We start from the raw sequence: 72,089 nt of genomic DNA, 5'->3' as shown, positions 1-72,089 counted from the left end.
TTGTAGATGTGGATAGAAAATCAATGCATGGATGCAAGAGCGTGGAGAGGACAAGATCTTTGCATTGTGTCATGAGTACACATAATCGCCCATGGACATTATATACTAGGGATTATTCATGTTTTTGTTCTGAATGCATTTTTGAAAACTATGTTGATTGCAAGAACTAAGAGCTTGGATATGTTAGTGAATGGAAAATGGTGCCACTAGATGTTTCTGACACATACGAGGATGAAAACTTTGAAGACATTCCTTTGATTTTTGGTGATTACGATCATATTTCAGGATTGATTAAAAAAGGTACATACATGATGTACACGTAAATATTTCCTTAAAAATGACATATAACTTAGAATTTATTTAACTTGTGTCAAATTGCAGGAGATATTTTTGCAGTCATAGCAGAAGATGGAAATATAGAAGGTGTTAGTTATTATTTATTGCGTTGCATAGAAGAGAGAAAGAAGTTATCAAAATCTGAGATGAGTGATGGAATGTCATTTCCCATAGGTTTGAGTTCTGATTTGAATATGTACATGTACAAATCTCTTATGTACACATTTTTAATTTCTTATATACATGTACATGCAGGATCAGTTGTAGTGCAAGGGACATATTTCAAACAAGTTAAAATTGTTCAACATGGGATTCATTTCACTGAATACCAAATTGACAACAAGGTATATTAGTATAGTCACTTGGTCATTGTTGTTGGCCTAATTCTTCAAACAGTTCCACGTGGAGGGCGGTCTCAAAAGTGGAGACTAGATAGTGAAGATCATGACAAAATATTAAGTGTTATTGAAGAGCGTTCTGACTACTTGATGTGGTATGAACTATATATATATATTTAGTAATCCAAAGTACACATGTGGTTCAACCCATATGAATTGAATTAATACTGAAGATAAATTCTAGATCTCTTAACTTGTTTTGAAACTAAAGGATAAATATTTTTAAAGTTTAAATACATTATATCAAATTAGGATGTATTCAAAGTTAATTCAAGTACATGTACATGTTTAAATGCATGTTTAATTTGTATGTATAAGGTACTGTATCTAATTCTAAATGCATCTAATTTGTAAGGACCACTAGTTTAAATAATTTAATTAAAAAATGCATATTTAAATTAGAATGTAATATGTACATTTGTAAAATTGATATAATATGGAATTAGGACATTTTTAATTACCTGACATGTACATGTTGTCAACTATTTAACTACAGTATACATACCTAGAAGCTCACATACCATGTGAACTATTCAATGTACATGACCTATTAAGTTTAATTTGTTCATTTCATACATACTCTTTTGTTTGAACATGTTCTTTTAAATTTTAATGCATATCTACTTGTATTTCTAACATGTGCACGTGATATATATATAATCCAGTCCAGTCCATCGAACATAAAGAATGTATATATAATCTAACATGTGTATGTACATGTGCACATGTAATATATAATCTAACACATACATGTGCATGAAATATATATATAATCTCTAGTCTAAACTTCATATCACCTGATGCAGTGGAAATATATATAATCCTATCAAACACAACGGAGATATAAAGTATAATCTAGTCTAAACTTCATTGTACATGCATGTGAAATATACAATCTAATCAAACATGTATTGAAATCTAATCTAATCAAGCATGTATAAATCTAATATAATCAAACATGTATAAATCTATATAATTTCCAATCAAACACAACGGAGATATAAAGTATAATCTAGTCTAAACTTCATTGTACATGCATGTGAAATATACAATCTAATCAAACATGTATTTAAATCTAATCTAATCAAACACATGTATAAATCTAATATAATCAAACATGTATAAATCTATATAATCCGATCAAACACAACAGAGATATAAAGTATAATCTAGTCTAAACTTCAAATTTGTACATGCATGTGAAATATACAATCTAATCAAACATGTATTTAAATCTAATCTAATCAAACATGTATAAATCTAATACAATCAAACATGTATAAATCTAATATAATCAAACATGTATAAATAGATAATCTAATCAAATGTATGTATAAATCTAATATAATCAAACATGTATAATCTGATCAAACACAAACCAGGTATAAAGTATAATCTAGAGTCTAAACTCAATGTACGTGCATGAATATATATAATATGAAAGTCTATAAAAAGATAAATGTAAATGAGATATAAAGTCTGGAGCAAATCAACAGGGATCATCATGTCGGCTACGAATTGAGCGACCATCTAAGGGGGAGTCCTACAAAAGTAGGATTTATTTAAATATTAAATATAATATATCTATCTCTCTAGACGTGCATGTACATCAAATCCAAGTAGGGTTAAATAAAAATTTAAATATAAATTGTAACGTGCATGTATACATACATGTACATATATGTACCAAAAACCATAACTAACCTGTACACTAACATCATCTAAAGAATCTCTCCTATGCACACACTCAGAGCTCAAGGAAGGAGTGACATGAGCTAACTGTCAATTTAAGGATTAGTCCACGATCAATTTAAACGATCTACAAATTAAAACTTAGAACTCTATATTATTTATTAAACATGATCTATATATATATATATATCCTACAAATTTGCAACATGTATACATATCTTCTAAAAATTTAAACGTACATGTACATGTACATACCTGTGTATCACCTATAGTAGGTTGTATAGTCTGATTCTATCCCGTGATCATATCAACAACATTAGTCATGCCTGCATATCTCTCTCTAGCTGTACGTATCACTGAGGAGTGCAAGGGGCTAACTAGATGAGTGGGCATCGTGGATGAAGTGTCTAACTGTAGTAGCATGTCCATAAATCTAGTATGGCTCAAATCTCTCAGCTGATCCTTGAATGAGTCCAAACCCTCATCTGTGATATGGACATGATCAGCTCATATATCCTCAAATGAATCCAAGCGGCCCTCATCTATGATATGGAGCTGATCAGCTCGTAGCTCCTCCTTTATGCTAGCAACAGAGTGATCAGTAGGTGGGTCAGTGCCTAGAGAATGCGTAGAGTGATGAGAATGTTGTGACTGCCTCGGGGTATGCATCAATGCCACTGTAGCCTGACCATCTTTGAGAATCTCCTCTCTAACATTAGCCAATGGTATTCCAAGTCGAGATGAAATAAAACTATAAGCATGTAGTAGGTCCTCGACCAAATACTGTGACATCCGTACATGTCCACTACCTCCAACTGTAGCTGCTACCTCATCTGGGGAGGGGATGCCAACAGAAATATACTGATCATCTGAACCTGAAGCCCCCCCATGACTAGAAGATGCATGATCTGTGGATGATTGCGAATGTGGTCGAGTCATCATATATCTGCCCACCCTGTCAGAAGATATGGTGGCTGCTGCTGATGCAATCTATCCAATCCTATCAATTGCTTCTCTCTGAGAAGCAATCACAACGTGATCCGCTATGGGTGCCATGGGTGGGACTACTGCAGGAAATCTCTAGCCAACAAGGGCCCTGTGTCTAGGCGGAGCTCTATCACGCCTACGATATGCCTCTCTATCAGCAATCCTGCCCCTCCCCTGTCCATAATATCCTGGAATATCAAGGTAGTTTGGTTTCATCTGACAATGAACCTCAACAAATACCTGTTGTGCAAAGTATAATGGTATCTGGTCGTTATTAGGATAACAACCATGGGCAGCTAAGAAGCATGGGTAAATCAGTGATGCAACATGTGGGTTGATACATCTGGTAACCTGATATCCCCTCACCTTACTCTTCTCCTGATATTGTGGAAATCATCTCTCCTTGATGGTCTCCTTCGAGACCACCCCCACCACATCAACAAAAGAATGAGGACCCCTCACCTCACTCCTCAACTGTCTATATATATCCGCTATAACCTCAGGTGAGAATGAGGTATGAGAAACTAAGTGGTCCCTCAATGTCCGCAAACTATCAAAAATGGACGTGCATGTACTCTTGTACATGCCATCAGTACGAGGGTCATCTAATATGGCCCTCAACCTATGCAACTCCCGATCACTATACTGAAAAATAGTAGCAATGTCGAGCAAGGGGGGATCCTGTTGTGGAGGATCCTATTGTGGAGGATCAACATCATCAATGTGTGGCTCCTGATGTGGAGCCTGCGCAGGTGGATCCTGTCTAGGAGCCTGCGAAGGTATATCCTGGGATGCCATCTATCTAGGTACATGTCATAAAGTTAAAATAAATACGTAGCAGAGAGAGAGAGAGAGATTATACATATATAAATCTTCATGAGAGAGAGAGAGATCATTTTCATTTTCAAAAAATACATGTTAAAAATATCAAATATTTCAGTGAGAGAGAGAGAGATAACATATATTTCAGATCTAGAGATAACATATATTTCAGAGAGATAGAGAGATCTAACACGTGTATATTTAAATCTTTGACATACATAAAAAATTCAAGAACATGATATATAACATTTGGGCCTGGATATGATTATATTTGGGCCCATATGATTATAAAAGTATTAAATCTGCAATATGTGATCTTAACGAGAATAAGACACTATGTGATGGACTAAAGGGTATGTTGTTCACACTAGGATTTTATAAGGGGTCATATGCAGTTCTAAGGGGTCATGCATATGTTAGGACACTATATGTTCCTAAGGGGAATGTGATATGTACAATAGGATGTTATAAGGGGTTATAAGGGGTCATTTGATCCTAAGGGGTCATATGTGACCTACTAAGGGGTCACGCATGTGTGTCAATGCATGCATGACCCCTTAGGACCAAATACGACTCCTTAAGACACCATGTGATGAACTAAGGGGTATGTTGTTCACACTAGGATTTTATAAGGGGTCATATGTGGTTCTAATACGACCCCTTAGTAGGTCACATATGACCCCTTAGGACACATAGGAAATGTCATATGTACAGTAGGATGTTATAAGGGGTCATATGTGACATACTAAGGGGTCACACATGTGTCAATGCATGCGTGACCCCTTAAGACCACATACGACCCCTTAAGACACTATGTGATGGACTAAGGGGTATGCCGTTCACACTAGAATTTTATAAGGGGTCATATGCGGTTCTAAGGGGTCATGCATATGTTAGGACACTATATGATCCTAAGGGGAATGTCATATGTATAGTAGGATGTTATAAGGGGTCATATGTGATCTACTAAGGGGTCACGCATGTGTCAATGCATGCGTGACCCCAGGTTAGGACCACATACGACCCCTTAAGACACTATGTGATGAACTAAGGGGTATGTCATTCACACTAGGATTTTATAAGGGGTCATATGCAGTTCTAATGGGTCAGGAGGTCACATATGACCCCTTAGGACACTATATGATCCTAAGGGGTTCATCATAAGTATAGTAGGATGTTATAAGGGGTCGTATGTCACCTACTAAGGGGTCACGCATGTGTTATAACACATGCGTGACCCCTCAGGACCACATATGACCCCTTAGGACACATAGGAAATGTCATATGTATAGTAGGATGTTATAAGGGGTCATATGTGACCTACTAAGGGCTCACACATGTGTCAATGCATGCGTGACCCCTTAGGACCACATACGACCCCTTAAGACACTGTGATGAACTAAGGGGTATGTCGTTGACACTAGGATTTTATAAGGGGTCATATGCGGTTCTAATGGGTCACGCATGTGTTATAACACATGCGTGACCCCTTAGGACCACATATGACCCCTTAGGACACTATATGATCCTAAGGGGAATGTCATATTATGTACAGTAGGATGTTATAAGGGGTCATATGTGACCTACTAAGGGGTCACACATGTGTTAATGCATGTGTGACCCCTTAGGACAACATACAACCCCTTAAGACACTATGTGATGGACTAAGGGGTATGTCGCTCACACTAGGATTTTATAAGGGGTCATATGCGGTTCTAAGGGGTCATGCATATGTTATAACACATGCACATGACCCCTCAGGACCACATATGACCCCTTAGGACACTATGTGATCCTAAGGGGAATGTCATATGTACCTGGTAGGATGTTATAAGGGGTCCTATGTGACCTACTAAGGGGTCATGCATGTGTTAATGCATGTGGGACCACATACGACCCCTTAAGACACTATGTGATGGACTAAGGGGTATGTCGTTCACACTAGGATTTTATAAAGGGTCATACACGCTTCTAATGGGTCACACATGTGTTAAGACACTATTTGATGGACTAACTTGGGTATATGTCGTTCACACTACAATTTTATAAGGGGTCATATGCGGTTCTAAGGGGTCACGCATGTGTTATAACATGTGTGACCCCTTAGGACCACGTATGACCTCTTAGGACACTATGCGATCCTAAAGGGAATGTCATATGTACACTAGTATGTTATATGTGATCCTCTATGACCTCCTAAGGGAACGTATAGTGTCATCAAGGCATATGTGGTCTTAAGGGGTCATGTTGTGCGTGTAATAGGATGTGAAAATGGGTCACATTATAGAGGATTTATTTTGTCTAATTTGTTTAAATTTGTTATCTAAATTTTCTAATGTTTATTTAAATTAAAATTTATTAATTTTTCTAAAGTTTAATTTATTATATTTACGTTTGCGGCATTTTTCTAATTTTCTTTTTTTGCTAATGTTTTTCTAAGTTCTGATTTACTAGGTCTTAGTTTTCTATGTTTTTCATAACAATTTTTTAAAATTGTTGAAAAAAATATACATATATACAATTATGTAATTTTAAAAACAAATTGACACATTTTAGTCAAAACATTAAATTATCAAACATTTTTCTAAAATAATGAAAAACAATAAATTATCAAATATTTTTCTAAAATGTTGAAAAACAATAACTATATACAATTATTTAATTAAAAAAATAAATTAACAAACAAATTATTTATTAATTTAATAAAAAAAGACAATATTAAACCAAACAAAGGGTTATTTTTGTTAGGTCCCGGAGACAACTGAGAGGGGGGGGTGAATCAGTTGTCTAATAAATTCAAACCCAAAACTTATTAACCAACTTAATGCTTAATACCGGTAAACCAGTTAAGTATGCCGGTAGACAATGTTAACAGGTAAATTGCTATACCGGTAAGGATTAATGCATGAAACATAAACATAAAGTCATCCACAACACATGACACCAATATTTGTACGTGGAAACCCTGTAAGGGGAAAACCATGGTGGGAAACCTTACCCACAATCAGATGATACTACTGCAGATAGTAAGTGTACATAAATGGGGTCTGCACATGCAGAAAGGCCAACAGCCTAGAGCTCACTGCTCAATCACAAAATGGGAGTCACACTGACTACAGTTGGATGGTTAAATCCAATAAGAATGTACTACACAAAATAGCATCTTCATATGCTAGATTAAGTACTGGTGTAATGCTGATATGCTTCTACAAAAACCTAACTTCACCTTCAAATGATGTCTTCATGTATATTCCTACTTGATCTCGCATATACCTTTACTTAATTCTTTTTCGCATTCCACATTTGATCTTACAAATAAGATCTTACATTTATACCATACCCTAAGACCAATTTTAGTATGTCGGCTCTACAAGATATTACAATTAAAACATTTTACAAACAATATAATATCCGATGCAATAACCGATTGAACATGTCGGCTTAATGCATTTACAACAATAATAAATCATTTCCATAACATGCCATGCTGATCTGGAAAAGATAAACCTGTCGGTGTAACCCTAGATAACCTGGACCTATTTGCTGGTAAAAGCAAATATGCAAATATGAATATACCAATGATTAATTCTTCAAAACAAAGTGTCCACACGATGTCTTCGACATTACCAAGTGTCTTCCATATCATTCCAGGTACCGGTGAACCATATATCCTGTCGGTGAACCATATACCAGTAACTGTTGCACAGTTTACTTGCTTGCCGATGAATGTTGCTGGATCTTCAGAGTAGGTGTTGACATCAATGACAAAACCATACCAAAATACCAACAATTTTGTCACCCGATCTAATAAAGGTCGAAAACTGAAATATGAAAGGCGCTACCTGCTGCAGACAAAGCTCGATGACATGATGCTGACGACTGGTTCGATCCAACCCCCACCAAACAGAAAAAGACAACTTTGATAATGACCCTTTAACTGTCACTTTCTCTTTTTATAAATGTTTAAAAAAAACCCTAACCGAAAAGGGTTCGAGCGAATGGGGGGTTCGAGTGAACCCCCTAAAATATTAATATTTTAGGGGGTTCGCTCGAACCCAAAAGTCACCGGTGGTTCGAGCGAACCCAGGTCCGCAAAGTGGTTCGCTTGAACTCCCAGGGGTAATTCAAGTGAACACCCATATTTCACTCGAACACCTTAAAAATTTAAGTTCCCACTTTCACCAAATTCCTTCATTGGCAAAAGTGGGAACCAACTTTGTGAATTCACCCTAGGGTTTTGTAATATTTTAAAAAAATGAACATCATTTTCATTGCATTCATTCACCATGTTATTGTTTTTTATTAAGGAAAATCAGATTTTAAGGGACCCAAAACCCGCTTACATATCGAAAAGAAAAGCAATAGAGAAACTAGAGAAGACCGAACAAAGAGAGAAAGGCTGCAAAAGAACAACACAAAAGACAATAGCCAAAGTAAAGAACAACAAAAGGCAAGCGAGAGACTGGCACGCCTAAAACAAAATTACATTTTATGTGAAAATATTTATAGTCTCTTCCGCATCCTTGACCAACATCATCATCGCATTTGCTGCCTCTTTAAGGTCTTTATTTTCCTGCATCTGTTGATTGCCTTTGGTCTTCAGCTGCAGCTCACTTTTATTTTGTGTTGTTCTACGTCTAGAGGAGTGTTGAGCAGAACTAGAAGTCGACTCGTCATCAATAATCACAGTTTCTTTATTCTGCGTATCCTTCTCCAGGCAAGGAACCAGTGCATTCATGTTTTGAGAGGACACCTTCAACACAACCAAACTATGCTCCATGAATTTCCTCAAAGCGCTCTCAGTTTTCTGAATCCGGTTGTTTATCAGACCATTATCAGACTCACCCTTTTCTTTGAGAATCCTAACCACATCCTCTAGGTGCTTCAAATCTCCCTTTATAATCTCACTTTCTGGCCAGTCTGATATTTCTTTTTCATCCTTTACAACACTAGTATCCTCCACATTATCCTCTTTACCTTTAATGTTGATATCCTTAACCAAATTTTCAATTTTCAGATCCAGGTCTCTTTGTTTTTCCTGAATGCTAGTGATGTTATCAACTACCCACTTCTGGAAATTGAACATTTCTAGAGTGTTGTTTCTAGTAGCATTCAGAATGGATTCCACATTCTCCATATCCAAGGCAGAATCCTCAGACCTAGGGTTTCCCTCCTCCATGTTATGCTGAACATCATCCCTCTTATCTGAAACATAAAGATTATCCTCTGCCTTTGACTCTTCAACATCCTCTTCTCTCTACTCATTAACTTTGTCCCCTTCCTCACCCTCAACCTCCTCCTACTCATTCTCCGCCTCTTCTTCCACCTCCTTCTCCTGCTCCTACTCAGAACCAACATTCTCTTCAGTGTCTTCTTTAGCTTTTTCACTAACCATCAATTTATTTTTAGGAGGAAGATTAGAAGAATCCTCATCAGAGTTAGAGCCGTCATAATCCTCAAAAATATATGCATTCTCCACAAACGGATCATCCTTATTAGCCTTAGCTTTACCCTTAAGATGCTCATATATTAACAAAATAAGGCCTTGGTGAGCAATGGGGTAGGAATTAGGTTTCTTAGCATGGTCAGCTAGACTATCATTAAGGGAGGAGGCCAAGTAGAAGGGAAGAGATATCTTAGATCCATGGTGAAAATGGTTAAGGATAACAAAGTGGTAATTGTAGACTTTCAAAAACCTACCATCAACCGTAAGATGCTCCACTAAAACTTTCAACATTTTCTGCTAGAAAGATTTTACCTGGTTAGGGAGATAATATGAAGCATTATTCTTTTTGGCGAGTTGAGCCCTTTCTTCTTCATTTTTGGGGAAATTCTTGATGGCTTCCACCGAGAACTTGCGGTATCTATAAAAGTTGATGCCATCCTTCTGCAAACTGGTCACCTCACCCACCAAATCTTTATCCACTTTCCAAGTCTGACCGAATAGAGTAACTTTATTATTTTTCCAGCCCTCAGCAAAACCATGGGAAACGGACTTCTTGCTCCTATGCAATTTCTCCATATAATCAGTAAAGCCATATCTGTGCAACCTTCACCAAATTTTCCTTTCACCTTTCTATCTATCACAACTGGTAGGCTCATTACGGTTGAGATTTCCTCCCATAATGTGATAGCTGTTCAATTTGAAACCCTCAAAGGAGTGCAAACTGACCAAATATTGCTGAAGAACAAAGATGCTGGAATCGAAAACCAAGGTGATTTTCTTGTTTTTTAAGTAGCCTTTTAAAACATTCAAATTAACCCAACACTTAATATGATAAGGCCCTTCACACTGATACTCATTATCGCGACACCTGAGACAGGTAATCAACTGACAATCCACCTCACTCCAAAATCTATCATTGAAGTCTGAACCCAGAAAGGTAATAATGAAATTAATATGTACCATGGACTCTGTCATAGAATAATTTCTCTCAGACTCCATTCTTACATGATGATTCTCTGATATAATTAGCATCCTCTGCTAAAATGACCCCCTCATTGGCTAACAAATCGGCTACCCTGTTACCTTCCCTAAAGGTATGGGTAATAATCACACTATCATAGGCGTCTAACAATTTTTTTGCATTATCAATGATATTTTGGATATTCCAAGAAGGGGAACTAATACCTTTAATAGCCTGAATTATATTAAGGGAATCCCCCTCCAGTGAAATTTTTTTAAAATTAAGTCTCTGAACAAGCTAAAGACATTTTAACATTGCCAGAGCTTCTGCCACATGGCTGTTTTGAACTCCAAAGGGAGAGGCAATCACAGCAACACAAAAGCCATAAGAGTTTCTAATGACCCCTCCCCCTTCAACATTCCCTGGATTTCCTTTAGCTGCACCATCAAAGTTCACCTTAACCCAATCATGAGGAGGGAACCTCCACACAACATTATCTCTTCTACTCTTCATATCAGATTTCTAGACCTTGTGTATGAAATTCCATTCTATTAGAATGCTTTTCTCATTATCAATCATGTCAATATAACTACACTGCTTGTTACTTTTATGAATGGTATTGATGTTTTCTTTAATAGCCCTACAAATCTTTTCAAAAACCACCTGAGAAGAACACTTAGTCTCACTAAAAATTATATTGTTTCTCTCCTTCCAAATATGCCAACAGGTCATAGGAAGGACAAAGAACCAGAGGGTCTTAATCATGGGAAGCTTGGTAGGGAAAATCCAATGCCAAAGGACTTCCTTGAAACTATTCTGCATTACCCAATCAACTTTCCATTGCGTCCACACTTTACCCTAGATCTCCCAGGTAAAAGACCTCTAAGTTGCTCATCTTGAGCATTGTCGGTATATGGGCATTGATGGCATATTATATTTGGTTCTATCATTTTTGTGGGTGCAAAATTAACAAGGCAAAATAGTATTAGTGGGATCATGATGTCATCAAAATGGTTTTGGCTTTGCATTATGATAGCACATTGATCACACCTTACAAAAGGTTCCAATCTCATACATAGCATCCCAAAGTAAAGTCAATAATGATGTAACTTAATGCTTAAACTGGAGTTCTGGGTAGTCATATACTGATCATTTCCAAGATTGATGCTTAAACTAGAGTTCTGGGTAGTCATATACCCATGGCATAGGGTAGGGGTGACCTGCAAATAATGCTAGTTCTAGATGCCTATTTTCTTGGTGTATAACTTGTCAAAATTAGATCGATTGGCTACAGGTCTGCCATAAAGTTTCCAACTTATCACCAGTGAAAATACAAGAACCAAGGCTTAGAATACTCAAAAATATCTCTCAGAAAGTCTGCAACAGGCAAACTTTTAGTAAGAATTTGCAGACACAATGCTCAGAAATTCACACAATCAGCTACATTAAATACGTTCTCTATTAAGTTTAATGTTTTAAGATGAAAAAGAAGAGTTAAATGGTTTTCGTTCAATTTGCAAATTTTGTGAAGCTTTTGCACTGAAGTTTCCATAGCCTGATTTTTTTGCCTGTGAAGGAAGACCATGTCAGATAATATCAGCGAAGAACAAAATAAGGAGACAATTGCTAGATTATGGTCTAACTTGAAAAGAAAAGGTGATGGGAAATGTTATTGTCCCTGCAAAATTTGTAAGGGCTTAAAGACTAGAAGACTTCTAATCAAAATAACTAAGAAACATTATAGGCATCATGGTCACATTGAAGGGGGACATAATTATCATCCACTAGTAAGTTGTTCATTATATCGTTTTAACAATTTATATACATAAGAAATCACTTGATAATGAGATCATGATCATGGTTTATTTATGTTGATCATTTTTATATAGGTCAAGCACCCTAGGGCACATGATATGGACCAACACAACCCGAAGAATATGGTTTTTGAAGTGGAGGAACATGGAGGTGTGAATATCGAAGCTGAAGATAATGATCCCATGGAAGATGACAATCATGCACCAGAAAACACAATTGAAGATGATGTTACAAATATATTGATCCATGACACATTTAGTACTGGCACAGCTGATCATGATGATCAGGATGACCTTGATGTTCATGATTTACCTCTTCTTGAGAAGGCATATGAGCCCCTTTACAAAGGCTCCCAAACAACTCTTCTCTCTACTGTATTGTTGTTGGTAAACTTGAAGGTTATGAATGGTTTATCCAACATAACAATCTCATGTATGTTAAGGTGTGTCATACATGTCATTACAGTTAATAAATGGTGAACCATGTACTATTAATATTCTTTATATTAACACCTCAAACTTTTTTTTTTGTTGTAGATTGATAGGTGAGTTGTTCTTACCACCATCAAATATTCTACCTTGCTCATACTGAAAATTATCTGCCATTATGAAAAATATTGGAATGGAGTATCAAACAATAGATGCTTGTCCCAATGATCATATTATATATCATAAACAACATGAATTTGGAACAGAATGCCCTGAATGTCATATCAGTAGATATCAAATAGATCAAATAACAAAAAAGGTGCCTCGCAAGGTTCTTCGTTATATTCCCATTATTCCATGTATGTAATGATTATTCAGGTGCACTAGCTTGGCACAATTTATGGATTACCATGCACGCAATAGAAGTCAAGATGACATTATTTGAATGCCTAAGGATGGTTCAACATTTATGGACATAGAGGAAAAGTGGCCACACTTTAAAGAAGAACCTCGTAATCTCAGGCTTTCATTGGCAGTGGACGGTGTCAATCCATTTGGAGAGTTGAGATCTGTTTACTCGGTGTGGCCTATTTTTGTTATCAACAATAATATTCCTCCATGGATGTCAATAAAGAGGGAGCACATAATGTTGGCAATGATTGTTCTAGGTATTTTATCATTTAATAGTCATCTACATTTAATTATAAATATTGTAGTAAAATGGTCATAATAATTATGTAATGTTTTTGTTCATTCCACTAGGCAAGTACCAAGTTAAAGATATGAATGTATATATTGAGCCTCTTATTGACAAGTTGCTAGAGTTATGGAATGGTGTGACCATGTATGACATCTCTAGACTAATAGGAAAAAGACAATTTCAATTCCATGCAATGCTTGTATGGACAATACATGATGCCCCAGGGCCAACACATTTTTGTGGTATGTTATAGTGTTCAAGTTGCGCATGATAATTATAATTATAAAAATTAACAGATTTAATAGAATTATACATTATCTTGTAGGTCTTCAAACAAAGGGAAAATTTGCATGTCCAGTTTGTGGTCCAAAGATGAAATCCCATCATTCAAAAAGTTTAGGAAAGTAGGTGTTTGATGAGTATAGGGACTTCCTTCACAAAAATCATAAGTACCGGAATACTGAAAAACAACTTTTCAATGGGAAAGAAGAGACTACATCAAAGCCATGAAGAATGACTCCTCACTTATGGAAGATGGAATATAATAGAATTAATCATCAAGGTAATGTCATTCCATCTAATGGTTTATGTTTGGAATTTGAATTTTTCTATCGTGTTTTGTTTATTGATGATGTAATTGATGATACTGAAGGTCGTCAAGGCATGGATGGCCACCTTTGAAAGGGACTAAAAAGTTATCACAGACAATTCAGTAGGTTGCCTTACTACGAGCAGCTACAAATTGTGCATTTTTTTGATACAATGCATATTGGAAAGAATATAATAGAGACATTATGGAAAATATTGGATGGAAGGCATGACAAAGAAAAAATTGTCAAAATTTGTAGTGACATTGTGGAATCAAATCATGCAATGAAAAATGTCATTCAATCAAATAGCAATGGAGATCAGATTAATATAAGTGCCCTTCCTTGGTTATTAACGGAGCAGCAAAGCAATTCTATAAAAGAATTCATACGAAAAATTTGATTTCCCACAGGATTTGCTGCTAACATAAACAATCTCATATCAAAGAAGAGTGAATTTGGGCCAGGGATGAAAACGCATGATTGGCATACCTTCATTAAGGTAATTCGCATTCTTGTGTATTTACTATATGTAGCGTCGTAAATTGTACGCACTTGCTAGGGTGGTACAATTTCACACCTAGTTTAGCACCCGCCTTGGCGCATTTTGCATTTTGCATTGCATTTCCCCTTTAGCACTTAATTAATTAAATTAATTAGGTCTAAGGTTCTATTTTATCATCTCCCATATCATAAAGTTGGGCCCTTTTCATTAAAGTGTGCCCCTTTCATTTTATTCCTCCAATACATCATTTAATCAAAAACCCTAATTAGGTCCTATTTTGAACTTGGGGGCTTGATTTCGGGGGTCAAAACATCTCGAAATCACCTGTAACTTCGGGATTCTCTCTAAAATCATCATATCTGACGGCCCTGAAAATTTGGTGAAAAGTTGTCGGGACCATGGTGCCCGTGCAACATGGTCCCGGACATTTTTCCCGAAATTTTGGGAGCACGATCCAATCATAAAATAAAGCTTAACCCCAAGAAATTGGCGGGATATTCAATCTCTAGGTTGGCCAAAAGTCGAAATTAAGACCTAGGGTTTCATACATAAGAGCTCTCTTTCTTCATTTGAAAGGATCCGATTTTTGGCTTTCAAGGACCTTCTATGCAGTGAAAGAGCAGATCTTTGAAGACTTCAACAACATTCAACATCATTCTATCAAGCGTATATCAAATTCATTCATTCATCCAATTAGGGCTTGGAAGACATTGAAGAACAATAGGAGATTACCGATTGAAGATTGGCTTGTACTCCTCCCTTGAGGGTTGGGTATGATTTCATATTGTTTTCATGTCCTTACATAAGCTTTGATATATCATTTATTCATGCTTTAGATCACATTGCATCTTGATTTAGAGCATTTGCATTATCATTTACAAGCAATTAGGGTTTACTTTCTAGGTTGCTCTAGTTTGCTTTCTTGCATTTTGGACCTTGCACACACACTAGGTCTGCACACACAATACATTTTACAAAACAACTTGGCTATTCGTGGAGGTGGAAATCACCAAAGTGGGGGTTTGACTAAGGCAAAACCCTATATAGCCGCCCTTCCCCCTTTTCAGATATTATTGCAGGTTTTGGGATTCGGACGACGCCGCAGGACACAGATCCGGAAAGAGGAGACTGAGACAGAACTCTGTGTGCAATTGCAGCTCAGAAGACTGGGACAGGGGCGCTGGGTGCCCTGGTCCTGCCAGGACAGGGGCACTGGGCGCCCTGGTCCCTGGGACAGAGGCGCTGGGCGCCCTGGTCCTCTGGACAGACAGCTTTCTGACAGTTTCCAGACAGTGTTTCAGGGTGCAAAACAGTGGTTTCCGGTGCAGTTTTCAGGACAGTGGCACCCGCGCCCCCATCCCGAACATTTTTAGTCTGATTTTGACTCCAGGTACATATCTGCATTCTTATTTTATCCTTACATTTACAGCTGTTCATTGTTTAATCTCAATTCTGCAAACTTGTTACTAGTTCATACTTACATTTCGAGGTTAGGGTTTGAACTTGTATCATTTTAGCTTTCAATTTCAACAAGGGAATAGAAATCCTAATAGATATCCCGTGGCTCTCTCTTTCACCAAAAGAAGTAGCCAACCGTGCGATATCTCTAGGCTCTTTCGTATTCCGCAATGTGTGTCAAAAGTTAGGATTAGGGTACATTGTCCTAGTCTCGCTTTTTCCCCTACACATTTTGGTGAACCCGACGTGAATCTATCATTGCTTCCTCTTGCATTGCATTTGTTAGATCTAGATCTAGATTTAGTGTGTTTTCATTTCATTTTCATTAAAAAGAAAAAAAAAAAGTGTGTTTCTTTGCATTGTGTGTTTAAATTTTATGCAATTTCAAAATGTTAGATTTTTATTTGCAAGATGATCATATTTGTGATGATTATGAGTTAGATGAAGCTTTAGATGAATTTTTGAAACCTAAATATACCAAACCTTCATTTTACCAAAAACTCATAAACCTTGTTACTATGCCATTTAGATGTGATGAGAAAGATAAGTCAAATGGTTCCTCTCAAGGGTACATTCCTATCAACTCTTCCACTGAATCTAGTAACATGGTTGTGTTCAATAATCCCCTCTATGAGGAAATATCTCCTTTTGAATCAAAAGATAAACCCTTTAATAGATATGATCATGCTTTGTGGGATGATGCCCTTGATGCCTTTGTGTCTCCTAAAAAATGCTCCCTTCATGAGGATCCTTTTGTGCAAGAAGATGACATTATCCCTACAATCCCTAGTGATGGCATTTCCTTTTCCAACAAAATTCCCACTAGAGATGATGAATTAATGATAAATGCTTACCCTTCTCCTAAAGTTTGTCTTACCCATAAGCATCCCTTAGAGAAAGAATATGAAATAATAAGCACTTTCCTTAATTCTCTCTCCCCTAAAGATCATATTGAACATATTTTGAGGAAAGAGGATGAGTTTAACACATTTATTGATGCTTTCCTTCCTAAGGATGAGGAATTAATAAACAATGTTATCTCCTCTCCCGAAATTGACAATATTTTAAACATTCCTTTCAATGACCTCACTATTTGGGATGAACCATTAGAAGAAGGTATAGATTATTCTCTACCCCTAGCCAAAGGGGATGAAATCAAGATTGGAAACTCCCTTGATAGTTTCTCCCCTTCCTTGAATCTTAATTATTCTCCCTTTCCTCAACTTGGTTCTACTCATAAGGAAACCCTAGTTCAAAGCAAGATGGTTAACATTTCTTTCAAAGATCTCCCTCTCAAAAGTGAGACTTAAGAGAGTAGTGTTGATCCTTCTCCTAGAGAGTTTATTCCCCATGTAGATCCTGTGATGATAGAGGATGATATGACCTTTCCTCTTCCTACTAGAACATCAATGCTTACCCCTTGTCTCTCTCCTCAAATTGATTTAATCCGTGATAAGATTTTAGTGCAAGAGAAGACTATCAATAATTCTTCCAACACTTTTTTTCATTCCTCTAAACCATCCTCAATCAATTTGATACATGTGAATGAGACACCTAACAAACCTCTCTTCACTGTCCAAGGTGCTTGTCCTTCTCAAAATTCTCAACCTTTAAATAAGCCTATCTTAGTGGTTCAAGGTGGTTATGCTAATGATTCTTTTTGCACTCCTAAGAAACCTATTATTACTGTGCAAGGAGGTTATTCTTCTAAGAGCCCTTATGAGTATGCTAAGCAACTAACTAGAGAGAGTTATCATGCGGTTGCCCATACCTATAATACAAGAAACAATACGCAACCTAATCCTCCTCCAGTTATCCCAACTTCACTTCCTCCTTCCCAACCTATTCTTCCTCAAGCTCCTCGTATTTCACAAATGCTTAGTAAGGACTATGATCTCATAGAACAACTTAAAGCTACCCCTGCTAAGATATCCCTTTGGGATTTGATCCAAACTTCTTCTGTTCATCATGGAATGTTACAAGATGCCTTGAAAGATTTGAATGTTCCTCCACCTAATACATCTAGTAATATAGTGTCTTTGGTTAACTCTGTGATGAATCCTAAAGCTCAAATTGTGTTTACCCAAGATGAGTTGCCTACTGGTGAAATTCAACAACAATATGATCCCTTGATGATTGTGGTTATCATAAATGACACTGCTATAAGATGAACACTGGTAGATAATGGCTCTGGCCTTAATGTGTGTAGCATTAATCTATTGCATAAGATGAATGTGGATACATCCCTTATTGAGCCTGACTCTCATCCCATTCGAGGCTTTGATAATGTGGCTAAGTCTTCATTAGGTATTATCACCTTACCCGTCACAGTGGGACCTGTTACTTTGCCTACTCCTATCCATGTTATGTCGGGAAATCTATCATACAACTTGTTATTAGGGAGACCTTGGATTCACAGTATGCAAGCTGTCCCCTCTACATTGCATAGACAAGTTAAATTCATTTATAACAATAAGACATATACCTTGATAGGCGATACTAATCTTCAGGCTTGTTTGCAAACATCTACTTCCAAAGGGAGTTCTTCTAAGCCTTCCTCTTCTAGTAATGACTCTTTGAACAAGATACCTATGGATAAATCATCACCCTCTAATAATGAAAATTCTTTGGATGAGCCTAAAGCTCCTGAAGAAGATCCTTCTAGACTTGAGTCTACACATGAAAAGGCTTTTGATCCTGAGAAGGTTCTCGCGGAAGACGATTGGGGATCTCTTGATTTTAATCCCACCTTTGTAGGTGAATATAGGGTTCCTCTTAGAGATCTTAAAGGTAAAAAGAAGGAAGAAATTAGAGATCAATCAGTCTTACCTGAATCTATGAGCAATAATTTTGTGGCCGCTTCTCAAACTTCTTCTCCTCACAACTCTAATTATGAAGAGTTTGATTCTTTGTCTTATGAAAAACCACCTTCTCTTCCTGAAATGGCTGATCGTTATGGTCGTGGTTTTCGCATTTTTGCTAAGCATGGGTATCATGGAAATGGTTGTGGCGCTCATGAACAAGGGATAAAAGTTCCTCTAGAGACTAATTTTCACAATTATGCCTTTGGACTTGGCTATAATCCCTGCAAACGCACTAAAGCATCTAAAAGACCATCTCTCAATGTGACTGTTATATTTAGTAGTGATGATGATCTCACTTCAACTAAATCATCTTCTACTTCTATCAACTCTCATTCCCCTCATAAGGAAATCTTGGCAATGAACAAATCTCTTTATGAATCCCCTCAAATTTCTAAATCTACTTATGAATCTTTATCTCCTATTCATCATAAAGTCCTTTCCTCCAGGGATAAGGCTCTAATAAATTACACTCATCCCTCTTCTAAGAGTTCTTGTGACTTTTCTTCTTCAATTTTATACATGTTTTTGATCTCACTTATAGTTGAGCATTTAGCATGTCATATTCAAATACCTCATTCAATCTATCATGTCTTTAAATAACATTAATGGCTATTATGTTGCTCATCATTATGTGACATTGGTAGCTCATTTACTGGGGGCTCATTGTCATTCATGATGGTACAATGTCAAGTGCAATCATATTTTTTTGAAGCAACATAATAGCCTAATTTTCTTGTTCCTATGGGGACAAGAGTGATTTCATATATCTCTTCTTTTGCTTATGTCCAAATCTCTCCCTAGAAGATTGTGTAAGTCCTTCTCATTGAGGCAATGATCTTTCCTTATTTTTATCTAAGGATCCACTTTTTTTTCCTATTTCGTGGATGGTGTGAACTTTATTACTTGATGTTATTCCTTGTAGGCATTTGTTGTTTGTTCAAGGATTCTCTCTTACAAGAGGTGTAAGTCCTTGACTACAACCTCTTTTGCACTTGGTAAAATACATCTATAATGAATTCACTCTCCCGATTGCGTTAAAAGGAGCGTCATCCTTCATTAAGAATCACTTTCAACTCGCAAAAGAAGAAAGTATTGCATTCTTATTCTCTTCTTTGTCTTATTCTAGAAGATGTTATATTTGTCTAAGACAATTCCTCTTGGGGATAGGTGTCTTTTGTACAAAGATCTCTTCTCCTCTAAGGATCTCCTTTACACATACTACAAGATATCCCTTTTCAACTATCTCATCCTTGCTTAAAGAGTGCAAAACTCTCTTCCTTGGATCTATGACATTGTTGCATTTTTGGGGTATCTTCTTTTGTGATGAAGGTAGGTATCCTTGTTCTACTTTGCTTATGACATAAACATTACACTTTTTGAGCAATGGGTCATTCTCGACACAGACTCTTAGAGCGAGATGTTACCTTTTTGTACTATACAGGTTGTAGCATACTCGGGCATAGACTCCTATGAGGTGCTTCTAACCTCCCTTACACACACATGCACGAGGTTGAGTGGAACTAGCGGCATAAGGCTAGACTTTCTCACTCTCCTCCCTTACATGGATCACCTAGACAGACTCTAGGGGCTAGTTTTCCGTGTCCTTTCTCCCATGGATCACCTAGACAAGATCTAGGGGTGAGAAGTCCATGTTTTTCTCTCTCACTATTCTTCTCATGGATCACCAATGTGTGTATTCATGCTTTTTTTTTTTTTTTTTCTTTCTCTTTTCATTTTGTTTCCATTTACATCCTTCATCTTGTGTTAGAGAACTCTCAAATCCTCACACTCTTTGTTGTGTTGAAATTGAGATTTAGTCCTCTTTCTTACCAAATGATTCTCCATTAGTTTTTGATCTCATATCAAATCTTCTTGTGAGCATTTGTCATCAATATTCTTTAACAATTCGAAGTGGTAAACATGATACCCTGTTTCAACTCACTAAAATTAGCAAGCCGAAACAGGGGGGGGCATATAGCTACCCTCGAATTTTCATCACCTTCCTTAGTAAGCATTAGGTGATTTTGTGATCTAATGTGTGTTTTGTAGGGTGCGGTTCCTAACTGTGTACTGCAGATACCGCTGGGGGCTTCGTTCGACAGACTTATGGATATATCCTTTTTCAAATAATGTTTACTTTTCTGTACTTTAGCTTGCATATGCACATAGTGTTCATATGACCGCTAAAGTGGGGGCTAAATGTAGCGTCGTAAATTGTACACACTTGCTAGGGTGGTACAATTTCACACCTAGTTTAGCACCCGCCTTGGCGCATTTTGCATTTTGCATTGCATTTCCCCTTTAGCACTTAATTAATTAAATTAATTAGGTCTAAGGTTCTATTTTATCATCTCCCATATCATAAAGTTGGGCCCTTTTCATTAAAGTGTGCCCCTTTCATTTTATTCCTCCAATACATCATTTAATCAAAAACCCTAATTAGGTCCTATTTTGAACTTGGGGGCTTGATTTCAGGGGTCAAAACATCTCGAAATCACCTGTAACTTCGGGATTCTCTCTAAAATCATCATATCTGACGGCCCTGAAAATTTGGTGAAAAGTTGTCGGGACCATGGTGCCCGTGCAACATGGTCCCGGACATTTTTCCCAAAATTTTGGGAGCACGATCCAATCATAAAATAAAGCTTAACCCCAAGAAATTGGCGGGATATTCAATCTCTAGGTCGGTCAAAAGTCAAAATTAAGACCTAGGGTTTCATACATAAGAGCTCTCTTTCTTCATTTGAAAGGATCCGATTTTTGGCTTTCAAGGACCTTCTATGCAGCGAAAGAGAAGATCTTTGAAGACTTCAACAACATTAAACATCATTCTATCAAGCGTCTATCAAATTCATTCATTCATCCAATTAGGGCTTGGAAGACATTGAAGAACAATAGGAGATTACCGACTGAAGATTGGCTTGTACTCCTCCCTTGAGGGTTGGGTATGATTTCATATTGTTTTCATGTCCTTACATAAGCTTTGATATATCATTTATTCATGCTTTAGATCACATTGCATCTTGATTTAGAGCATTTGCATTATCATTTACAAGCAATTAGGGTTTACTTTCTAGGTTGCTCTAGTTTGCTTTCTTGCATTTTGGACCTTGCACACACACTAGGTCTGCACACACAATACATTTTACAAAACAACTTGGCTATTCGTGGAGGTGGAAATCACCAAAGTGGGGGTTTGACTAAGGCAAAACCCTATATAGCCGCCCTTCCCCCTTTTCAGATATTATTGCAGGTTTTGGGATTCGGACGACGCCGCAGGACACAGATCCGGAAAGAGGAGACTGAGACAGAACTCTGTGTGCAATTGCAGCTCAGAAGACTGGGATAGGGGTGCTGGGCGCCCTGGTCCTGCCAGGACAGGGGCGCTGGGCACCCTGGTCCCTGGGACAGAGGCGCTGAGCGCCCTGGTCCTCCGGACAGACAGCTTTCCGACAGTTTCCAGACAGTGTTTCAGGGTGCAAAACAGTGGTTTCCGGTGCAGTTTTCAGGACAGTGGCGCCCGCACCCCCGTCCCAAACATTTTCAGTCTGATTTCGACTCCAGGTACATATCTGCATTCTTATTTTATCCTTACATTTACAGCTGTTCATTGTTTAATCTCAATTCTGCAAACTTGTTACTAGTTCATACTTACATTTCGAGGTTAGGGTTTGAACTTGTATCATTTTAGCTTTCAATTTCAACAAGGGAATAGAAATCCTAATAGATATCCCGTGGCTCTCTCTTTCACCAAAAGAAGTAGCCAACCATGCGATATCTCTAGGCTCTTTCGTATTCCGCAATGTGTGTCAAAAGTTAGGATTAGGGTACATTGTCCTAGTCTCGCTTTTTCCCCTACACACTATATATTTGTATACTGCGCATGTACTTTTCATTGTATTATGTTAGAAAACAATGAAAAGATCATTTTATAATTGTTGCAGTACGTTCTACCTCTATCTCTCCCAGACCACTTCGACAATAATATCAAGAAAGTCATATATGATCTTGGAAAATACATGAGGTAAGTAGTGATGTTTGTTCAATTTGTTGTATAGATATTATATTTGCCATTTGTTTTACTTGTTATGCAATATATTGTATATTATTTTGTAAAGTCTCGTTTATATATTTTTGCATCTTCAATCTCTTTTAGGTGGTTGTCATCTAAAGAAATCCACAAGGAAGATATAAAATATTGGAAGAGAAAAATCCCTCATCTAATGTGTAAAATGCAAAAGTGTCTACCTTCAACTTTTTTCAATGCACAAGAACACTACCTCATACACCAAGTTGAGGAGATCGAATTGTGTGGACCTGTACACACTAGGTCAATGTGGATGGTTGAGAGGCACTTGAAATTTTTGAAGCCTTTGGTTTGACAAAGAGCACATCCTAAGGGTTCTATGGTGGAGGGATATATGGTATACCAAACTATGGTGTACATTACTGAATATCTTCCTAAGTTTGGAGCAAAAATCCATGTAGATCGCATTTGGGATCCCAACCCCATTAATAAATTCGAAGGGGAGCACTTGATGGGAAAAGGTAGATTAAAGAAAGTGAGAGGTAATTATAAGATGTTATTGTAGTAAATTAATTCTTCATCTTCTAAATAAATCAGTTGTAAGTGGTCTATTAATTATTTGTACAGTTGGTTGGGAGTGGGATGCGCTACATTTGTATATTGCAAACAATCTTGATTGGATGACGGTGTGGATTGAACGATGTCAACATTCTGGTCGCACATTAACATGGGATGGTGTCACTTCATTGGTTAAAGAAGCTCATCGTAATGGAGATTCCAATGTTACACAAAGGGAAATTGATTTAGCATATGGTTTAAGAGATCAATAGGTACGTATAATTTTATTAATCACCCGTATGTTTATCAACTCATGATGCAATAATTTTAATATGTTAGACATATTGTAGGTCAAACACCACAAGGCTATGTGCTGCAATGGTCATAAATTTTGCATCAAACAGTTGGATGACATGAAGAAAACTTGTGATTCTGGGATAACTGCAGTCTTTGAGGTGACCAATATTTCATCTAGAAACGACATACATCCTCAAGAGTCTCAAAATCGATACTATGGCATTTTGGATGATATACTTGAGTGTGACTTTAATTCCTTCAAATTAGTTCTGTTTGTTGTCAAATGGTATAGGCTACGACTGAATATAAATGATCTTGATAGAACTGTTATCGAACATGATAATGGATTTACAATGGTTAATACAAGGTCGTTTGAAGGAGTTGGGGATGAGCCCTATGTTCTTCCAAGTCAATGTGAGTAGGTATTTTACTCGGAGGTTCCACATAAACCGGGTTGGTCATTTGTTGTTAGACATGATCCAAGAGGAAGGCCGATAATGTATAATGTGATGGAAGAAGAAGATACCAAAGAAGTAGAAGATGATATAGATGATGATCACGATCGACAGTTAGTCGATGATGTTCCTGACAGAAATGTACACGAAGAAGAAGCTGATGATGATGATGTTGTTGCTACTGATGATGATGGTGATGGTGATGGTGATGGTGATGGTGATGGTGATGGTGACGGTGATGGTGATGATGATGACGATGATGAACACAATGACGACGATGACGATGATGACGACGACGATGATGATGATGATGATGATGATGATGATGATGATGATGATGATGATGATGATGATGATGATGATGATGATGACGATGACGATGATGATGATGATGATGATGATGATGATGATGATGATGATGATGATGATGATGATGATGATGATGGTCATGATGATGAGTTGGATGAAGAAGAAGATCAATGACATGAATGAAATGTATGAGATGCGATTATTATATTATCTATTTAATATTGATATCTTGATAGAAATTGATTTGACTTATATGGTTACATAAATAATTCATATGTTTTGAATTCTAATGCCATTACTTAATTAATTCATGATGCACCTCTAGCTATGTGATAGATGGTAATTTAAAATACATATGTGATGGATTACTTGCTTATGATGATACATGTGACATTTTTTGAACTTTGTGTTTATTTATGGAATGTGGACTACTTATTAGCTATTTGATGGATAGTGATTTATGATACGTATGTGATGGATTACATGTTTATGATGATACATATGTGATTCTTATGATGCTCAATTACATATATGATGATACATATGTGATGCTTATGATGCTTATGATACTACAGTATTTATTGTTTATCAAATTACAAATGCAATGCTTATGATGCTCAATTGTTGGTGTAGGAACCTGAACCCCTTTGATGAGGATCCTGCACAGTCTCATGGATCGACAGGTATAAGTCAATACACCTTATATAAATAATATATTTTTTAAAAATTACAAGAAAAACAAACTTCCTCAGTTTTTCAAACCTCAACATTAGCAGCAAATCTAATACAGTTATCAACACTTGAGGCCCTAGTTGAACTTACTCAAATTTTAATCTCAACATCAACTTTATGGTTGACTTCTTCATCAATATTACCCTCATTTTCAAAATATCTCTCTCATTACCAACTAATTCTCTCATTTGATGGTGCACAGGTATCACCAAATAGGTATTTGTCAGATGTGTCTTCCTCAAGTGAGGGAAATGCAGGAATAGAAGAGGAAAGTGAGACATGCAGTAGATCTCAAATAGGGAGATCAACTAGAGGTCAAAAGATTAGAAGAAAATTCAATAAATGCGTGGAATTTTTTCTTGCTCAAGGGGGGTCATGTTCTTATGATGATGAGACCAAAGGTGACATTGAGGTGCCCTTGAGGTACAAACATCTACTGAAACAATGTGTACCCAAGGAACTTCCTCTAATAAACACTGTTTTTTGTGTTAATGAGAGGATATATCGCATAGCACCTTCGTCGTTACATGGTTTGGGCCTATTTTCCATGGACAACATAAAGGTCTATTACAAAAAAGTTGCTGAATTGATGGAGTTTGTTGGACCTTGTTACAATTATAATGATTGGGTGCAGATTGTTCGATATAAAAAAAGTATGTGTAGGTATGCACTGTCAGCCAATTATATACAACAAAAAGATAATGATCAAAGTAAACAAGTGGTTGTATACATTGATGGAAGGCCAAAAGCAACAGGGAATATTGCAGGTTTAATAAATAGTACACGACCTGGGTCAACTAATAAGCAACCCAGTTGCATATTTGAGGCACGTGAGGGAAATTGTGTGTTTGTATGTGAGATAAAATCAATAAGTTTAGGGGAAGAGCTGCTCATCGATTACAATTTGAATTGTATAGATACAAACAAAGTTACTATCATGGGGGTGCTACGTACTATATATATACCATTTAAGACAACTTCCAATTAATGAATCCAATAAACCATTGTATTATTAAGCTTTTTTGCTAAGTCTATTGGTTTCATTTCGCTAACATTTTTATATTTTTTCTTTGTCATAGGGCCACATGGATCCACCACATAACACAGATAGGGGTGTAGGTCCCAACACTTCTACGGAGCAGGTAAACCTCATTGTAATTGTACAAATTAGATAGAAGCAAAATGTTACATTATGATCTTTTCTTGAGTGTTTTGAAGTAATTTTGATAGTGTTAATTATATTCTTATCACAGATGGATGTTCGGGATAAGGGAAAGGAACCTGCAGTACCTCAACACCTCCATAGGGATGTGGGGCCCTTGACAGTGTTATGCACTGATGAAATTGCACTTAGTGCAAACCCTATACAATTGGTACAAATGAATATTAGAAAAATTAGCCAAGAGATTGTTGATTTGGCAACCATAAGCCCTCGGACTAATGAGATAACAAAGAGGGTGCAACTATTGTTGCGAACAATGGAAAACTTGCAAGTAAGCAGTAATGAAAGCTTTAATCATAACAAAAGTTCAATAATGGTTTATATTTTTTTCTCTTTTATGTCATTAACTAAAATATGTATGTGTTGTTTTTGGAGAAATTTATAAGGGCTCATCATCCTGGTGGCGATGATCAAGGTATTGTGGGTAGTTCAGGTGATGACCATGTTCTATATATTAAAACCACTCCTTTGGACTTGTGAACTTGCTTTTTTTATGTTTTATATATTTAATGTATTACTCTTCAGGTGCTGACATGGGTCCGAGGTCGGCCCCAACTGTATTGCCGACTGCAATGGCGGCAACACGTAGCATGCAGACATCGTCTGTTGCCTTGGCTCGTGTTGACCCGCCCACTGGTGGTAGATCCCTCTTTTTCTCTCTCTTTCGTTATGTGTTTATTACCCTTGAAGTGTTCTTTCTTGGAGGCATTTCATAGTGGATTCATTTACTATGGCAGGAGATGCACATGAGGACACGCCAGAGGCAACTACTAGTGATAACATACCATCATTTCCTAGATCTTCCCGTATTGCTAGTATAGGAATGTTGTAGGCCACATTGGTGGTGAGCGATGAAGAATTGATTCCCTTGAAGATACAGAAGGTTCCAGGTACTTTAAAATTATTATTATATATAGTCTGATTGTAATTTACTTACTGATCACTCACTTTGGACTAGTGATCCCATGTTTTTTTTGCAGGAAATGATATTTTTTATAAAAATCTTAATGACATTACATTGCAGATATTTGGGCCCACCATACGTAAAAGGTGGAACATCATACGTGAACTAACCCTTATCCACTATTTTGATTTCATATCATTGCTAGAATAGTTTTCCTTTTATCCATTTCTTGAACTATATCAAACGTAGCTTCAATTTCTTTCTAAATCTAACAGGTTTGTTTTTGCTTTAAAGGTGGAATGACCAAGAAAAAAAGTTAAAAGATGAACTCAAAAAACCGTATGGTAGGGTTGTTTGGAAATGACACATTTGACAAGACTAAGCTCCTGGAAAAAGCTAGCACATATCTAAAGTATGTGAGGGACCAATACATGACAAATTTAGAGAAGAACGTAAAGTATGAGCGTCCCCCTATGATTCCAAAGAGGGAGTATGAGTGTCCCCCCATGATTCCAGAGAGGGAGTATGAGCGTCCCCCAAAGATTCCAGAGAGGGAGTGGAAGGACCTGATTTTGGATGCAAAGGAGAGAATTGAAAGGAAAAAAGGAAATACACCACTAGACGCCAGAAGAAGGTATGTGATACTATTAAGAATGTGAATATGTACTAATTATTCATTATATTTATATAATCTAACATATTTCAAACTTTTCATAGATTGATTGACACTTCAAAGTCAACCAAGGCAAGACAAGAAAAGCATGGGCAACACAAACTCGGCTCTAGTGGTTATATGAAACTTGCCACACGAATTGTAAGAATTAGTAAATTAAGTATCACATCAAAATGTTTATAAATTGTAAACAATTTTTTTTTTTATCAAACAATACAAGCAAAATTCACAATACTAAGCAAAAATGCAGGGCTCTGAATTCAATAGAGCACCCACAGAAGATGACAAGAGAATTGGCTACCAGCAAGGCTATATAGCCGTGGCTGAATGGCTATGAGAATTGAGTGGGCAAACACAAGATTCTGATGCATCTTTCACAATGGTAAATAAGCTAAATGAAAATTATTTCAAATTGAATACTTAACCAATAATCTATTTGATGTTAAGTTTCAACATAAAGTGACTATATTTTTTTTAAATAAGCAAGCAATGATAACACTGCACGTGACATTGGAATGTAGCATGATAATCATGGAACAGAACCTATACATGAAGGTCCGGATGTGCATCCTAGTAGTGGAGGTATTCATTTGCTATTCAAATTTTTTTATGTAATTATTAATACAATTAAACATCTTTAATTGAAAATTAGTGTAGTAATTAATGTAACCTTTATTGTTAATATTTTAGAGCATGTAGTCGGTGGTGACCAAGTGGAGCATGATCCGGGTAGACAACATCAGGAACGTGATGTTCCCCAATCTAAAGAGGACCATTGTTATTCCCTTAAACAAATTTAATTGCAATTGGTGTATTGATTAATGTAACGTTTCGTATTTCAACTCCAGAGGATCTAGAGGGTGTTCAACATGTTGAGGTTGAGGCTAGACAAAATGATGTGGAAGATGATGTGGCCCCATCAGGTAAAGAGTGTAATGGTTGTGTTCTTTAAATTAATGAAATACTTGTAACAATAATAAAAAAATGTTTTGAATTTAACCCAATTCTTTGTTATTGCAGAGGACCCCCCTTTGGTTCAACATCCTCATCCTTTGTATAGGACTAGGCATACATCAAGAGCAAGAGAAGAGGACAGAACATCTGAAGATGGGGGAAATGATGAAGAAGATGATGCTCCACTTAGACTTTACATAACTTAAAAAAAAAACAAAGAAAGAAATGATTGTAATCTACCTTATTTGATAATGACTGATTTTTATGTGTTAATGAATGTAATTATGTGCTAATGAATGTTCATGAATGATATGTGTTGATGATTATTGATGAATGTTGTGTGTTAATGAAAGTTAATGAATTTTATGTGTTAATGAACGTTATGTGATAATGAATGAATGTTATATTTTAATAATGGATGAAAGAATGAATGAATGTTAGATGTTAACAGGGAATTTAGAGTGATGTTGGGGGGGGCGGGGGCAAATGAGCTTCCACCTTCACGTGGTTGGCCCTGTTAAGTAGAGAATATTAAACTATTCTTGAAACAAAGCGAATCTCAATAAGATAACACACTTTTCAATATTTCATTATGTTGCACAGTTAATCTTATTGAATAATGTATGTATATTGAATCTTAATTGCAGTGTCCAACAGAGCGAACAAAAACAACACCATGGTGCAACTGCAAAAGTTGTGACTATGCCTCATCATGAATAAAGCTGAATTAGCGCATTCTCTGTAAAATCTCAAATGCTCTATACTTTGGAAGTTTTGAAATTTTTATGATCATATCGGTCCCCTGCCTAAAAGCTTTTTTCCTTGATTTGTTTGTGATACACATTGAGAGATTTTTGTTTTCCTTTTATTTATGCATGTCTTAACCATTCTCCACATGCTTCCCATTCTTATTTAGATTGTTGTATTTTTACATATGTTAGAATCTGTAGTTCCACGTACATGTTTTCTATGTTCTTTGTAACTGTATGAAAAGGTGTAAAATGTGGGTATAGTCCAAAATCTTGATTATCAACAAGCTATTGTTGTTTAATAGTTCTAGTGTTTGTATTAATTGAAACAGTTTAACCCTTTTAACATGTTTCATAGCAAACCTGCACTTTGTATGCAATCTTATTGTTACAGTTCAATTACTGAGGTGATGTGATTTTCAAAAGTATTCCAACGAAAACAAAATTGGTTTTCATTTATGTATTTTATTAAAATTTTAGAGTTTCCTCGTGAACATTTAAACTTAGAAGGATTTAAAAATTTAATACAAGAGTACTGGACATAATTTCTGGAGATAGAATTGAAACTCTCTTCCATGACTTCAGATTGTTTCCATGCTCTCTAGGCTAGTATCTTTCAGACACAAAACATAGGTCTTCTAAATTCTGTCCCAACATTAATTAGTTCCTTTCTCTTCTTTTTCATCCTTTTGGAAAGAGAATTGGAAATTGTTAGGAATGAACATCTTCCTAGGTGATTTGTTAAAATACAATGGGGAACTCAATCAAATTTTAATTCACTTCGTTTTAAGTTATTATCACAATTCATTGAATTATACTTACAAAAGGCTTATATTTCCAAGGTAAAATATTAGTATCTTTCTTGGGTGATATTAGATAGCAAGGTCTCTTGGCTTAGACAAAATCACCCTCTCATTGTATTCAAAGTAGATGCATAGCAAAGCTAGATGTATCAATTGTTAAATCATAAACAAACACAAGCGCAAAAATTGTGTTACCAAGTATGCTTGGAACCTAGCCTGTAACTAACTAGTTCATACTAGATATTGTTTGGGTATGGTATTCAATTCTATTAGAATCTACAAAATAAATATTAACCTAGAAATTAATGTAAGTGATAACATTTTTTAAATTGTTAAATATAAATGATAATAAAATCAAAATAGCATAACATAGTTGATTTCATAAGAGAAAATGAAAAAGTTCACAATATCTTCACTCGATATCCAAGATTTTTAATCCATGAGGATGAAGATGAGGATGAGATAGAAAACCAAAAGACAAGGAATTGTTTATCCAAGTTTCCAAATTTTTGAGGATAAGGAAAAAAACATAATCCTATGAAAGAAGGAGAATGTGCAAGTCATTATCTCAAGTTAAAAGAAATTACTTAAGTAAACTAAACAAACAAATGCAATATCATACTTACGATAAAACATATCCACTTGGTGAATAAAATGGTACATTGGCACACCCCCTTAAGTGCAATTGAGGTAAGAAGAAATGGGTCAAAAGGTTAGGTATCCATGTAAAATATGAAATAACCCCAAATTATAAAGAGAGTGTACCCTCTTGAAGTAGAGACTAGAAAATCCATAGGACAAAAGTCCATCCCAAGTGACACATGTGAAGGATAATATAGACCCACCCCATCCCCTAAAGTTGGTGCCTCCACAAAGAAGAGAGAAAAGCAATGCAAAATGTTGAATGGTGAATGTTGTAGTAGGTTCATTTGCAACAAATGATGCACCTTCCTTTCACAATATGGAAATCTTGAGTTGTCAAATTGTTGAATTCCCATTCAAGTGGAATGTAGAAAGGAATTTAGATGTATGGTTTTTGAAGCGACTCATGTGTCTTGATGTTGATGTTAAGATGTGATTGTTCCATAGAAGATTCAAGGACTACAATCATTGAATTGTGAGACCTTAATTAATGTGAAATAGAATGTGTCATGTTGCATGATATGGCGGGGATAGAACAAGTGAATTTACAATGGGAGACGATGTAACTCGATGGGCATTGTCATCAATGATAACAAAAATATTCTCAATTGTTTCATCAATATTTGAAAGGTGAGAGTCCACAAATACATGTGAAATGTTTAAGTAGGCCTCCCAATGAAGTGGATCACATAGACACGAAGAATCCTATATAGAGAATCATTGAGAGCCCTTGAAGAAGCAAATTTGAACTTCAATGAAGCAATACATGATGGAGGAATATCTTGCAAGAGGAAATCAAAGTCATTATGGTGTCATCTAGATCTGAAATATGGTCTACTTTTCAAAAAAGTAAAGATGCTTGATAGGAATGTGTCCTAGTGGGGTGAATCTAGAAGAAATATAATCCTATTGCAAAGAATCATGGAAAGTTCTAGAAGAAGCAACTTTTAATTCTGAAGAAGCAACGTGTATAAGAGATGTTCTCATTTGTAGATGGAGTATCAAGAGGAGGATCACTAGTCCATGGACCATGTCATTGTTGTTAAATACCTACGCTTTTGTTCATAGTCACTTGGTGTAGGAATGAATTCAATGAGATAGGGTAGGAGATGCTACATAATGTAATTTTTCACTATCCCTTGTTTCGAGTACAAATGGTTCTCTGAATTTATCTTGACAATAGAATGTCGGAATTTAATACCATAATCCATGATGAAAACTGCCAAAAATGGAAATTTATCTTAGTTCGCAGTTACAAAATGCTTTTGTATAGGCCTCTTGAAGATTAAGTACATCAAATTGAGACTTTATAAATTGAGTGTATGTATTAGCAATCTCCCAAATTGTTCAATGGTCTCCAAACCTTGTCAATTTTTTATTTTTATTTTAACTCAAATATGTATGGTATAGGCATATCATTGGTTGTGTGATTTTTTTTTCCTTAAATGCTTCTACGACCAAAAGAGACAAGTTTTAGATGAAAATGGGGTCTTATGGGCCTTTTTGACACAATGGTAGGTTCTTTAGACCTGAAAATGCCCTAAAAACTAGTCGATTGCCTTAAGTTACAAACAAATCCTTGTTTGTGAGCATGCTTCTTGATCTCCAATTTTGGTGGAATGAAAGATAATATTGAATTTCTCAATCCTTTTGGATGCTTCGAAACCACCAAAAAAAAGCTACTTTGATCATTGAAATGTTGTAGTGACTTGGATAAAAAAAGAAAACTAAGTCTAAACTTTAGAAGTTAGTTTTTTCTTGTCAAATTGTTTTCAATTTTCAAATCATCCAAGGATGCAAGAGGAGTATATTTTGTTATGACAAGATAAAAAAAAAAAACTTAGAATCTTTTGAAACCATTGAAACATGGGGAGCCCTTCCCCCCTCCAAAATTCCTATTTTTTTAGGATGCAATAATTAGGGGAAACATCCCCTTGCCGCACCACTTAGGGACATCCTAGGGACTCCAAGGAGTCTCTTGACCATCTTGAGGATGCCTATGAGTCTCCCATGGCTCCCAATTAGAAACTCCAATTCTAAACAAAAATGGTGAAATTATTGTGAAAATGTCATTTGTATTAAAGGTTTGGCAATGCCCCCTAACCTTGATGGGGGCTTTGCCCCAAACCCCCCACAAGGGGCACTACCCATTGACCCCAAACCTCTACCCACCATTCTTATTGTTAATGCAATCATTTCCATTTTTTTTATGTTGACTAGTTTAAACACTTAGTATGCCAAAGTTTCATCTGCAATTCTTATACTTATTCTTAGTTTGTTCCCAAAGTTCCAAAACTCTACCACCATTGTTAATGTTCAAATTTCAATGCAATCATTGACATATTTTTAATGTTTATTGTAAAATTTACATAGTGTGGCAAAGTTTTATTTATAGTTGTTATCCTTATTCTATACACATCCTTTTATAATTAATTTTTTAAGTTGTATATGTATTTGCATCCCACCTTGCCCCCTTCGTCATCCCCCTGTCGTCCCCAAACTTAAGCCCTTGGTATGTTAAGATATGAAAGCTCACAATAGTTTCATTTGATATGTTAATCAAGGAAAAACCTACAATATATAGCTTCCAAGATTCCAAATCCATGAGGATCATGAAGAGGTAGAAAACCAAAAAAAGAAATTGCTTATCCAAGTTTCCAAATTTGTGACAAGGAAAAAGTAGAATCTCAATCAAAGAAGGAGAATGTGCAACTCATTATCTTATTCTACCCAAGTAAAAATATTACCTAATTAAGATTTTTAATATTGGAATATCACACTTAGGATAAAACATATCCAAGGTAAATAAAATATTACATTGATAGGCTTCTTTGGTTGCTCTAAAAGTGGTGCCTTATGAATTATGTTCTTGGATACTAAAGTTTCCAAATTCTGGGCACTCTTGATAGCTTCTCGTAGAGATTGTGATTCGAAGGCTTTAACCAAACCTTTCAATGGTTTCTGTTGATGTGTTTTTTATGCACTATGCAACACAAAATAAAATACTATGTATTCTATCCTCTCTTGAACAAAATCCTCCCAAGTGCTAAACTACGTGATCAAATGGGATGACTCCACGATTCCAATAGTCAGGTCTTGAATTTATATTGCAGATAGACTCAATGATTGTGATGTGATATCTGCTAGAATCACAAGGGGGACTTACGTTGCTTGGGTCAAGACCTATCCATTCTCATGTTTCATGATTGATTTACACTCCATGATTTAGGTCATCCTTGAGCACCATCTCGACTTAGCCAAATTTTTTTTTTTGTGCCCTAATTCTTTAATTTTGACCCCTTACTAGCATTGCCTTAGGTTTTATTGGAATTCTTGCTTCTCTAGCATGGGAACATTTCTAGGGTTCATTCGCACAAATTGCTCTTGATGAACAAGCTAGTATCATGACCATGACTTAAACAAAATTTTAACTTAGTCAAATTATCTCCTCCAAACTTCTATGAGTTCATCGCCTTCATTCTTCATCATTTGGATGTCTTTTGTCATTGGAAGGTAATTCTTGACCACCATACCTCAATCTTGACCTATGCTACCCTAAAGCCCTAGAACCTAGTCATGTTTACAATTGAGATCTTGGTGGCTTTATCACTTAATACAGCTTAATCATGCAGGTCTCATCTAACTCTGACTCCAACACTTAAGCAAATCAACCCTAGCAACCAAGTACTTTGGGAAATATCTTGCAACTTGACAACATGCATAATGATGGAGGAATGGAAGGTGAGACCTATAGAGGTGAGAGAGAGAGAGAGAGGGTGAGAGGAAGAGATAATGACCTAGAGAGGGTAGAGAAAGAGAAGTAGAGAGGGAGAGAATAAGAGAGGGATGGAGAAAGAGACCTAGAGAGGGGAGAGAGAAGAGAGATAGTAGATAGGGATAGAGAAGAGAGACAGAAGAGAGATACCAATGTCAATCTTATTCTATAAAAAAAAATTTTCCAAAAAATCGGCCTATCGTCAGAATTCCGACTCCAAAGGGTAAAATTCTGATAGAGGAGTGCCATCAGATGGACACCATCCTTGTCAGAACTCTCCTGGAGGCCATCCTCCAGGAGAGTTCTGATGAGGATGGTGTCCATCCGACGGCACTCCTTTGTCGGAATTTTATCCTTTGGAGTCGGAATTCCGATGATAGGCTTGCAATGGCATTCTTTCGGGGTATGAGCATCCATGGCAACCGTCGGAAAGGTTGGAGGTGATGTCAGAATTGCAATGACCACAAGGATAGTCGGAACTTCTGACACAAAGTTTTCAATGGCTTTTTTTGTCGGTAGTGCAATGAAATTCTGTCGGCATTCCGACGATTTGCTGTCAAAATTTTGACCTGAATGTACTAGTGTGCCAAACAAATTGGTAGAACTTATCAGGGAAAAGGAGAATGGAATGATATCTCAAAGGCCAAGTACTTAAGGAAAGTTCCCACCATTGAGGATTTCCTGGTCTCAGATCAGATACTAAGCGGTTCTTTCATTTGGAATAATGTTATCCAGGCTAAGGGTATTGCTAGTCTCAACAATGTCTGGGCCATAGGTGATGGCAGGAAGGTGGACTTTTGGGAAGATGTTTGGATTGGTGGAGCCCCTCTTAATAAGAAGGCCTCTCATATGCTCATCCAGAATTGTAAGGAGAAGATAGGTGCCAAAGTGGCTGATTATTGGAAAGATCAAAATTGGGTGGACCTCAGATCTATCGATCCCAAACTCAAGCAGGTAAATTTAATGATCAACCATGTTGTCTTAAATACTAGAAGGGAAGACCACATGGTGTGGTGTGGGACTTCCTTAGGGAATTATTCGATCTCTTCAGCTGTCCTTTTACTAGCACAATCCCAAGATCCTACTCCTTGTTGGGCTAGGGCTTGGTATCTAGGTTTGATTCCTAAAATCAATATTTTTTTTTGGATCCTCTTGCAAAATAAGATTCTAACTACTGATAATTTGAGAAAGAGGGGCTTTTGTTTCCCAAACATATGCTATCTCTATCTTAATAATGAGGAATCTGTGAACCACATTTTCTTACACTATGTTTTTACCACTCCTATTTGGAGAATGTTTTTTCAAATGTGGGGGTTGAATTGGGTTTTCCCGGAGGAGATGCAGGATTGTTTTAGAAGCTAGCATTATTCAACCAATAACATCACCATAAGAAATCTATGGAAGTTCTCTTTTTCCCATATCCTCTAGGGATATGGAAAGAGAGAAATAATAGAATATTCCAGAATGATAGTAACACCTCTAAAGTGGTGTGGGTCAAGATAAAAAATGACTATGTTGAGAATGTGATGGCCACAGGGGTGCATTTTTGTAGCAATAAGGAGGACTTTTAAGTTATCAAAAGATGGAATATCCCAAAAATTTTGGGCTCTAACACCAACTAAATCAATAGAAGATTGTGTTGCTAGTCCTTCCCCCCCAATGATTGGTTTAAGGCCAACTTTGATGGGGTGGCGAAAGGAAACCTATGACCCGTTGGTTGCAATGGTGTTATCTAAAATGGGGCTAGCTTTTGCACTGGGGTGGTTTCCTATCCCTTACGAATTCAGACCAATCATATGGCAGAAGCTATGGGTGCCCTTCAATAAATTAAATTAACCTATAATTTCGGAGTAAAAAATGCTATGGTTGGAAGGCAACTCTAAAAACATTATTAACTACCTTCTCAGTAAACATCAACCATCATGGACTATCAAAAATATCATTGAGTCTACCAGGGAGTTCCTTCAAGGGTTTAAAAAATGCCACATTTTCCATGTTTACAAAGAGGCTAATTTGAGCGCTAATTGGGCTGCCAATGAGGTGGTACGAAGTGAGATAATTATTACCTGGAATGGCGAAGGGGAGCTACCATGTGTGACATGTGATATCTTAACTTATGAAAGATTTCATGGTAAGCAAGGTCATATTTGAAATCATTTCCCGAGGTGTAAGGAGATGTCGTGGCAGTAGGAGGTGGTTTTGTAGGAAGCCGAGAAAGAGGTACAGTAATCATTGCAGGTGCAGTTTACATGCTTTATGGGCATTTTTATCCCTCTTGAACAATAGCATTAGAAAATCCTATAGATTTTGAGCAGTTTATCATAGAAAGTCTATCATGAAGAAAGGAATCAGGTGGGAATTACAAACTATTGACATCAATAGCATTATGGGTGGAAAATGAAAGAGAACAGAGGCTGCCACCATTGATAAATGGAAGAGTTGTCCATAAGTCTAGGCAATTCTTCAAGCTACCAAGATGACGGATTTCATAGAACGCATGCAGGAGAAACAACCCAAAATTATGAGAATCTTCAAGAAGGGCTAGAAGGAAGGCACTTTAACCATTGGAAATAGGAAGGTCAAGGTGACTGAAACTATGATTGCGGAGGAAATGGGTCTTTCGATGGAGGATATCAAGTTTTATAGGGACAGAAAGATTTTAGATGCTGTTGTGAAGAAATTTTTGAAGGATGAGTAGGAGAAGGCTAGACTAGTGAAGGGCAGCCATACCTACTTCTCGCCAAAGGTAATTAATTAATTTGGCAAAGGGTTTTCCTTGCTATAATGGAATTTATCATGCTCGATGATAGATACACTAGGGTTTACAGCTACCACTTTGTCTTAATCATTTTAGGTATAAAGATAAAAAAATTCCATATTATCTTTTTTGTGCCCTTAATGCTGGGATCAAGGATGCCATATCCAACCCCAGCATCAACCCTACAATGCATGAAGTTTTGATGGTGATTCTATATAATTACATCAAGAACACAACTATGCAATTGAATATAGTCAAGGTCTCTAAATCAGATGAGGATTTTGAAGACTTTGATGATAAGGAAGGAAAAGGCTATGAAACGGAAGCAGAGACAGAGGATGACCCCCAAATTGTTGCGTCAAGCAGAAAAATAGAAAAAAAAAGAGTAGGGGAAATAGAACAAAGGTTCACCCAAAAATAAGTAGAGAGGGGAGGACGAGGGTAGCTAGTATGAGGAGGATTATGGGACTAACAATGACATGGATACTGGAAGTGAGGAGGTCCAAACCCTTTTGAGCTATAAGAGAAAAAAAAGACTCCTAAAAATAAGTAGGTGGGCACCAAGGACCGATCACCTCTCATGACTGACTCTAAGGATAAGGGTCTGATGGGGGAGGATACAGCCATGAAAGAAGCTCAAAGCTCTGATGTCAGGGAGATTGGACTGGTAGTGAATCTTGATACCGTTGGTGATAAGACCCAGGAAGAGCATCACCTAGATATTGATTGTTGCATCAATAATGGCATGTATAGTTTCAAATAGGTGCTCCTTTGGATGCATAAGGAAATTATAGGAATTAAAACCAAGCAGGCCCAGGAAGATGGGAAAATTGAGACTTTACAAGCTTTAGGCTCGGGAAAGTTCAATTCCCTCCCTGATTGTCTCAGTGAGCTCACCAAAGCTATTGGTAACGCAGATGAGATTATCAACACTAACCGCAATAGCTTTCTTAGCTTGGAAAAAAGAGAAGGTGCCACTATAAAGAGACATGATGGAGTTGAGAACACGCTCAAAAAAATAGGTGAGCAAAGCCATAAGATTATTAAGGCTGCCTCGGCCAGCATGAAGGCCCTCATCAATAAGCTGGAGAACTACCATGGGGATAAGACAACGACGGGCATTATTGATGTTAAGGATGACACCCAAGATGATAAGGATATAGGGCCTGGGAGAAGAACGAGGGAAAGCACTAAAAAGATGCAAAGCCACAACAAGGAAATTGAGGATATCAAGCAGGCAACTAATAATATCGAACAGTTGGAGCTGGAAGTGGCGAAAATGCTTCAGAAATTAACCTAAACCTGGGATTCTGATGGTCCTTTTTGGTTTTTGAGTTGTTGTCTCTTGTTTGCTGGCGTTTTGTTCATCAACTATATTTCCTTAGTTTGTTGTCTTTTTTGTTTTGTTGCGCTTTAATGTAAATATTTTGATCTTTTGGCTGTAATGGGTTTTAGGGGCCCATCAAAACCTATTTTCCCATATTCAAAAACATATATGATTTTAAACTCTATCTCAAAACTCTATCATACATAAGATACTATCATCAAATCTCTTCACAACTATCTTTCACACAACCTTAATATCAAATTTTCTTGCAAACCACCAATATTTGCTTCTTGTCAATTCACTCTACTTTCATACCATCACTCATATATCTACACTCCTGTATATACAAGATTAATCATTCAAACTCTTAACTAGGTCGACTGTGAAAAGGATGAATAATATTATGTATAAATTTGGCCACTCGGACCAATAATAACCATTGCAGTCCACTCTAGAAGATAAAGAGGACCCAAATACATCATAACATATCCCTTTCAAATGATTCCAATGAACCGTGCACACAATAATACATTTTCCAAAGTGTTAAACTCTCTATAACAATGGATAATTTTACATGTTAAAAATCTATCTAGAAGTTGTTTTACCTACTCAAAATGGTAAATCATAACTAAGTTTGAGGAATCCTTCTTTGCTAAAATATCAATCACCACCAAAGAATCTTCATCAATTTTTATATTACTAACACATTTTTTAGAGCTAACTTGATGCAGGAGCACCAATCTAGTTCTTACCGGTTGAGCAATTTTTTAGTGGAATTGCTTGGAGATCTGGCATTTCTTCTTGTTTGAGAGTTTAGCATTGTGATTCTAGATTTATTCCCTTGTGTTCATGATATTTATCATGTTCGAGTTTCATAGCATTTTCCTTTGTTTCTGGTGTGATGTGGATTTTGGTATTGGCCTGGTTGATACGTTCTTGCTGGTTATTCTAGCAGTGTATTGAGTGAAGTTGGATCGAGTTGCAGTTGATCTCCGTGACTTGTAGATCATTGGAGATTTTGTTTTGGGCCTTGGTCGATACTTCCAGAGGTTCATGCATAGTTTCATGATTTGGAAGTTGTTCTTAGTGATTTGAGTCGACATGTTACCGTTAGCATGTTTCATTATGAACTGGTTAATCTTTGGGCTGACTTGATCAAGTTATTATTATTTGCAGATGGTATAAAGGGTGGTTTGTGAATCATTTGAGAGACAGAAGTTAGAGGATAGAAAATAGGAGTTCGAGATCGACCAAGATGTAGGTTTCAGAGAGATTCTGATTCGGGGAGCCGAAAGTCAGGATGGTCAAAGTCCGGATTAGTGCAAAATAGTGTAGACTATTCTCGGAGGCCAAACCGATGATTTCTGGTCCGAGGAGACTGAATTTTGAGTGAACTAAGGTCTGGATTAGTGCAGAATAGTGTAGACTATTATCAGAGGCCGAACCGATGATTTCTGGTCTGGGGAGATTGAAGTCGGGATGGTTGAGGTTCAGATCAGTGTAGAACAATGGAAGTTGTTATCAGATAATGATTTGTTGAAATGATGGTAGACCTAAGTTGTAAGAATTTTTTTTTAATCCTGGGTTGCGATCCAGCAGGTGGCATATGTAATTCTTTAGACTGTTATAAGATTTATTCATACTTTTTACCAGTTATGTATTCTGTGTTGTTACCAGTTGTTCTTTCTATTGTTTCTGGCACCTTGTTACTAGTTACCGATATGTTTTGCATGGTTTATGTGTTAGGCTGCAAGGTTGGGCTATCTTTCATTGGATCTCCCTACCTTGACAACATTAAGTGATATCAGAGCAGGTTTGTGAACGTGTTGTTGGAGAGAGTGTTGATTGTGTACTGGTTGGTTGGAGAGGAAGTTGAGGTGACTTGTGGACTTGTTCAGATCGTTGAACCAGATCAAGTTATGGGACTCCAATTTCAATTAACCCCGAGAGTCTATTACAAGAGCATCAGTCTAGTTCTTACTGGTTGAGCAGTTTTTAGTGGAATTGCTTGGAGATCGTGGCATTTCTTCTTGTTTGAGAGTTTAGTGGTGTGATTCTGGATTTATTCCCTTGTGTTTGTGATCTTTATCATGTTTGACTTTCATAACATTTGTCTTTGTTTCTGGTGAGATGTGGATTCTGGTATTATCCCGGTTGATATGTTCTTACCGATTATTCTATCAATGTGTTGAGCAAAGTTGGATTGGGTTGCGGTTGACCTCCATGACTTGCGGATCATTAGAGATGTTGCTTTGGTCCTTGGTAGTTATTTCCAGAGGTTTGTGCATCATTTCATGCTTTGGAAGTTGTTCTTGGTGATTTGAGTTGACATGTTACGGTTAGCACATTTCATTATGAACCAGTTGGTCTTTGGGCCGACTTGATCAAGTTATTATTATTTGTGGATGGTATAAAGGGTGGTTTGTGAGTCATTTGAGAGATAGTAGTTAGAGGATAGAAAAAAGGAGTTCAAGATCAACCAAGATGTAGGTTGCAGAGAGTTTTTGATCTAGGGAGGTGGAAGTCAGGATGGCCAGAGTTTGAATTAGTGCAGAATAGTGTAGACTATTACCGGAGGCTGAACCAATTATTTCTGGTATGGGGAGACTAAATTCTGAGTTGACTGAGGTCTGGGTTAGTGTAGAATAGTGTTTATTGAAGGCTGAACCGATGATTTATGGTTTGGGGAGATTGAAGTCAGGATGGTTGAGGTCCGGATCAGTGCAAAATAGTGAAAGTTGTTACCAGATGATGTTTTGTTGAAAGGATGGTCTGCGGATCATATATCTAAGTTGTAAGAGTTTTTTTGTAATCCTGGGCTGCAGTCTAGCATGTGGCATATGTAATTCTTCAAACTATTATAAGATTTATTCATAATGTTTTACCAATTATGTATTATGTGTTATTAACGGCTGTTCTTTCTGTTGTTTCAGGCATCTTGTTACTAGTATGTTTTGCATGGTTTATGTGTTAGGTTGCAAGGTTGGGATGTCCTTCATTGGATCTTCCTACCTTGATTGCATTATAACTGGAGTCCCACATTGAGAGAAATTATTTTTTTCTTAATTGTTTCTACCCAAGGGAATAATGTTGCATGATGAGGCCATGATTTCCCCATTGTCATTTCGCAAGACAACCCCTAAATTCAAGATCCTCAGATTCCCCCTTGAAGCACCATCAAGTTTCAATTTAAGAATTGAAGGAGGTGGAGGTTTATAAGTACATAATCATCTTTTATTAATCTTCTTAATGATAGGAAAATCACCAAATCTAGGAGGATGAGATAACAAGCTCCAATTCTTTAATATAAAACTATCCCAGGAAGAGAATACTTTCCTAACTAGAATAGACTCATGTAGAGTATGACATAGTAATTTATGATATGTCAATTTCTATCTTTAAAATCAAGCTTTCAACTGGAGTGACCTTGTAAAAAAAATATCATTGTTTCTTTCTAGCCAAACATACCATATCAAGATTGAAGGACTTAATAACAAAAATAAAGTAATAGTATAATTGTCATGAAGAATAAACCAACTTTGAAAGAAGGAAATCTCCATCTATGGCTCTTGGATCTGTCACCTGCAAACAAAAAAAGAAGGAAAATGTTGTTGTTGATAGGGGTTTTCCTTAGGTTAAACCTCAAGTTTGGATTAACCCTTGAATTGAAATATAATGTAAATGATGAAGTAAATGCTTATCTTTTGAGGATAAGACTAGAACTAAATTTTAAATGTTGGAATTGGAACTTGATACCCTGATGAATCTTGCATTGAAGGCTTTGTAACAAGGTTAATAATGTCATGTAGGATGTCTTCATAAATACTTTATCATGGATGCCATTGTGAATGCTTGAAATATGAACTTTGACCTCTCCTTCACCGCCTTGATGATGCTTGATTACTTGCTCACTTGAATTTGCTATATTGTAATTGAATTCTAGCTTGAGAGATTGATAGAGGTTCAAAAATGAGGGGTATAGGATTTCTTTTATACGTAATTACACAATATATGTTTGAAATTTCAAGGAGTGCAAACACCAAGAATGTTTTTTTTCCTTCAAGATATTACTATTGCATGGTCTGAATTTGGGACCCTTTTGGGAGGACCATGACTCCGAGGGCATCCTAGTCCTTCTAATCAAGATATATATTTGAATAGGATCCCACTTAGGTGTAAAACATGTTGAATCTAGGTGGGTGTGAATAGAATAAAAATAATATCACGACATAGGAGGTTAAAATACGAAAGTGAGGCCTAGGTTTGGTATATATCACATATTTTCCTTAATGGCTTGTATGCAGTGTCTTCCATATAGACAATCAAGACGACATAGTTTATGAGACACTATCAAATGGTTCCTCATGCCTTCTTGTCATTTTCTTTCATTAGCCATTTGAAAATAGAGGCTTAGTTGGTTTCTTTTCTTTAGAAACATAGAACCACTAATCTCTCTCTTCAAGGAGATCTTCTAATATCAACCTCCACATCTCGTAACCAATGCCTATAAAATTCTCAATATCCTAACAAGAGGTAGAGGAAATGTTATACAATCTTTCTCAAATCTACAAAAACCCACAAAGAAAAAGCTCCTATTGTATTTGTTGAACTCACAATGTTGGTTCCCACTTTTTCCTACATCATGATTTTTGCTGAAATGATACATTTTTTAGAAAATATAATAATTTAAGATTTAAGAGGTCCCATCTGAAATAATTAATTGAAGAGAGTTAGATCAAAGGCTCTTAAATGAAATTTTTTTGGATAGAACCTCTCTACTTCTAAATCATACTTGTAATAGAGTCGCCTTTGCATCTATCAAATGTTGATAAAAAACCAATTTTACATTGGCTTTTGGGGGGTCAAATGAATTCATTTAGAATTTTGGTTTTTTAAAGTATTTAGCCCTTATTATAAGCTTTCCAAATAGTATAATTTTTAATATATTTAATTTCATTAATAAATTATTATTTAATTTCTTACGAATGTAGGGTTTTCACTGAACGTGAACTTCTTTGTTCAATGCTTATGTAAAAGTAGTAAACGTCACCCAAAAAATTCTAAAAAATATTTATGCACTAGGCATTGAAGTTATCTTTCCAACAAAAAAATAATAATTAATTTTCATTACATATACAAGTTATGTAATATCAAAAGGACATATGTCAAAATTACAATTAACTTGACTTCAAATTTTAATAAAATATGAAATATTGAAGATAATGTTACAAAACTAATTGAAAATACTAGATATGGATGTTACAAAACCAAATTTGAAAGAATCATGTTCATATCTATAATAGAAAAAAAGTTATGCTATACAAAATGAGTGTCACTCTTTAAATTTTTTTTTTTTTTTTAAAAACTAGTTTTCGAGGGAGATAGAAAAATGGAAGCAAATTGATTCCAAAATTATCAAAAAAATATTTTTAGAACCTATATACAAAACGACACAAATCACTAGTTCACATCATCTACAAATTCCTTATGGTTTAGAAGTAATAGGTGTTTGAATCTAAAGTTTTTTTTGAAAATGAATATTGCAGAGTCAAAGTTGGCAAAAAAGTGTAATCCACTATTAGAGAAAGGAGTCCCTCCCTCAACATAACTGTTAACTGTAAAACCAATTTTTCTAGAACAAGGTGAAGAAACATTTCAATATAAACTTAAATTGAAGTTATTTTAAATATGAAACTAAAGATTGACCCTTAATAATGTTAATATCAAAACAAGAAGAAGAAAAACATAACACATGAAACACCTGATTAATGTGGACCAACCCTTTTGAGAAAAAAACTCCACCACAAAGACAAACAAGTATATTACTAATCTAATGAATATTACAACACAAAAACACTTCTCTATAAACCTCTGTAAAATCTAATAGCACTCCATTGCCCTAAAAATAGAGTGAATGAATAAATTTAGCTTAAAGCACCAATTTATAGGACTTTGTGAGGATGAACATCATTGTAGTTTCACCAAACAACTTGCATCAAAACCCACCTTGAAAAAATCATGCCTACCTCCTTGGAATTAGTCAAATCCACCAAAATATAGTAACTTATAGATACTCTTATAAGTATCATAAGACATATATCATGCATGGGAACTTATGTAAAGATTATATCATAAATATTGTCATAGATGTTGTCATTGATGTCTTAGTATCTTATGATAGTTATTCATAAATCCCAAAAATTGGGGATTCCAAATTAAACACCTAGCTATTTTGTCTTTTTCCTTGGTGACAATTGGTAACCATAAATTTTCTTTTATATGGTCTCTTTCACCACCATTGGATAAATGATTTAACCTCCTATGGCTAAATTAAAAATTAAATTAGGAAAAAAAAATTAAAGGATTTATAAGGTTGATTGCACCTAAATCTTAACATCATATCTTCACTTTCAGACTCTTATAACATCTAAACCATCAATTATTTGAAGATGATTTAAACTAGTAATTCGGAAGATTTTGTGTGTAGATTTTATTGAACACCTTATAGGATTGAGATAGGGGTGAATCAATCAGAAACATCAAAACAAATTATTAATAAATAACATGAACTTACTTAGGAATAACACATTGATCATCAACACATAAGCATTAACCATTCAAACACATGAACACTAGATTTACATGGAAGACCCAAATAGGGAAAAACCACTAAGAGAATCTAACTAACAATATGAAGAACAATGTTTACAATGTTTTAGTCTTACTGAAAAGATGCACCAACACCTAAAGGACTTGTCAAACTAAGGTGCACAACCTTAGGAAAGATAGAAAGAGGACTTGCTCAACTGACGATCACATCTACATGACAAGATACAAACTAATGCCTAAAGGCTCACTACCAATCGACAATTAATGAAATAACTGAATGAAAATTAAGAAGGATTCTCCTAAACATGAAATTATCATTGAAAAAATTAATGAATCAAGTGACCAACATCATGGAAAAAATATTTGATAATCTCCATTGTCACAATACAATGTCTTGCAAAATATATCACCTTTGAAGCTCTTCTCAAACTGACTATTGCATCACCACAAACTAGAATCTTCTTACAAATAATTCACATATACTTCTCATGCAATTTACTTCTCAATCACAGAAAAATTCATCCATCCGCACATCTTAATGAGATACAACATTGAAATCCTAATGAAGGGTTAACCAAAATAAAATAAATAATATTACACAAAATAAGCCACTTAGACCTAAAATACTTAAATTGATCCACTCCAAGAGAAAGAGAGAACCAAAAAATATTGCAATACATCCTTCCATGATTGAGCCAACAATCCACATATGCTAACATATACTCCAAAGTCATAACATGTAGAAATAACCATCAACCAGCCACATAACCTCTTTCAATGTAAAATACTCAATGTGGATCTTCACACACCATGGTGAGACCCAAGAAAAGATCTCAACACATCTTCCAACACATATCCAAATAAAATAATATGATCTACTAAACTACAACACAATTAGCAACATATCTAAAGGGCACCAAAATCTTTTTGGACCACCTTGAATACTAGATGACACAACCAACACCAAAAATATTAATTGGAACATAAAATAAAATTCCAAAACAACCAAAAGAATATCCAAAATAGCATCCATTTGGATAACCAAGTTTCACATCAATGACAACCATACAAGCTTATACTATCAACAAATTTCAACAATCTCCAATAGTCCCCTCCTTTGTAATTAATGACAACACCAATATAATCCTTATATACAACACAACTCTCTCCTCAATCTCACAACTCTCTCTAATTTTACAACTCTCTTCCCCTTTGACAATACTAACAAAGGGTGTTGAAAACCATACTGACCAACTCACACCACTACTCCCCATAAGAGTAGAAACAATATCAATCCACGAGAAAAGGATAAGCACCAAGTCTCCCCTTGGAAAGATGCACCACTGAAAAATTCATCTAGCTAGAAAAGGAGGGGCAATAAACCCTAACTTCTGCTTGAGATACTCAAAAGTATCCATCACCAAAGCCCTAGTAAAAATGTCTTCTAACTGCTCTGTTGTACAAATGTATTCCAGTCTGACTTCTTTCTCTGCAACCTTCTCTCTTAAGAAAGGATAATAGATTGAGATATGTTTAGTTCTTGAATGCAAAAATGGACTCTTGAAAATGTTTATAGCACTGGTATTATCACACATAATAGGAATATCTTCATCATATACCACTTTGATATCCTTAAGAGTCTACTTCACCCACAAAACTTTAAGTATAACAAGATGTTCCAACAATATATTTAGCTTCTGCAATGGATAATGACACTAATTCTTGTTTCTTACTCATCCATGAAACTAATATGTCTCCCTAAAATAATGCACCGCCACTAGTATTTTTCCTGTCACAAAATATTTCTAACCCAATCATCATCTGTATATGGTTTCAATATCAAATCTCCATCCTTCTTGTACCCTAAGCCAAAGCGTTGAGCTTCTTTTGGATATCTAAAAATGCTCTTCACTACTTGATCATGAGTTTTCTTCGAGCTAGCTTGAAATCTTGCAACTAAACACACAACTTACATAATATTGTTAGATAGATCTGATACCGGGAGAAAACTAAGAGATGGGGGGGTGAATCAGTTTACCATAAAAAATCAGAACTAATGCATATCAAAACCATTAAACCGAAGCATAAAGAAACCAACACGGTGAAGAATAAAACATGAAAGCACAGTACACACAACACCAATATTTTGACGTGGAAAACCTAGTAAAGGGAAAAACCACGGTGGGAAACCCTACCCACAATTAGATAATACTTTTGTAGCAGTATGTAAAATTACAATGGGGATTGCAGTTGCAATCAAGCCAACTGTCTAGAGCTCACTACTCATCACAAAAAGAAGTCTCATTGACTTACAAAAACATTGGACTATAATACGGCAAGAATGAACTATGAAAATAGCATCTCCTAATGCTTGATACAGTTTTGGTTAAGCACAGATGTCCACCTTACAATACAAAAACCTTTACGAAATGATATATCACTTGTTAGCACATAAAACTTCCTCTGATAATGTAGACATAACCATCCATATACCAATTACATGAATAAGTCACCTATAAATACAGATCATCAACCTTATTGACAATGTTGGCTAAACCTTAAACACATAAACCTATAATAACAAAAATTACATTACACAGTATCACCAAATCAATAATATGATTTACATTACATAGCATGGACCTAAATCAAGTAACCAAACAATTCCATCCACTGGAAATTCTACTAAGACCAAAATCCAACATGCTTCACCAGCTGGTAGAAACCTTTAGTGAAGTAACACAGAAAGTCTAACTGGATCCAAATAGGACCACCATAATAGAATGCCAGCGAATGTAGAGTCACCAAACACTCAGAATATGATCAAGATGCACCTTCAGCCTGATAGAAACTGATTCCATAAGTTGGACCAAAATCATCTGACCAAAACACCAAATATCTCTTACCAGTAAAGCTAACCGAGAAAGCTAGAAGCTAGCAAGTACTAGTAAATACCAAAACCAATATTAGCCAAAGTACCAAATCATGAACCAAAAAAATATGGCAAACAAATAACCATCTAGAGAAATCATCCAAAACTGATTCCAGAGATCTGATCATATCGGATTAGAATCATAGCCAAAACCAAGATGATCACCAAGACTAATCGAGATAGGTCCAACCAGGATAACCTCCATTCGAGATATAGTGTTGACATCAATGAAAACACTTAACCAAATCCAACATATTTCCAACAATCTCCCCCTTTGGCATTGATGGCAACACTTAATGTAAAAAACATCTGAGCGCCAAGGAATGCCAACAATCTCCCTCAAAGATATGACTGATTTTCACATGAATACCACCTCTCCCCCTTTGACATCAATGAAAAAGGATGGATACCAAGTCAAAAATACTGAACCAAACAACTAATTACCCCCCTTGAGTAGTAGCATCATCTCATCAACCCGGATCAAAGAAAATATCTAATAAGTTTACCGTATTGATGTATTCCTGCATCTCTAAGTCTCTTCCAAAGGGTTGGTAACCCCCAATTGATCTCTGAGATATTTAAAAGTATCTTTAGGAAATGGTTTAGTTAGAATATCTGCAATCTGCTCCTTAGTAGGCACATAAACTAACCTGACTTTCTTTGCTTCAACCTTTTCCTTCAAGAAATTGTACCTTATAGAAATGATTTTTGATTTGGAATGAAATACAAGATTCTTTGACATAACAATAGAAGCAGTATTATCATAGTGAATAACAATAGGCTCAGTATAACTTACCCTTATATCTTTTAGCATTTGTTTCATCCATAAAATCTGAGTACAGTTGGTAGCAACAACTACATATTCCACTTCAGCAATAGATAATGAAGTACATGATTGTTTCTTGCTAAGCCATGAAACCAACTTCTTCCCAAGAAAGAATGCACCACTAGTAGTGCTCTTCCTATCATCCACATCTCCTACCCAATCAAAATCTATTAATGCACATAATCTAAAGTCATCATTCTTTGGATACCATAACCCAAGGTTTGTTGTACTTGCTAAATACTTGAATATCCTCTTAACAACAATATCATGAGTTTCTCTAGGATCTGACTGAAATATAGAGGCAATACAAATAGAATTCATATTATTAGGTCTAGTTTGAGTTAAGTACAACAGTCCACCAATCGTTGATTTGTATCTACTTTGATTCACTTTAGGGGATTCATCATCCTTTGACAATTTGCAACTGATTATCATAGGAGTATCGACATGTTTGGAATTATCAAGTCCAAATTTCTTAAGTAACTTCTTCACATACTTAGTTTGACAAATGAAATTACCTTTATCAGTCTAAGTAATCTGCAAACCTAAGAAATTTTTTATCTCACCAATCATAGACATTTCAAATTCATTCTTCATATAATCAACAAATTTCATGGGTAGACTATCTCCTCCTCCAGAAATGATATCATCCACAAAGAATTCAATGATCAGTATTTCATCATGCTCAATTTTGTAATATAGGTTACTATCAACATTACCTTTTCTAAAACCAATCTTAGAAAGATATTTGTCCAATCTAGCATGCCATGCTCTAGGGGCTTGTTTTAGTCCATATAAAGCTTTCTTCAATCTGCAAACCATGTCCTTGTCTTCTGATAAAGAAAATCCATTAGGTTGATCAATGTAGACTTCCTCTTCAAGATCTCCATTCATAAATGTGCATTTGACATCCATCTGATATACCTTGTAGTTTTTATGTGCTTCATTAGCAAGAAAAGGTCTTACCGCTTCAATTATTGCAACCGGGGCATAAGTCTCACCATAATCAACTCCTCCTTCCTATGAATAACCTTTTCAAACCAATCTAGCCTTGTTCCTCACAATTTGACCTTCCTCATTCAATTTATTCTTGTAAACCCATTTAGATCCAATAATGTTCTTGTCTTTAGGTCTAGGAACTAGTTCCCATGTCTTATTCTTTTCAATCTGATCTAATTCTTCTTCCATTGCTTCTATCCAATTTTCATCTTTACTTTCTTCAATAAATGATTTGGGTTCAATTTGAGAAATCAAAAATACCTCTTCGGTAGCTAGCCTTCTCCTAGTCATCACACCTTTGCTTTTATCTCCAATGATCTGATCTTCAGAATGATTTAGTTTCACATACCTGGGAGTCTTTAAATTTTCTTGATTTACTAACTCTCTTTGTTGTTCGTCTGTCATAGGTGAGTTTTCTGATGTTACTAGAGTGACAGATTCACTGTTCTGAGAAGTTTCATGCTTTACCAATTCAGGTCTAATAAATTCATCTTTCGGTCCACAGTCATATGATATGATCTGATTACTACCATGTTTATCCACCTTGACATTTATGCTCTTCGTTATCCTATTCAATATTTTTTTATAACATCTATATGCTTTTCTCTTGGTAGAATAACCCAAAAATATTCCTTCATCACTTCTAGGATCAAATTTTCCCAATGCATCATCTCTTCTAGTGTAACATTTACTTCCAAATTTTTTGAAATATATGACAGTAGGAGTATAATCAAACCATAATTCATAAGGAGTCTTACTGGTATCACCTTTTATGTGTACTCTATTGAAAGTGTATATAGATGTATTGAGAAATTCCCTCCAATAAATATCAAACAATTTAGCTTATGTCATCATAGTCCTTGCCGCATCCAATATGGTTATGTTCTTCCTTTCCACCAATCCATTCTACTATAGAGTCCTAGGTGCAGAAAGTAGTCTTATGATTCCATTCTTCTCACAAAAGTTATTGAATTCACCGGATGTAAACTCACCGCCTTGATCTGATCTCAAACACTTTATCTTCAGTCATGTCAAAGTCTCAACCAAAGCTTTAAAGATTTTGAATTTCTCAAAAGCTTCATATTTTTCTTTCAAAAATGCTACCCACATCATTCTAGAATAATCATCAATAAGTAACATAAAGTATCTATCACCTTGAAAACTTTTAGTCCTTGTCGGTTCACACACATCAATATGAATAAGATCAAGAATCTCATTAGATTTATCATGTATGCTTCTAAAAGAAGTTTTGACTTTCTTACCCATTTGACATTCTCTACATACCGGATTATGAGGTTTGACAATTTTGGGCAAATCTTTGACAGCCTGTGTTGAACTAATCTTCACTATGCAATCAAAATTTACATGACACATCCTCTTATGCCATAACTAGCTTTCATCAATCTGAGAAATCAAGAAAGCTTTCTCATTGGAGTTCAAATGAAAAATGTTTCCATTGGTCTAAGTTTTGGAAGCAATTTCCAATCTAGATCTATTGATGATCTTACATTTCCCATCCTTGAATTGTAAATGAAAACCTCTATCCACCATCTAACCCACACTCAAAAGATTATGCTTTAAGCCTTCAACATAATAAACATTATCAGTGTTATTCTTACCATCCAATGCTATTGTTCCCTTTCCTTTGATCCTATATGCCTTGTTGTCTCCAAATATGACTAATCCATCATTAAATTCTTGAAGTGGTATAAATTTTCTCTTGTCACCAATCATGTGATGTAAGCATCCACTGTCTATAACCCATTTATCATTTTCTTCAATTTTAGCAGCTAAAGCCTTTTCCTAAGTATGAGTTGTTTCAATGATAGGTTTCGGAGAATCATCCTTGATAGAATTAAAAACCCATTCCTTACCAGAGGAAGCTCCATTACCGATTCCACTAACAATTTCATCATCATCATCATCATCATCACTAATACCAAAATCATCATCACCAACATAATAGCATGATTTATCCTTATTCCTTTTGAATCTAGGTCTATTTTGATATTCCAAATTAGGCTTATAACTCTTTACAAATATTTCATGATTCCTAGTAGCTCTTTGAAGGCATCCAGAAGCAAAATGACCAATCTTATTGCATGATAAATATTTAAAAGGGAATTTTCCTTCATACTTACTTATAGTTGGTCCTTTATGAATTCTTCTAGCAATCAGGGCTTTCAGCTCTTCAAGTTCTCTTTCTTCTCTTTCAATGTCCTCTATATCTTTAATATACATCTCCTTCCAATCTATCTTTTGCTTACCAAAGATAGATGCTTTAAATGCAGTCTCAGTTTTGTTAGACAGTTCAAATAACCCGAAGACAACTAAGAGGGGGGGTGAATTAGTTGTCACAGATTACTGGAACCATTATCAATTTAAACTTTAATACCAGAACCCAAAATATTAATACCGGAATAGCAGTTAAACCAATTAAGCATAAACAATAATCACAGAATAAAATTCATCCACTTAACACCAAGATTTGTACGTGGAAAACCTGGTAAAGAGAAAACCCATGGTGGGAAGCTTACCCATAGTCAGATAATACTTTTGCAGTAAGTATGTGAATTACAATTGAGGGGCATGCACCTGTAGGAAGGCCAACATCCTAGAGCACACTGTTAATCACAAAAGGAGCATCATTGACTACATATAAATCCAAACTACAATCCGGATAAGTGTTGAACTACAAAAGATAGCATCTCCTATGCTTGAGTACAATTCTGGTTAAGCTCAATACCAGAGGACTAAATCCTCTTACATAAACCCAATTTGATCTCCAATGATCGACCAACTCCTCTACTAGAATGATATTACATTATTCACACATTACATTCCTTGGCCATGACCTCTAACATAACCATAATGATCTACAATGAGATCTTACATCTATATATACAAACCCTCAACCATAAGCAATCAGGTTGACCACCACACAATAAACCAATTACATAATTATAAACCATGACGGACTTAGACCAAATAAATAATATCCAACACATAAGACATCCTGAAAATACATCGATAGGTCCAATCCACACATTTCATTAAATTCGGTCCATAGCCTAGATCAACCGAGACCCAATATAGGTGCACACACTACAACAATGTACTGGTAAATAAGAATTATTGTAATAAATAGAAATAATAGATACAACATAGAAACACACCATAACACAAGATATTTAACAAGGAAACCCGATGGTGGAAAAACCTTGGTGGGATTTGTGACCCACAATATTTACTCACTGGCTAATGAATAAATACTACTTACAATGAGGGGCCTGCACATGCAAGGAGGCCAACAGCTTAGAGCTCACTGCTCAATAAAGAGTCACACGGACTATAAAATGGATTATCAAATCGAATACAATGTACTCCTCAAAACAACATCTCTCATGCCAGGTTCAGTATTGGTTTAAGGTCAGTCAATAACCAAAACCTTCGCTATCAACTATGTCACCTTATACAAAATTGCCTCATCACACATTATATCTCTCTCTCATCTACTTCTCATCAAATGACCTATAAGATCTCATACATATATGAGTCTTTTACAATATACCATGTTGGCTTACAAAAGATAATTATATTACAATATAAATAAAACTTTATCCCATGGCGGCTACAGTGCTGGTATGCATTGTTGCCGATGTAATCTGAATGTCGGTGAAGTGCCTACCGGTGCTGGTGTCTGTCGGTGTATGAAGTTTGTGATGTTGAGCATGTAGAAACCAATTGTTCGTGACTTTCCAGTTGGTTTCCAGATGGTTTCCATCAATGACAACATCAACTATTCTCATAAGAGTGCAGAATGCCAACAATCTCCCCCTTTGGCATTAATGGCAACACTCATGAGAAAATCAAAACTGTTATCCAAAAATTGAAATCCAAAAAGAGATGTGCTCCCGCTGAGAAAGTGATCTCCTCTGTACATGCATTTTTCTCTCCATTACTCCCCCTTTGACATCAATGATAAAGGATGTCATCAAAAGAGTACAAAAATGCTACCTCGAGGTTTGTAACTGGTTGGTTACAATCTGAAAGATGTTCGCCAAAATCATATTCAAACTCTGCATAAATTTGTTGTTGTCATCTAAAGTTGCCTCAGTCTGCTAGATCATATTGGTGAGATAGTGCATCTACTACTCCGGTGATTGTTCTCCTTGTACTGTTGCCTTAGAAAATTCAGTTCTCTGAGTAATCAGATTATGCAGCCTCGGACCAAGTTTATCTTTTAGTTCCCAGACATTAGATCTTATCCTTGCCTTCTCTTTCTCAAGTTTTTCTAATTTCTCCTAAAAGCCTGCCATTTCCTTCTCAAAAAATGATATAAGTTCGGATGAACCTATAATATTATCCGCAATGCCATCAATTTCTTTATGTGTCTTCTTGATCTCCTTATCAACATCCTCAGTCAAACAATGAGGTTTACATGCTTCCCTATATAGCTGCTTATACTCCAAAATTTTAGAATTGAGTACTGGTAGAAGTTTATCCACATGATCAGTACATTTCTTTATTGTGTTTTCAAAGAATGTGTTTTTCTCTTTTTCAACTCTCTCCTTTATGATATCCTCATTCACCTTGTCTATAGTTATAACATTATCAGAAATGAATTTGGATAATGTGTCCAATTTACCTAAAGAATCCTTAATGTGATCTATGTTACAATTTGGTGCAATCATATTAAGAATAGGTAAAGTGTTACCAATTGCCTTAAAAGCCAATGCATTGCAATTAGTTATCCTCTTTATATAATCCAAAAGTACCTTTGTGATATTGGCAGGTCTGAATTCACCTGTAGATGTACTCAGCTCAGCTATAGATTTCATCTCAACAGATGTTTGACCAATCACCTTTGGTATCTCATCTTTATTTCCATCAGATGTATCCATTTTGCTTTAATTTTCCTCTGTTGGATCTGTCTATATTTGCACCTCAACCTTTAATGGTTTCTCAGATTGTTTCAGTGTCTCAGTAACTGTCAGTTTTTCAGTTTCAACATGAACCTCTGCCTCTGTTTATTTCTTTGAAAGTTCTATTGTCGGTTGCTCTGTTAGATTCGGTATCTCATTTTCCCGAGAGTCAACAATTTGTGTCGGTTTCTTTGAAATCTTGCTATTATCAACACTGTCTACCTTAACCTCTAAATTATCTTTATCCACAACAATGTTTACCTCTTGAGTATCCACATTCATTGTAAAGAGTATCTCAGACTCAGGGTTAGTATTATCATGTGTTATATCTTTAGTATTAGTAACTGGTGGATCTTCTGAGTGTACCAGTGGTGTATCCAAAGGAGGCGGTGGAAGGTTATTTGTAACCTTTATGTTTGGAATACCACCAACTTTGCCTTTACCCTTGTCCTTGTCTTTCTGATATACTTTGAATGTCTTTTTAGGTCTTCTCTTTTCCTCTTACTTTTCCTTCTCTACAAAGAATATATCCCATTTATCTGTAGTCTCGTCTACAATCTCTTTTACCCTTCCAACCATCAGGCTTACTTGGTGGTGTCCACTAAAAAATACAGATTGGTTAGCTTCAGAGATAAGTTCATCTATTTCTTCCTTGGAGTTTACTGGATGAACAACCAATAGTGCTTCAACTTTCAATTTCTTATCCAATTTCATCACTGATAGCCTTTTTGCTTCTAATCTCATGTAGAGATCATTTGGTAGCTCATCAATCACTTCTATCAAAACTTTCTTGTATATATCCAAGTGTAATCTAATGCTTTCCTCAATGGTGTTTCTATCAATATCATTTGAAGTGTTATACCATTTTCTTACATTAGACAAATTACCTTCCTCTATTATCTCATTCAGTAAATCATTCAATGTGAGGGTAACCGGTGTCTGTTTCTTCTTAGGTGTAAGCTTCTTCTTCAATTCCCTAACTGCCTATTGATTCTTTCTTAGTGTCCTAGTTTTCTTAAGTGAAGGAGAGGATACTGGTAAGGGTTTTCTCTTCCTTTCTACTCTTTTAAAGTCAACAGCCTTACCAATGTCAGTGTCGGAAGATGTTACAACCGGTGAAACATGTGCTTCAAGTTGTAGTCCTTCAAGTTCACTTGCCGATATACCACTGATGTTCATGACATTTTCTTTGATTTCCTTTACCTTCTTGGAGGCATCCCTAATGAATTTTTCTCTTCCCTTAGTCCTTTTCTGCATAGATACTTTGCTTTCAATAGTTTCTGCATTACCAAAGAATTCCTCAGACGGCTCACTTGGTGCATCAAGTAGAGCTTTAGCATATGTTTCTATAATGTGTAGTTCTACCTCATATCCCATCTCCATAACCCAAATAGTTCTAGGACTTGTTGGTTCCATCCAAGTTTCATCTCTCTTAATAATAAAGCAGATTTCCTTGTCATATTTATCAACTATGCTTTGTGGTAGTCTCTCTCTTGCTCTCATTTTAGATTGGAATGTTTTGAAATAGTTTGTAATGTTCTTAACACTGTCAGTGCCCATACTAGTGAAAGCATATTGTATTTATTTTCCTACCGGGATGTCATAACTAAAATCCTTGTGACCTATGACGGGTATCTCCGTGGTAAAGTACAACATTAGACATACCAGAAGGTTTCCAAAATGGAAAGTACCTTTCTTGTCTCCCTTAATCTTTTTCAGGTTGTCAATTAATTCATCTTTAAGCCATTCACACACATCAATATTAGCTCTATTGTTTACCATTTCATATGCACTATGAATACGTAGGCTAGAAACAAAATTTAGTCTGTTTGCATGAGTAGCCTTGTAACCTAGTACCATACTCACAAATCTTACATTTATGTCCTTAACATCATTTACTCTAAGTGACCTATTATCAAATGTTGCTTCGGTTAAGTCCATAACTCCTATGTTAGGTATCTTCTTGGTTTTATCTGGCCTACTACCGGTTGAAGGTAAACCAATAAATGCCTTAATTGCTTCCCTAGTTATCTTGCAAATTGATTCTAACCACATAAATTCTCCATGAACTCTTATCAATACAAGTCTGACAACTTCCTTAGGAAATTCAGGAATGTTCAGAATCTTTACAAAATCTAAATTTTCCACAATCTTATGTTCAGGTTTGATTACTCCATTTTCATCAAAAATGACCTCATTAAACATTTTCTTCAACTCCTCAGTCCCTAGGTTTTCTATGTTACAATGTATGTAAATTCTAGGGTCTTCTGCAAATGCTACACCCTTAGGGACTTTTGAAAAAGCTCCTACAAAATCATCTTGTTTCGCAATCTCGGGGATAATCTTGAATACGGGTCTAGGGTGTTTAACATTTTCCACAATGGTAGGGTTCAAAATAAACTTTGGAACAAAAGATGAGGAAGCCATTTCAGAGATAAATACCTCTAAATCAAAATTATGAATTCTTGAAAATCACTTCGCAGCTTCACCTTAGAATGCCTTGCTCAATTTTGTGCTCTTTGATCATTTGAATGCTTGGTGAGTTCAAAATGAGGGTTTCCTAGTGCTTTATAGCTAAAAATTTCTTTAAAACAACATTAAATGCTCAATGGTTAAGTGAAAACTTAACACATCCACCGATAAAGAAGAAATGTATCTTCTCACCATCAACCAAGGGTAGAATGCATGATCTTCAACTTGCTGCAATACCCCTTGAGGATTGTTCCTTAGTTAGATGAAGAATCTCCTATCGGTGGAGGATTACTCTATTCTACCGATGAAGATATAATTTCATCAGTTCTCTGATCACTCTTCTTAATCCATTGTTTTGAAAATTCTTGTTTTACTTCATCTACCTATTCTTTGCCCTTCAAACTAGATCCTTTGTTGTTTGTCCGTGCATTCTTGCTTCTAGAGAATTTAGCAATATGTCCAATCTTGTTACAAGCATAACAAGTTACACTATTCCTCTGAATAGCCTTTCCATATCCTTGACCATTTTGTGATCTGTATTGATTAGATAAATTCCCAAATCTTCCACAAACATAACATTTCACATTCATTTTGCAATTTTTTAAATTATGATAAATTTTGTTGCATTTGGAACATTGACCGATGGGAGAGTTTGTATTTTGATTATTTCTGAATCTACACTGATTTTCTCAGTGACCATACTTGTTGCAATTAAAACATTTCCCATTAAATTTATAAGCATTAGGTTGTCTTACCGGTTTGTTCTGATCTTGATTGTTTGCAGTACTGGAACTTTCTCCATGTTCAAATCCAAGTCCATTAGTATCTCCATCAGGTTTTTGTCTCTTAAGCATGTCATCAAGTTCTTCTGAACTTTTCTTGAATTTGTCTTTGTGTTTATTTGCAGTAGCCAGCTCATTTTCCAGAATTCCAACTTATCTCACAAGATCAGCTTTATCATGTTGCATGTGAATCAAATCTGTCTTGAACATATCATTTTCATGACCAAGTCTCAAATTTTCATTTCCAGCATCATTAATTCTCCTAGTCAAGTCTTCCTCATTCTTCTTCCTGTCTTCAATGTCTTTACATAACCTCATAGTTATATCTTGCATTTCATTCTTCATATTACTGTTTTCTTGTCTCAACTTGTTTGCAATGACTCTAAGAGTTTCTTTTTCATCATCATCATTCTACATCTTCTCATGAAGTTCTTTTATTTTATTTTGTGCTATAGCAAAGTTCTCCTAAATTCCTTTAATGAATTCCTGTGCAATCCTCAGATCATCTTCAATTTTTCTGCATCAAAATCTTCAAGAGCTCCTTCCAACTATTTTCTTAAGTTCTCCATCTATACCGGTGTCAGAATCTTCCTCAAGTTGTTAGGATTTTGAAAATAGAGGACCAGTCTCTGATACCAATTGTTATATTCAATGATAGTCCCAAAGACACTAAGAGGGGGGGGGGGGGTGAATCAGTGTCTAACCGGTTGGAAGAATATTTAAACTTATTTATAACTTTGTATCCCAAAATAGTATACTGGTAAATAATAATTATTGCAATAAACAAAAATAATAGAGACAGCATAGAAACACACCATGACACAAGATATTTAATGAGGAAACCCGGTGTGGGAAAAACCTTAGTGGGATTTGTGATCCACAATATTTACTCACTGGCCAATGAATAAATACTACTTACAATGAGGGGCCTGCACATGTAGGCAGGGCAACAGCCTAGAGCTCACTACTCAATAAAGAGTCACACTAACTACAAAATGGATTATCAAATCCAATACAATGTACTGTTCAAAACAACATCTCTCATGCCAAGTTCAGTACCAGTTTAGGCTCAATCAATAACCAAAACCTTCTCTATCAACTATATCACCTTATAAAAATTTCTTCATCACACATTATATCTGTCTCTCATATACTTCTCATAAAATGACCTATAAGATCTCATACATATATGAGTCTCTTACAATATACCATGTCGACTTACAAAAGATAATTATATTACAAAATAATTCATATAAACAAAACTTTATCCCTTGTTGGCTGGAGTGTCGGTATGCATTGTTGCCAATGTAATCTGAATGTCGGTGAAGTGCCTGTCGGTGTCGGTGTCTACCGACGTATGAAGTTTGTGATGTCGGGCATGTAGAAATCAATTGCTAGTGACTTTGTAGTTGGTTGCCAGATTGTTGCCATCAATAACAACATCAACTATTCTCATAAGAGTGTAGAATGCCAACACTCCTATGCCTGAGTACAATTCCGGTTAAGCTCAATACCGAAGGACTAAATCCTCTTACATAAACCCAATTTTATCTCCAATGATTGACCAACTCCTCTGCATGAATGATGTTACATTATTTGCACATTACATTCCTTGACCATGACCTCTAACATAACCATGATGATCTACAATGAGATCTTACATCTATATATACAAACCCTCGACCATAAGCAATTAGGTCAACCACCAGACAATAAACCAATTACATAATTACAAACCATGTCAGCCTTAGACCAAACAAATAATATCCAGCACATAAGACATCTCTAAAATACATCGATAGGTCCAATCCACACATTTCATTAAAGCCAGTCCATAACCTATATCAATCGGGACCCAATATAGGTCCACATGCTACAACAATGATCTCCATCCACCAAGTCTCGAACATGATCACCAAAAACATCCTGAAACTCCACCATAAGTTGCACCAACACCACTTATGCAATGCATCAAAGATCTTCATCAAAAGCTCTGTCGGTGAAACTCTCACCGAAACCAGAAACTAATCTTCCAAGCAAGCAGGATAGCATCCGATCACCAGACCAAAACCAATTGACCAAATATGAGTATGAGTATCATGAACAAGCCAATTCTATCACCAAACTATACTAAAGCCTACTAGATTAGGCCAGATCCAAATCAACTAGAAACCACTCAACCTATTGGGACTAGAAAGGTTCTGATAAAGCATCCAAATAGCTAGTGTTGGCATGAATAATAAAACATCAAAGCAACACATAATCAATTCCACCAAATGGCCAACAAGTTTTAGCAGCACTCTGATCTCCAAGTTCCTCAAGCTCAAAAGTAGTCAATTTCCCAAGTAGTGTATCTCTAGTAACAAGGGTACTTGACATTGTCTGGAGTTCATTGATTGCAGTAGCCTTCATCTTATAAGTCGAAGGTAGAACTCTGAAAAACCTTTGAAACTATCTCATCCTCACTAACTGATGTGGCACAACATTTGATTCCCATAACAATCTCATTTACTCTATCCATGAAAGAACTTATCTTCTCATCTTCTTCCATCTTCAAAGTTTCATATCTTACCCGAAAACCTTCAAGTTCTTCAATTTTCATAGCTTGGTCACCTTCATAAAGAGTTTCAAGCTTTGTTTAGATCAGCTTTGCATTCTCTAGCTCTATGACATTCTATATATTTTCGTCAAATAGGGCGCTTAACAATGCTTCTTTTTCTCTGACATCATTTTCAGCCTTCTTCTATTCATCAACATGTGTTGGTGTTCCACAATTAGGATCATGAGGTATATACCATTTCTCCACTATCTCCCAAACTTCAGCTCCAAGACATCTGAGATGAATCTTCATTTTCTCCTTTCATATTTTGTAATTTGTACCATCAAATCTGGGACTATCCTTTCGATAGGGATTGAATGTAGAACTAGATGTAGTTTCCATTAGATATCCTTAAGTGGTTAAGATTCTACAAAGAGAACCTTTCTTTGATACCAATTGTTATACAGATTTGATACTGAGAGTAAACTGGGAGGGGGCAAGGTGAATCAGTTTACCATCAAAAATAAAAAAATGCATATCAAAACCATTAAATTGGAGCACAAAGAAACCAAAAAAATGAAGAATAGAAAATGAAAGCACAATACACACAACACCAATATTTTGACGTGGAAAACCCGGTAAAGAGAAAAACCACGATAGGAAACCCTACCCACAATCAGATAATACTTCTACAACAGTATGTGAAATTACAATGGGGATTCCACTTGCAATCAAGCCAACCGCCTAGAGTTCACTGCTCATCACAAAAAGAAGTCTCACCAACTTACAAAAACATCAAACTACAATCCAGAAAGAATGAACTGTGAAAGTAGCATCTCTTGATGCTTGTCACAACTTTGGTTAAGCACAAATGTCTGCCCTACAATACAAAAACCTTCATCAAATGATATATCACTTATTCACACATAAACCTTCATTTGATAATGTAGACATAACCATCCATATACCAATTACATGAATAAGTCACCTATAATTACAGATCATCAACCTTATTGACAAGATCGGCTAAACGCTAAACCCATAAACCTATAATAACAAAAATTACATTACAGGGTATCACCAAATAAATATTATGATTTACATTACATATCATGGACCTAAATCAAGTAACCAAAAAATTTCATCCACCAAAAATTCCACTAAGACCAAAATCCAACACGCTTCACCAATTGGTAGAAACCCTTAGTGAAGTAACACAGAAAGTCTAACTGGATCCAAATAGGACCACCATAACAGCACACCAACCAATCTAGAGACACAAAACACTCAAAATATGATCAAGATGCACCTTCAGTATGATAGAAATTGATTCCATAAGCTGGACCAAAATTGTTTGACCAAAACACCAAATATCTCTACCAGTAAAACTAACTGGGAAAGCTAGAAGCTAGTCGGTATCGGTAAATACCAAAAGTGATAACAACCAAAGTACCAAATCATGAACCAATAGAATATGGAAAATAAATAACCATCTAGAGAAAGCATCCAAAACCAATTCCATAGATCTGATCATACTGGATTAGAATCATAGCCAAAACCAAGATGATCACCAAGACTAACCAGGATAGCCTCCAACTGAGATACAATGTTGATATCAATGACAACGCTTAACCAAATCCAACATATTTCCAACAAATATCAGGTCTAGAAGTAGTAAGATATAATAGTCCTCCAATGATAGATCTATACTTCTTCTAATCAACATCTAGAGATGTATCATCTTTTCCTAATTTGCATCCAACAACTAAAGAGGTAGTAACAAGACTACAATTCTCCATATCAAACTTATTTAACATCTTTTTAACATACTTATCTTGAGAAATAAAGATTCCATCATTCAACCGAGTAACTTGAATACCAAGAAAATATGACATCTCTCCAAACATATACATCTCAAACTATTTCTACATCAATTCTACAAATTATTTACACAATCCATCACTTCCTCCGAGGATAATATCATCAACATAAAAAAAACAATCAACAACCTTATGCCTTCAACCTTAAAATATAATTGTTGTCTGCAGTTCCTTTTTTAAAGTTTTGTTGTAACAAATATCTATCTATTCTTGCATACCACACTCTAGGTGCTTGTTTGAGTCCATAAAATACCTTTTTTAAACTGCAAGCCATGTCTAGATCTTTGAAAATCTAAATCCATCTGTTTGTTCAATTTATGCTTCTTATTCTAGTTCATTTAAAAATATTTTCTTAACATCCATATAATATACTCTAATATTCTTGTAGGTAGAAAAAAAAAGAAACATTCTAATAGCTTCCATCCTAATAACTAGAGAAAAAGTTTCTTCAAAATAAAGACCTTCTACCTAAGAATAGCCTTTACATACCAATCTTTCCTTGTTTCTTGTGACTCATCCTTGTTTGTTTGGTTTGTTCTAGAACACCCACTTACTTCCTATTACATTTTTATCCACTGGTCTAGGTACTAGCTCCCAAGCTTGATTCATTTGTATCTGATTCGATTTTTCTTTCATTTCTTCTAGATCCAACTTTCTTCTTTGATCACATCTTCATATGATATAGGTTCAATGAGTGTAAGGAAACAATGATTAGTTTGCTAATTTACCTCTGTAACATTTCTTGTTTGAACTCCTTTATTCCTATCTCCAATTATCTAATCTTTTGAATGATTCCTCTGCATATATTTTGGAGTCTTGAATGCTTTCTCTAGTTCTTCTTTATCTTCTTCTTATATTTCATATAATTTTTGTTCATTGTTTCCATTCAGATATGTCTTTTCTTCTACAATAACAAGAATAATCTCACATTTGGTCTCTTGAACAAGTTCAGGGGTAGTTTGATCCCATACCTCATATACTTACACATTTGTACTCACCACTATCTTGTTCAATCTCTTATTGTAACACTTGTAAGCTTTTCTATTCATACAATATCCCAAAAATATTCCTTCATCTTCTCTACTATCATATTTTCTAAGGTCATTCTCATCTCTTCCAATATAGCACTTACTCCCAAAGATTTTGAAATATTTTATAGTAGGTGGTCTTCCATACCACAACTCATAAGGTGTCTTAATATTATTTTCTATTATCTGAACCCTTTTAAGAATGTAAACAGTAGCATGCACAACTTATTTCTAGTACACATTAGCCAAGTTAGCATCTTTCATCATAGTTCTACCCATCTCTATAATAGTTCTATTATTCCTTTCTACCACTCCACTCTACAGAGGAGTTCTCAGTGCAGAAAATGTCTCCTAATAAAATATTTCTCACAAAAAATTTAAAATTCACTTGAAGTAAATTCTACACCTTTATCAAATCCCAAACACTTGATTCTAGCATCAACTTGATTTTCTACCATTGACTTGAAAATTTTAAATCTTTCCAATAATTCAATTTTTTCTTTAAAAAATGTAACCTATGTCATTCTAGAATAATCATCAATGAGTAGCATAAAATAGCTTTCACCATTAATTCCACTTGTTCTTGTAGGGCCACACAAATCTGTATGAATTATCTCCAATGAATATGTCATAGAATACTCCTTGTTCTTGAAGCTTCTCTTTCTCTAGTTCCCCAACTAACATTCCCTACACACAATGTCATTAGGATTGATAATATTTGGTAAATCTCCTACTGCCTTAAAGTTATTAATTTTTATCATGTTATAAAAGTTAACATGTCCCATCCTCTCATGCCATAAGTAGAATTCATTACTTTGACTCAAATAATATATATTTCCATTGTTGTCCTTTATATAATGAGCATTTCCACTTGTCCTAATTCCTTCTGCCACCAAATTTCTAGCTTTTCCTTTTCTAATCATACATCCTGTATTAGTGAATACAACTTCATAACCACTATTGCACATATGGCTAAAACTCAAAAAACTATGTCTCAGACCTTCTACATAATAACCACCATTCATTTTATGCTTACCATCAATCGAGATACTTCTTATTCCACAAATTGGTGCAACTTCCTCTCCTATAAATTTTACTAATCCACCATCATACTGAGTAAGTGCATCAAGTTGTGGTACCAAAAAGGTGCCACTTTTTATGGTTTCATAAAAAACACATCATTGGCACAAATGGTTGTCCAAACCTTCAGGTTGGATGCCCAAGGAAAATCCAACCCAAAGGGTTCCTATTCTCCAATGTAGACCATTTGGCGAGTGCCAAATATGGTGCTCGCCAAATTCAGAATTTTGAATTTTCATATTTAGTTTATGCCAAATTTGGTGCTCGCCAAATGTGAAATTGAAATTTTTACATTTGGTAAGCACCAAATTGGGTGGATGCCAAATGTTCTGCATTGTTAAATGTACATTATCATTTTGATTATTTTTCCTATTTGGCCAAAAGTTATATCCACCCTCAGAGGAGAATATATACATGAAATATCATTTGAAGTATAAGTCAAATGACATTGAAATGTGTCTTATACTTTAAGTTATATTTCATGTATATATTGGCAGAATGTTTGAGAGTGGTTTTAGCTCTATAGGAGTTATAATGTAGATTCTAGTTCTTACAGGATCATATAAAATTTCAAACAGTCAAATTTCAGTAATCAACATGCTCCTATTAGTATTTTTTATCTTTGTACCTCACTCTCTTTATCTTCCCTAGACTCTAGACATATATCTCTCCCTCTCTTTCATCTCTTACTTCTCTCTACCCTCTCTAGGTATATCCCACCCTATCTAACTTTCATTCCTTCCTTACCCCCATTTCTATCCTTGACTCCCTCCCTCTCTCTTCTTCTCTCTCATTCTCTTATTGTTTCTCTCCCCTCCCTCTCCATTCTCTTGATCACTCCCTATCCCTTCTATCATCTCTCTCCCCATGTCTAGGGCTCTCTCTTCCCCCTATTCACCTCACTACCTCTCCCTCACTATATTATTACCCACCTCTCTCTCCCCCTCTAGGTTTCTCACCTATCTAATTTTCTACATGAAGGGAACAAGAGACTTGGTGATAAAGGACATAGAAGGGAAGTGAGGTTAGAGTTATAGAGGGGAGAGAGAGGTGAGATGGGGGTTTAAGGAGGGTGGGGGGGATAGAGAGGTAAACATAGAGGAGAAGGGAGGTGACAGGCCTAGAGGGGAGAGATAGGTGAGAGGGGGGTTTAAGGAGGGTGGGGGCGATAAAGACATAAACATGAATGGAATGAGATACTTAGGGATAAAGGACATAGAGAGGAACAGAGGTGAGAGTCCTAGAGGGGGGAGAGAGGTGAGATGGGGGTTTAAGGATGGTGGGGAGGGATAGAGAGGTAAACATGAAGGGAATGAGAGACTTGGTGACAAAGGGCATAGAAGGGAAGGGGTGTGAGAGGTCTAGAGGGGAGAGAGAGGAGAGATGGGGATTTAAGGAGGGTAGGTGGGATAGAGAGTTAAACATAGAGGGGAAGGGATGTGAAAGGCCTAGAGGAGAGAGACAGGCGGGAGACTTAGGGATAAAGGATGTCTACCCTAACTATAATGATAATAATATCTCTAATTGAAATATCAATATGAAGTCTGGACATTCATATGGTCGAGTTTACTATTTTCATGGTTGGTGTTCATTTAGTTATCAATCGAGGAACGTAAAATTTGAAATGGGTCTACAATATATATGCACTAAGCTCCTTAAATGATTATACAACATTACTGCAGTAACTAACATTATGCAGAAAGGAAATGCAAGAATGGAAATCATAAAAGGCTACATTAAAGCTTCCCAAAACAATGCTGGAATGATCTAATGAAAATAACAGAAATCACACCATTTTGTCTTGGTTGCAGGAACAGTCAGTGGATCTATTTCCAGTGGCTGCATGAACAATCCAGTCATGAAATTCTATTGCAACTAAGTACAAACTAACTTCAATGATCATAAACATAGGATCACTCACCAAGTGGGCCCCCTTGGATGAGTGATATCAAACTTCCAACAAAATACTTTTAACAGATCAGAACAACATATTCTTTATTCATTTCTTCCTGAAAATGATTACATATTTTAAAAGAGAAAATTCAGAATGCTTTTCAAAACTCTGCTCAATTCCTTTCTATCTTGTCTAACTCTAAGAAAGAAGGAAGAGCTTATTATAAAGAAAAGATCAACTACAATAGACAACTCAAATCACGCCTAGAAGAAGAGGCGGATGATTGTCAGATGAAGGAGATGTAAAGCGAAAAATCGCGATCGAACCCTAGTTGCTCTCCCCTCTTCCAACTCCAAGGAGAGAGAAGGGAGATTCACTAGGGTTGATGGTTTTCACTTAGGGGAGAGACTTTACATTCAAAAGAGGGGTTGAAACCCACAAGATCCAATCCCACACAATGCAAGATTGGATGCTAAATGTGTTTCAAGGGTTAAGAAAGCAAGGCTACCCTCTTTTGTAAAGAATGTTGATAGAAGAATCAAGCTAGGAATGCATAGAAAGTGATAAAGATTCGCTTATAAACTGAGATAGGGATATGATATGAAGCTGCGAACCTGGAATTAGCAGTAAAATGTCGATACGGCACTGTCCTACAAATTTGAGCAAAATTTGACGGGACGATGGCGCCCGGCGTGCACACTGTCCTCCGAAAAATCTGCGAAACGAAGGGGGATCTGTTCGTCTCTGCACAAGGATTCCAGATCTTCAATTTCAGCCATGTACCTGCAACCTACACGCAGAAAAGCGAAGACGATTGGGGGGTTAGGGATTAGGGGTTTGCCTTTAGGTCAAACCCCGGTTTTGGAATTAACCAAGAAATGAGAAATGTTGTAAATGTAATGTAAAACAAGTACTAATACCTTGTTGTAAGGATGTTTGTATCCTTATGTGTGAAGGTATAGATGTTGTTGTTCGTTGTATTATTGTATGTTGTATGTAGCATGTAGTATGTGATCTCCTCTTCAATGGTTGAATCCTTGTCTTGAATGCAACACTTAGCCTTGAATGGAGACTTAGAATGATCAATTGCTTGAAAGAATGCTTGAATGCTTGAATGCTTGAGTATAGTTTCCACGCTTTTTTCCATCATATCGAATGAAAGAGGAAAATGTAGTTTATATACTTGTCAATTAGGGCTGATAGACTGATTTTCCCGACCTTAGGTCGACCAGGAAATGTTATTTTCCAATTTGCAAACAAAAAGGCCCGAAGTCCCAAAAGAGACCGGGCCCAAAATAGGACCTAGGGACCAGGGCGCTGGGCGCCATGGTCTTGGGGGATGAGGGCGCTGGGCACCCTGGTCCTGAAGGACCAGAGCGCTGGGCACTCTGGTCCCACCTCCCGGGACAGCAGGGTGCAAAGGAGGTTCAGGCCAAGGTGCAAGAAAATGCAGTTTTTGGTGTCATAATCAGGTTTCGGGGTCTCCATTCAGGTTGCGTGTTGCGTCGCCATCGTGAAGACCCAAATGCGGTCGAAATTGCAAGTGTCACAATTTTAGGACGCTACATTTAGCCCCCACTTTAGCGGGAGTATAAGCGTATGCTGATACTTCCAGTAAAGTACAAGGAAACAACATTGAAAGACTTTCACCACGTCAAGGAGGCAAGATACACCAAGCCCCCAGTGGACTAAGGATCTTACGACTTCGATTGACAAAGTAAAAGGGAAGATCATGAGGGAGAACCATGACTATCAGTAGTAAGGTTCCCTCACTATGAGTCATGCAAGAAAGATATCAAAATTTTCAAGGCAAAGCTAAATTTGTCAAGAAATTTTCAAGTATCTTGAAAAGATATGGACGGGATGTATGCCCCCCTACATTAAAGAGATCGCACACGCCTCACCGGGGGTGATTGCTTTAAGGTAGTGATACATATAAGAAATGAGAAAGGAGCACGTTATCGCAAGGATTTAGCCCCCAAGTGTGAGATAAGCCCAAGGATAATAGATACAAAACACAAAGCACGAGGTGACTTCGCTTTCCTCAGGGTCAGTATGCTGTATGATTATTCATGTATATCATATGTATGTATGCATAATTGTTCTTCATTCCCCAATCAAGGAAGGTCACCTAGAAGAAGGGAACACATGTGTCTTTTGAGTCAACATGAGAGAGATCGAGAGATCTCAATGCTTTGCATCGTCCTCAAGTAGACAACACTAAGGACAACAAATAGAAGAATGAGAATAACACATAGAAGAAGTAACGAAAGAGAGGAGGAGAGAATCTGCTATGCTAATGAACTAGTCTAGCATGTCATCTACCCCCCGATCTTGCTGATCAATGTTTTGGGAAGGCAGGGAACACGCTAGAGGAGGAACATCCAACATAGCAGATGGAGCTATCACAAGATCCAAACAAGGGCTATGTTCATATCCCAAGCCGCGGTGTTCTTGTCTAGGAGCTAGGATAAGTGCTTTAGAAAATTCATTAGATAAATGGTTATCAATATCAACAAGTTCATATTCACTATCAGAATGAACAGGAGAAGTAACATTTTCATCATGAATAACATTTTCATCTATATCATCATCAAGATTTATGAAAATAGGATCTTTAACTCACATAGGATCAAGACCATCATGCATCTTATGTTTAGGAGATTTCGGCTCAATCGTCGGCTGAGGAGAAAATGGAATAATGGTTGTTGAAGGTGTTTTTGGGGATTGCAAAGTTTGAGCTCTAAGACGACACTTTCGACAGCGTTCACGTGCAGAACGATTTCGTCTAGTCTTAGTAGGAAGATTTGGAGATTGAGGAGGAGGAATGTTCTCATCCTTATCACTTGGGTGTTTAGGTTGTGGTCTCTTAGGCTGGATAATAGGAGAAGAGGAAGGTCTCTTCTCTCCATAAGAGGAAGGAGGAGGAACCGCTCCATATAAGGGAGGAATATTTGGTTTAGGAAGGAGACCAAGTCCATCATGACAAGGAGGGATAGGTTTACTTTTAGGAAGTTTATTAGATATAGGCATAGTCACATCCATAGGGATGGGTTGGGAATCTTCTTGAGGAAAGACATTAGTTTTATCTTTCAATGGAAGAACTTCCTTCTCAAGAATGATAGGAATGTCAAGTTTAGGTGTTCTAGGTTCACTTAGAGATAGGATCATATCTGTTTTCCACTTTTGATAAGATTTGAAAAGATGATCACTTCGCGGAGGAAGAGATTGGAATTGTTTAGGCCAAAAGTAATCAAGAGGAATGCTAGAAGTTCTTTCAGCTGGTTTAAAGAGACTATGATTGACAGTAACAACTTCACCATTATGGGGAAATTTCAAACACTTGTGAATAGGAGAAGTAATAGCTTTCATGGAAGATAGCCAAGGATAGCCAAGCTTCACACGAAATTGTTCAGAAGATGGAATAATAGCAAAGTTCACATCAAAGGATTTGTTATGGACCTCAATAGGTAATGTAATAGAACCAATTGCAGGAGAAGAAAATGCATCAAATAGTTTCACAACCACATTTGTTTTGTCATAGATAACTTGATTCAATTGCAAAGTAAAAAGAAATTCTTCAGTAATGACATTAACCATACAAGAAGGATCAATAAGCACTCCATGGCAAGGTGTGTTCTTGACTTTTGCAACTATATATAAAGGACCATCAAGTGCCCTAATGGTTTCACTAGAATTAAATGTGATGGAAGGTTCTTTAGGGATTTTCTGTTGCTCTACAAAGTTAATCACATTCGGAGTCATGGACACAAGATCATCAGGTGAGACAGAGGAATCAGTAGTATCAATCGCATTAGAGGTATGAGAAGGTAATGGATCAGTGAAAATCTGAAGATTTTGGTTAGGAGGAGCTACAGATGTATTGCCTTTATCATTCACACCAGAAACAGAGATAGTATTATTATCAATCAAATCTTGAATTTTCCCCTTTAAAGCAAAACATTTTTCAGTATCATGCCCAGGCTGACGATGAAATTGACAAAAAGATTTGTTATCAAAATAAGGTGAAGTAATCTTTGCAGGATCAATTTTCCTTATAGGAGGAAGAGTAAGCACATTTTGTTCCAATAACTTATTCATAATACTATGCAATGATTCATTCAAAGGAGTAAACTTTCTTTCTCTCTTGAAAAACTTAGAAATAGGAGACACTTGATGCTGCATTCACATTGTTGTTGATGATGTTTTCATTGAATTTAATGGACTCTCTGTTCAGTTTAAACTTCCCAAATGGTTGTTGACTACTATCACCCTTATCACTCGGAGTCATAGGATGTAATTGTTCCATTTGATTCACAGTCAGTTGATAATTGTGAAGAGTTGCGCACAACTGTTGGAAAGAAGTAAACTCAGAAAATAGGAGTTTGTCTCGAATATCTTTTTGTAAATTAGAAATAAAGATTCTTTGAATATCATTGTCAGGCACTGGAAAAGAAATTTGAGCATACAAATGCTTATATCTACCAATGAAATCAGTCACTTTTTCTTTAACACCTTGTTTACAATGCATTAAATCAATCAAAGTAACTTTAGGACTTATATTGTTTTGAAATTGTTGAATGAAAGCATTTGCAAGTTGTTCAAAAGAAGTAATAGAATAAGAAGGCAACGAGCAATACCATTGTAGGGCTTTGTCTCTTAATGTTCTAGTAAACAATTTTGCAAGCAACCTTTGGTCATAAGCAAAATCAGTACATATTGTTTGAAAGGTCTTAACATGTGTTAGAGGATCACCCTTACCATTATAAAGCTCCAAATGTGGAATTTCAACATGTTTAGGGGGAATAGCTCGAACAATGTCAAGAGAAAGTGGGCTCGCAACATCAAATTTGGGCACACTAAACTTAGATTGATTCATAGAGGCAATTTGTTGCTGTAAAGAAGAGACAGTTTGTGCAAGAATTTTAATGGTCGCTTC

The sequence above is a fragment of the Cryptomeria japonica genome, chromosome 6 (genome assembly GCF_030272615.1).
Source record: "Cryptomeria japonica chromosome 6, Sugi_1.0, whole genome shotgun sequence".
Classification (NCBI taxonomy): domain Eukaryota; kingdom Viridiplantae; phylum Streptophyta; class Pinopsida; order Cupressales; family Cupressaceae; genus Cryptomeria; species Cryptomeria japonica.
The sequence above is the reverse complement of the archived record's forward strand: the minus strand, read 5'-3'. Positions refer to the sequence as shown.